Raw genomic sequence first — 72,089 nt, 5'->3', positions numbered from 1 at the left:
GATGGATTGAAGGGAGCGCTTGAGAGTAAGGTTAGCGTGAACAGTTCGATAGTATAACGATAAGCAATGCGTAAAACGGAAACAAGTGTCGATGGATCGGACAACTGGTCGATCGGACGGTAGTCCGATCGGACGGCTGACCGTTCGGTTGACAGTCCCTTCGAACAGTTGTCCGGTCAGACGGGAGTCTAATCGGATGGTTGTTCGAGTGGATTGTTTCTTCCTTTGAGTAGGATGTGTTTGTGTATGATGGTTGACTTTTGAAGTTTTTGTTGTAGTACTTGAAAACCTTGAAGTATCTTTGCCTTTCAGGTCGGTCGATCGGACGATCGTTCGATCGGTCGGCAACCCGATCGGCTGGTACTTCAGTGAAGAACATGTCCTCAGCAAGAGGTCACTTGATCGGACAGTAGTTCGATCGGGTGGCATTTCCGTGCATCGAACATGTTGAAAATCGATTAAGTATTTAAAGTCAAGTATCTCATGATCCGAAGAGTAATCCGATCGGATGGCAGTCCGATCGGACAGCAGTTCGTTCAATACTCACTTCAATTAGGTTGATTAAGTGTGGGACCCAAGTGCTAGCCGATCGGCTGGCCAGTCGTTTGGCTGTCTGTCCGTTCGGCTGGCTGTCCGTTCGGACAGCAGTCCGATCGGACAGCACCTTGTCCTGGTCGGCCTGTTCGTCTAACACTTGGTTGTTTTGATTTGTCGTTTTAGCGAGGTATTTTGAGAACGCGTCAAACAACTGAACCTGATCCTCTGACGCAAACTCAAATAAAAATATTGTCTATAAATATGTTTGTAAATATGTCTTTACTGCTTTATTTTTCAGAAAATACAAAAAGATTTTTTATTCTACTTTATTTTCGCAACCGTTGTCTGAGATGCTGAGTGTCAAAATCTGAGTAAGATGATTGTGTGTCTGAAAATAAAACAAGTTCATTAATTCGAAACTTGATGTTTTTAACAAAAATCAAAAACAGTTTGTGATATCTCCAAGGTCATTAGTTTGGACTTGGATGATTAACTGTGAGGGATTTTGGATACTTAACACTGCCAAATCTATAAAGATTGTTGATAGGGGAAGTGATTTAGAAAGTTTAATAGAGCCAGATTACGATTTCTGGAAGTCTAAAACGTTGCTACTTATAAACGTATGAGTGTTGCGGATATTGTACCAGACTACGATCCCGATAGCATAGCCTAAGGGGGAGTCTGAAGACGAGCTCAAAGCAAGGGGGAGCTTGTATAACCTGAAAGCAAGGTGTCGATCCCTAAAAGCACGGAAGCTTGATGAAAGGGGGAGCCTGAAAAAACATGATAAAGATAGAGCCAGGATGAGATTCTGATCCTGTGAAGAAAAGAAAAAGATTGATAGATGCTTACAATGTTAGAAAATTTGGAAAGAGCATGAAGATTGATCAAGACGGAAGATGTGTCATGATAGAGACTCGATACTGAAGACTTCGTCAATATCCAAGGGGGAGTCTGTTAGTGCACTATGTCTATTGACTTCGTCATGTATCAAGTCATATAATGAGATAGGATAGGATAACCAGTGCTCGGGTTGCTAGAAAATGAGTTTAGTGGGATTTATGGTAATTCCGCTTGAAAGTGACAAAGACCATTTCAAGCGGAATCACTATCTTGCTAATTCCGCTTGAAAGGGTGCTTGGTCATTTCAAGCGGAATGACCTTACTATATATAGGGGCATTTGGTTTTTCATTTGTAACTTTCGGATCTGAGTAGCGAAGCTCTTCCGAATTGTTTCCAGGTTGTAACTCAGTGTTAAATCAATAATAGAGACATTATAATTACATCGAGCGTCCATTTCATTGATTCCGCCTTTGATTCGGATAAACAACTCTTCTGATCGACTCATTCGGGTCACACAACGATCCTACAAAGGTTATAGCCTACGCTTCTCGACAGCTCAAAATCCACGAGAAGAACTATACAACCCATGATCTCGAGCTAGGCGCAGTTGTTTTTGCGTTAAAGATTTGGCGACACTACCTGTATGGTACCAAGTGTACGATCTTCACCGATCATAGGAGCCTGCAACATATCTTTGATCAGAAAGAACTTAATATGCGTCAACGCCGATTGGTGGAACTTCTCAACGATTACGACTGTGAGATTCGTTATCACCCAGGCAAAGCAAATGTCGTTGCCGATGCGCTCAGCAGACGGAGTTATCTGCTCAGCATTCGTAATACCCAAGCCCAATACGATCTCGAAACTCTCATCCGCGAAGCCCACGCCTGTTTTAATGAACGCACCTTGAAGAGGGAGAGAATCTATCACGATGGAGCTCAGCTTGTAAGCAAATCGAATGGGATCTTCTATTTTCTGGACCGAATTTGGATCCCTAAGTGGACTGAATTGCGAAATATTTTGATGGACGAAGCCCACAAATCCCGGTATTCTATTCATCCCGGTGCCGATAAAATGTACCAGGATCTTCATTACAAGTACTGGTGGCCGGGAATGAAACGGGATATCGCTCTCTACGTTGGGAAGTGCCTGACTTGTGCAAGGGTCAAGGCTGAACATCAAAGGCCCTCTGGCTTACTCGAGCAACCCCCAATCCCTATGTGGAAATGGGAGAGTATAGCTATGGACTTCATAACAAAGCTTCCACACACGTCATCAGGTCACGACAGCATTTGGGTTGTTGTTGATCGTTTAACCAAATCAGCCCACTTCCTGCCAATACGAGAAGACTACAAGGTAGAACGATTAGCCCGAATCTACACCGACAAGATCAACAGTAATCATGGGACGCCTCGTGACATCATCTCTGACCATGATGCTCGGTTTACCTCGCGATTGTGGGAAACGTTTCAAGCTGCTCTTGGTACTACGCTTAACCTGAGTACCGCATTCCATCCTCAGACCGACGGCCAGACTGAGAGAACGATTCATACTCTTGAAGACATGCTCCGTTCGTGTGTCATAGACTTTGGTGGTAATTGGGACAAATACCTGCCGTTAGTCGAATTCTCATATAACAACAGTCATCATACCAGCATCCAAATGGCACCATTTAAGGCTTTATATGGAAGAAGATGTCGATCGCCTATTGTGTGGCACAAGATCGGTCACTCGCAATTAACCAGTTGAAAGCTCGGAGTAGACAGAAAAGTTATGCCGATAGATGACGCAAGCCCCTTGAATTTGATGTTGGCGACTACGTACTCCTAAAGGTATCACCTTGGAAGGGTGTGGTCAGATTCGGCAAGAAAGGGAAACTAGCGCCACGATATGTTGGCCCTTTTAAGATTCTGGAAAGGATCGGAAAAGTCGCCTACAGACTCGAACTACCGGAGGAACTTAGTAACGTCCACCTGACTTTCCATGTGTCAAACCTCCGAAAGTGCCTGGCTGAGCATGATTTAATTGTACCGCTCGATGACCTCCAAATAAATGAAACACTGCACTTCATGGAAAAGCCTGTTGAAATCATGGATCGCCAAACCAAGCAGCTCAGGTGCTCGCGCATTCCTATCGTGAAGGTCCGATGGGAAGGCAGACGAGGCGCAGAGTTCACTTGGGAACTCGAAAGTGACATGAAGGCAAAGTACGCGCAGTTGTTTGTTACGGCTTCTGTAACACCCACAAAATTCCACCTGCGGAAACCCCGCGAGGCGTGTTACGCATCAGAGTTCGAGCCACCAATCACATTGAACCAATGGTAAATACTTAAATAAAACATGTCATTAATTACTGAAATAAAATGTCAACATATTATCAATTTCCAAAATGTTGTGTAGCGGAAGCATGTAATAAATCGTTTAGCAAATGTTTCATAATAACAATTAAAACCAATGTATCAAATGTAAGATAATCCGAAAGCCTCGATCCATGACCACTCCAGCACTCCCAGATAGCAAGTCCATGTTCCAAGGTTAACGACCTACAAGCATGCAAACAAGTGTGTCAGACTACGCTGGTGAGTTCAAGGTTTTGTTAACGTGTTTTGTTACCAGATGCATGTTAACGTGATTTACTGTTGTGATACGATGTCGTTCACGTTAGATACCCTAGGGAGTGTGCCCATATGTATCCGGGGAGTGTGTACCCCTTAACGACCGATGCTATGTTGTCTTCGCTAGATACCCTAGGGAGTGTGCCCATATGTATCCGAGGAGTGTGCCTCTAACAACCATAGCGATACCCAGATAATTAGTTCACGCCCGTCCTTACGGCCCGGTGTGAGGTTTCCCACCTAATAGCGCTATCAACTAATTACCCCCATTGCCCTCCAGGCAATCCGATGATAGATCCCATGTTCAATAACCAAAACCGATTAAGTTGTTTACCCAAAGTTTCCCTTCCAAATGTTTACCAGTTGTCCCAAACCACCGGGACGCATGCTTGAGAAAATGCAATGAACTCACCTTGATTTGCTCGGTATGTTACAGTAAGTGCTCACAAACAATCAGTCAAGTCCTACGGTACGTATATGTATATGATCAGTTGTTATTCACAAAGTTGGCACGTATGTGTAATCACAAAGGACAATGCATCGATGATCACCAAGTAGCACATTGTACGCATTCGAATTCATATAAATCATGCGTGTCACTTAACAGCAGTTAAATATCTCAGTTGACTTCTAACAATGTTAAATCAGGTTACTGTGCAAGTATTCAAGTTGGCGAAACAGAAGTTGGCGAATCACATAACTGGCGAAACACATGTTTGACGAAACACTTGTGTTTCGTCAACGACCCTTTGGCGAATCAAAATTCTATTGCGTTGATTATTCCTTGGCGAAACACATTCCTGTTTCATCAAGAGTTCCATTCCGTCAAGCCTTCACATTCGTCAACATTCTATTACGCCAAACATCCTAATTCGCCAAACATCCTAATTCGCCAAACATCCTAATTCGTCAAGCAGCAGTTACGTCAACATGTCAGTTACGCAATCATCACAGAAAACCCTAATCATTCTAACAGCCGTTATCAACGTTCAACCATACAATCGTTGATCACATAATCATCATCTAATCCTCATACAGCAATCATTACCCAGAAACATACGGAATCATTATCATAAAGAAATCGATCAATACCGCACATCATCATCCATTTAACACAAAATCAGCAGGGTATAACTATGTACAGATTCATAACATGTAACGCGTATTCATTCCGTATACATCAATAAGTTTTGCAACACTAAATCAACACTATAGACCATAGTCTAGTCAAAATCATCAACCAAAACATGAACACGGTTATAATCTAGCATGATTCTTCATGGTTACAAACAAGAACAGTAATGGATGATATAAACAAACACTCACACATAGAAAAACACTAACCGTAAAGAACAAGGAAGCAACTAGATCGGTTCGGGGTTTCGGGTATGCGAGATCGCCGTCACAGAGCAAGGGAGTTCTAGGGTTTCGGTAGTTTTGATAAAAGTGACGAATGAACAGAGAGTTCGGTACATACGCAATTACGTAACGTGTTGGGCCCTTACTGGGCCTCGACGAGACTGGGCCGACGAAACAGGCTTTGTTTCGTCGAATGGTTCTTGGCGAATCACAATCCTGATTCGTTGAGATGTGCTTGGCGAAACACACTTGTGTTTCGTCGAGTTGTTGTTCAAGAGTTAACAGTTTAAGACTAAGTTTTCTGATAAGTCACATGTAATACATATACAATCAAACACAAAACCAAGCAAACACAATTCGTTTCATTATAACATAACGTGTGCAGTTACAAGTCAATAAATCAAATACTAACAGTCAAAGTCAACGTGCATTTAATGTGAAAGTGACGGTCGAAAACTCGAGTTGTCACATCATCCCCAACATGAAAGAATTTTCGTCCCGAAATTTGATAGGCCATCCGCAACACAATGCGATGCTAATCAAGATGACTGTGCGTTTTCCGCGGGTGTCACATCATCCCCAACTTGAATGGGAATTTCGTCCCGAAATTCACTAGTTACAGGAGATGCAAAATTGCTAGGCTTGGTCTTGTCTTTGGGAAATAAGTGTGGATACTTGCGTTCCATCTGGTCCTCGCGTTCCCACGTGAACTCCGGACCACGTCTTGAGTTCCAACGAACTCTCACAATGGGTATACGACTATGCTTACGCACTTTAACTTCCCGATCCATAATCTCAATAGGTTCTTCGACAAACTGTAACTTATCATCTATTTTCAGCTCTTGAAATGGTACAACTAGTGTTTCGTCAACCAAACACTTCTTTAACTGCGACACGTGAAATACATCGTGAACATTACCCAACTCAGCAGGTAATTCCAACCTGTAAGCTACCTTTCCAATTCGTTCCAGAATTTTGAAGGGTCCTACGTAACGGGGGTTTAGTTTGCCGCGTTTCCCAAAACGCACCACACCCTTCCAGGGTGAGACCTTTAGCATAACGCGATCATTAACTTCAAATTCCAACGGTTTACTACGCTTGTCAGCGTAGCTTTTCTGGCGGTCACGAGCTGCGGCCATACGGTTTTGGATCTGCACAATGCTTTCTGACGCTTCAAGCACAAACTCAGGGCCTGTGATCTGACTATCACCCACCTCAAGCCAGCAGAGAGGTGAACGACATTTCCGTCCGTACAGTGCTTCGAACGGAGCTGCCTTAATACTTGTATGGTAGCTGTTGTTGTAGGAGAACTCTATCAATGGCAAGTGTTTCTCCCACCCCTTCCCAAAATCAATTACACATGCCCGCAGCATGTCTTCAAGTGTCTGGATGGTGCGCTCGCTTTGACCATCCGTCTGCGGGTGATAAGCGGTACTCATGTCGAGTTGGGAACCGAACGATTTATGCATTGACTGCCATAACTCTGAAGTGAAACGCGGATCTCGATCTGAGATGATAGAAGTTGGTACCCCATGCCTAGAGACGACCTCTTTAAGATAAACCGCTGCTAGTTGCGAAAATTTGTCTGTCTCCTTGATTGCTAAGAAATGTGCTGACTTCGTGAGACGATCAACAATCACCCAAATGGTATCGTTTCCGGCCTGAGTTCTTGGTAGTCCTGTCACGAAATCCATGGCGATCTGTTCCCACTTCCATGTGGGTATCTCTGGTTGCTGCAGTAGACCTGAGGGCTTTTGATGTTCCGCCTTGACTTTAGCACAAGTCAAACATTTACTGACGTATGTTGCTATATGGGCTTTCATGCTAGGCCACCAGTATGTAGTTTTCAAGTCGTGGTACATCTTATCTGATCCAGGATGTACGGAGTAACGTGACTTATGTGCCTCATCCATTACAAGTTGTCGTAAGTCACCATAGAGTGGAACCCAGATGCGTCCAGTTACGTAGTAAGCACCGTCTCCCTTTTGTTCTAGTCGTTGCCTTGAGCCGCGTAAAGCTTCAGCTTGAACATTCTCTGGTTTCAACGCTTCTAACTGAGCGTTTCGTATCTGGGAAGGAAGGTTGGACTGGATCGTGAGTTGCAATGCTCGCACACGCCTAGGTGCATTATCCTTCCTGCTGAGGGCGTCAGCTACAACGTTCGCCTTGCCCGGATGATACTTGATGGCACATTCATAGTCGTTCAATAATTCAACCCATCGCCGTTGCCGCATATTCAATTCTTTCTGGTCGAAGATATGCTGAAGACTCCTATGGTCGGTGTAGATGGTGCATTTGGTACCGTACAGATAGTGCCTCCAGATCTTCAACGCAAATACCACCGCTCCTAACTCCAGGTCGTGTGTCGTGTAGTTTTTCTCGTGAATCTTCAACTGACGAGAAGCATAAGCTATCACCTTCTCGCGTTGCATCAACACGCAACCGAGACCCTGAATCGAAGCATCACAATATACCACAAAATCGTCAGTGCCCTCTGGTAATGACAAGATTGGTGCGCTGCAAAGTTTCTGTTTTAACAACTGGAAGGCCTCTTCCTGCTTCATTCCCCAAGAGTACGCCGTGTTCTTCTGTGTCAGCGAGGTGAGGGGTTGCGCGATTTTCGAGAAATCTCTAATAAACCTCCGATAATATCCAGCGAGGCCGAGAAATTGTCGCACCTTAGAGGGAGTCTTTGGTGCCGCCCAATTCTTAACTGCATCCACCTTCGCAGGATCTACATGTATCCCTTTTTCGTTAACGACATGGCCAAGGAAATGCACTTCCCGAATCCAGAAATCGCACTTGGAAAACTTTGCATACAACTGTTCCCTTCTCAAAAGTTCCAAGATGAGACGTAGGTGACGTTCGTGATCCTCCCTGTTCTTGGAATAGACTAGGATGTCGTCAATAAACACTATAACAAACTCGTCGAGGTATGGCTTACATACGCGGTTCATGAGATCCATGAAAACCGCTGGTGCATTAGTCAATCCAAACGGCATAACCAAAAACTCATAGTGTCCGTAGCGCGTTTGAAAAGCCGTCTTGGGGACATCTTCTTCTCTACCCCTCACCTGGTGATAACCCGATCTTAGGTCAATCTTTGAATAGAAACTTGACCCTTGCAGCTGGTCAAACAAGTCGTCGATGCGTGGTAACGGATAGCGGTTCTTATTGGTCACCTTGTTGAGCTCTCGATAATCAATACACATACGGAATGACCTGTCTTTCTTCTTTACGAACAGAACTGGGGCTCCCCAAGGCGAAGAACTGGGTCGAATGAAACCCCTATCCAACAATTCTTGTAGCTGGTTAGACAGCTCCTGTAACTCACCAGGGGCCAACCGGTATGGAGCTCGAGCAATTGGGGCCGCCCCTGGCTCCAGATCAACCTGAAATTCTACTTGACGGTGAGGAGGTAACCCTGGTAACTCCTCTGGGAACACATCAGCGAATTCTCGCACCACTGGTAGATCCTCGATCTTTCTTTCTTCAGACTGAGTGTTGGTAACTAACGCTAACATTGCAGGATACCCCTTTTGTAGATATTGTTGTGCACGCATGGCCGAGATAATACCAACCGTCGTCCCACTACGATGCCCTTGAACTAATAATGACTCCCCATCAGGAAGATGAATACGCACAATCTTCTCCTTGCACAAAATTTCTGCTTGGTGCTTAGACAACCAATCCATGCCTACCACTATGTCGAAACTACCAAGCGTAACGGGAAGGAGGTCAATATCAAACACCTGACCCACGAGATCTAATTTGCACCCGAAAAGGACATTCGAGGCTTCTATCGTCTTACCATCTGCTAGTTCTACTACTTGTTTAACTTCTAAAGGTGTTGGGGTTATCCCTAATCGTTGACTAAACTCTAGGGACACATAACTCCAATCGGCACCCGAGTCAAATAATACAGAAGCAATACGATTGTTAACAGGAAACGTACCAGTTACAACGTTGCCGTCATTCCTGGCATCCCCTGCTCCAAGCTGGAACACTCTGCCTCGAGCACCATTTCCCCCATTGTTGCCGTTGTTGTTGTTGTTGTTTCCAGCATTGTTGTTATTCGGGCGGTTGTTGTCGTTAGCGTTCTGGTTTAACTGAGGGCAATCCCGCTTAAAGTGACCCTCGTCACCACACTGATAGCACCCCTTCCTGAAACCCTGGTTCTGCTGGGGTGGTTGTCCCTGTTGTCTCTGATTCTGCTGGTTTTGTTGCTGCTGGTGTTTGGGCTGTGGGGCCCTACAATCCCTGGCCTCATGGCCCGCCTTACCACACCTGTTACATATCCGACTACACGACCCGAAATGATGATAGCCACACTTGTTACATCGTGGCTTCTTCCCTGCATACGAACCCTGACTGTGGCCACTTCCTTGGCCTTGATTGACAGAAGACGACTGGCTGATGCTGCGGTTGTTGTTGTTGTCTGGCCTTTTCTGAGTCTGACCAGCACTAGAGGCTTTATCGTAATCACTCCACTTCCGCTTGTTATCATTAGCGGATACAGTGGCAGTGGTGGTAGCAGCAGTGGCTGAAATGCGCGGGGGTAACGAATTGCTCTCGACCTCTTGGTCCACAATCTTATGAGTCAGACGAACAATCTGTGTTAAATCATTGAGATGGGCTGCAGTGACCAAACTCTTCACACGCGGAGGCAACCCTTTGATGAATAACTCAATCCTCCGAGACATAGGCCGGGACAAGTTCGGGCACATGTCGGCCAGTTCATACGATCGCTTCACATACGCTTCGACTTCAGATCCAACCATCTTCAAGTCATAGTACTCGTTTTCCAACTTCTGGACCTCGTCCCGAGGACAATACTCTTCCCGAATCAGCTCTTTAAAGTCATCCCAAGTTGTAGCATTCGCTGCCTCGATGCCCAACAGTTGGACTTGGGCATTCCACCACGTTAGGGCATCATCCGCCAAGGTACCCGCAGCATATTTCACCCTGTCCCCAGCGGGACAGTTACAGATAGCAAACACAGACTCTGCTTTCTCGAACCACCTCAGAAGTCCCACAGCCCCTTCTCCCGGTGAAGGTCTGTGGCTTACAGTCCATAAACATTTTGAACGTACACGCAGGCTGGTTGGGTTGAGGTTGCGCTTGCTGACCTAAATGACGAAAGGAAACACGTTATAGGAGTGAAAGGACGTGTATGCGATATAAGAGTAAGAGTACTTGGTACATTCCGTACCAGCTTGATAGGCTGCTAAAGCCTCAGCTACACAGGTGTTGATTAGGTCAGTCAACTCAGCCTGAGTCATGTTGATGTTGCCACGTCCGTGTCCTCGTCCACTCATGATTCTATATATAGAGATGAACCGATTCAGGAAATCGAAACGAGATGGATATCAAGTATCATGTCGATATCTACGTACTGCCAAGTTCACACATAATAAGGCAGAACCCTTCTCACGCTCAATAAGCCTCACTGGGACTTGCATGCACCCCGCGTTATTATTAAGTGTGCACCCATAATAATAAGGCAATTTGCATGCTTATCTCAGTGCCTCTTAGCTTGCGCTCGAAGTTTCCCCCGTTCAGCAGGTGGTATCACAGGTCTATAGTTCACATGAGTCGAAGTGTAGTGTCACACTATCAAGTCACTGTGGTGTTAAATGCTTCAGTTCATATACGTTGTGAGTGTGTGACTGATAAGCAAGCAATGTATAAAGTGAGAGAGAAACGAACCTTGCAATCTGGAGCTGAGTGTCATGATCGATTTTCGAGGTTGTTCGGTTATAGTCTGGTTTTACAAAACGTTTTAAAACCTAGTTCACTATAACCAGTGGCTCTGATACCAAACTGTAACACCCACAAAATTCCACCTGCGGAAACCCCGCGAGGCGTGTTACGCATCAGAGTTCGAGCCACCAATCACATTGAACCAATGGTAAATACTTAAATAAAACATGTCATTAATTACTGAAATAAAATGTCAACATATTATCAATTTCCAAAATGTTGTGTAGCAGAAGCATGTAATAAATCGTTTAGCAAATGTTTCATAATAACACTTAAAACCAATGTATCAAATGTAAGATAATCCGAAAGCCTCGATCCATGACCACTCCAGCACTCCCAGATAGCAAGTCCATGTTCCAAGGTTAACGACCTACAAGCATGCAAACAAGTGTGTCAGACTACGCTGGTGAGTTCAAGGTTTTGTTAACGTGTTTTGTTACCAGATGCATGTTAACGTGATTTAGTGTTGTGATACGATGTCGTTCACGTTAGATACCCTAGGGAGTGTGCCCATATGTATCCGGGGAGTGTGTACCCCTTAACGACCGATGCTATGTTGTCTTCGCTAGATACCCTAGGGAGTGTGCCCATATGTATCCGAGGAGTGTGCCTCTAACAACCATAGCGATACCCAGATAATTAGTTCACGCCCGTCCTTACGGCCCGGTGTGAGTTTCCCACCTAATAGCGCTATCAACTAATTACCCCCATTGCCCTCCAGGCAATCCGATGATAGATCCCATGTTCAATAACCAAAACCGATTAAGTTGTTTACCCAAAGTTTCCCTTCTAAATGTTTACCAGTTGTCCCAAACCACCGGGACGCATGCTTGAGAAAATGCAATGAACTCACCTTGATTTGCTCGGTATGTTACAGTAAGTGCTCACAAACAATCAGTCAAGTCCTATGGTACGTATATGTATATGATCAGTTGTTATTCACAAAGTTGGCACGTATGTGTAATCACAAAGGACAATGCATCGATGATCACCAAGTAGCACATTGTACGCATTCGAATTCATATAAGTCATGCGTGTCACTTAACAGCATTTAAATATCTCAGTTGACTTCTAACAATGTTAAATCAGGTTACTGTGCAAGTATTCAAGTTGGCGAAACAGAAGTTGGCGAATCACATAACTAGCGAAACACATGTTTGACGAAACACTTGTGTTTCGTCAACGACCCTTTGGCGAATCAAAATTCTATTGCGTTGATTATTCCTTGGCGAAACACATTCCTGTTTCGTCAAGAGTTCCATTCCGTCAAGCCTTCACATTCGTCAACATTCTATTACGCCAAACATCCTGATTCGCCAAACATCCTAATTCGCCAAACATCCTAATTCGCCAAACATCCTAATTCGTCAAGCAGCAGTTACATCAACATGTCAGTTACGCAATCATCACAGAAAACCCTAATCATTCTAACAGCCGTTATCAACGTTCAACCATACAATCGTTGATCACATAATCATCATCTAATCCTCATACAGCAATCATTACCCAGAAACATACAGAATCATTATCATAAAGAAATCGATCAATACCGCACATCATCATCCATTTAACACAAAATCGGCAGGGTATAACTATGTACAGATTCATAACATGTAACGCGTATTCATTCCGTATACATCAATAAGTTTTGCAACACTAAATCAACACTATAGACCATAGTCTAGTCAAAATCATCAACCAAAACATGAACACGGTTATAATCTAGCATGATTCTTCATGGTTACAAACAAGAACAGTAATGGATGATATAAACAAACACTCACACATAGAAAAACACTAACCGTAAAGAACAAGGAAGCAACTAGATCGGTTCGGGGTTTCGGGTATGCGAGATCGCCGTCACAGAGCAAGGGAGTTCTAGGGTTTCGGTAGTTTTGATAAAAGTGACGAATGAACAGAGAGTTCGGTACATATGCAATTACGTAACGTGTTGGGCCCTTACTGGGCCTCGACGAGACTGGGCCGACGAAACAGGCTTTGTTTCGTCGAATGGTTCTTGGCGAATCACAATCCTGATTCGTTGAGATGTGCTTGGCGAAACACACTTGTGTTTCGTCGAGTTGTTGTTCAAGAGTTAACAGTTTAAGACTAAGTTTTCTGATAAGTCACATGTAATACATATACAATCAAACACAAAACCAAGCAAACACAATTCGTTTCATTATAACATAACGTGTGCAGTTACAAGTCAATAAATCAAATACTAACAGTCAAAGTCAACGTGCATTTAATGTGAAACTGAAGGTCGAAAACTCGAGTTGTCACAGCTTCGGCCTAATTTCGGGACGAAATTCCCTAAACAAGGGGAGGCTGTAACACCCCAGTGTTTCGAAAGTCAAAGTCAAAGTCAAGATTGAAGTCAAAGGAGGAAAAGATCGCTAATAGCAATCTATCTCTCCTTGCTCAATCCCTGTACTTCTTTGACTGTAGTTAGTCTATTTTATGTTTTTACGTTAGTTGTATTATGTGGAGTAATTAATTACAATCGAAGCAATCGAAGTAATCGAAGTATATTTCTCAATACGAACCGCTTTACGACTATGAATAATAGGAAGTAACAATGCGATAAAGTTAATTAAACGTTAATCGATCTAATCTAATCATCATCGCACTCACAAACTCGAATATACGCATTTTGGGTTACTGTTATACGTGAGTGTGTGCCTTATGTGTTACTTGTGCATGTATTTATGTTATATGTGGTAATCAATCGAATCGCAATCAAACTCGACCGAAATCGAATCATGATAATTAGTGGAGAAAGGATAGTGCTCGATATGAGTAGTTGGGATTAAAAGTAATTTGAATAGGAAACTCTATCGCATTCGCATCAATCGCAATCGAAATCGTAATATCAAAAATCATCGCACCGAACACTCGAATCAGGCAGCTGATCGATCAGGCTACCAGCCGATCGAACAGCCAGCCAATCGGACTGCTGTTCGATTGGACAGGCTGCCCGATCGAGCTGCCTGGCCGATAGGCCAGCATTTTCCTCATTTGGAAGCCTATAAATACCCCTGTCATTGTCATCCTTTCCACTTTTGGAAACCCTCTGACCGACCAGCTCGTGCTCTCCACCTTTTCTCAGATTTCTCGCGATTCTGGTAAGATCTCGTCCTAAATCAGGTACTTTCTTGATCTACACGCACTCCTACACCTCTCTATATTTTAAATCTTAACTTTTAACCGTGAAATCATCAAGATTCAAGTGTTCTAGGATGATGTCATCATGGTGTTCTTGAAGAACTTCATGTTTTGGCCTTAATCCACCAAGAATAACTTGGATCTAACCGATTTCCATATAAACAAACAAAGATCTTTCACAGATCTGAACATATTCACGGTGAAAGAGATTGAAAGATGGATTTCCGACCTTCTTTCAACTCTTTTACACTTAATGTCTTCAAAATCGGTAGAAACGGAGCTTATGCCAACTTGCTAATCATTCCGGTGGTTGCGTGGCCTAAGATCCAGATTCTATCCACGAGGTTCACCGATTTCGGGTTAAACATGAAACACCGTTCCGAAACGTTCGCTAGACGGATTTGGGTGATTCCTGTCCGAACAGGAAGACCAAGTAGTGACGAGGTTCAGTTGTTTGACTCGTTCTCAAAATACCTCGCTAAAACGACAAATCAAAACAACCAAGTGTTAGACGAACAGGCCGACCAGGACAAGGTGCTGTCCGATCGGACTGCTGTCTGAACGGACAGCCAGCCGAACGGACAGACAGCCGAACGGACAGACAGCCGAACGACTGGCCAGCCGATCGGCTAGCACATGGGTCCCACACTTAATCAACCTAATTGAAGTGAGTATTGAACGAACTGCTGTCCGATCGGACTGCCATCCGATCGGATTACTCTTCGGATCATGAGATACTTGACTTTAAATACTTAATCGATTTTCAACATGTTCGATGCACGGAAATGCCACCCAATTGAACTATTGTCCGATCGAGTGACCTCTTGCTGAGGACATGTTCTTCACTGAAGTAACAGCCGATCGGGTTGCCGACCGATCGAACGATCGTCCGATCGACCGACTTGAAAGGCAAAGATACTTCAAGGTTTTCAAATACTACAACAAAAACTTCAAAAGTCAACCATCATACACAAACACATCCTACTCAAAGGAAGAAACAATCCACTCGAACAGCCATCCGATCGGACTCCCGTCCGACCGGACAACTGTCCGAATGGACTGTCAACCGAATGGTCAGCCGTCCGACCGGACTACCGTCCGATCGACCAGCTATCCGATCCATCGACACTTGTTTCCGTTTTATGCATTGCTTATCGTTATACTATCGAACTGTTCAGGCTAACTTTACTCTCAAGCGCTCCCTTCAATCCATCAACCGCTGTGAGTATACTCGATCCCTTTTTGCTTTATGCACTTTTGGGTGTTACATACGTTACATATACAAAATCACATCGAACACACTATGCAATACTTCTAAACGCTAATCATTACCGCATGTTATACATGACTTAATGAATGCTTGTTTGTTATGTTTACACATGGAATGTTGTCTACCTGCCTTAACGACAATAGTACTATAGTTTGGACTCAGCACCCGCTCATGCGGGGGTTGTTAAGGACAATTATTTGCATGGATTACAGTGGTGATCATGTATTACGAACTGCCTCGGGCAGTCAACTCGCAGTCATTGGTATCGATAGATCCGTGTCGATAATTAACATGCTTCGTTTTCCGCTGTGTACGTGCTGGTTATGCGTAAACTATTTCGAACTGTATATGCTATTATCAAACTTGTATACTCACCTTTACACTATGTGTATTGACTTTTATTTTAACGTATGTGACAGGTGTTTAGGATGCTTATCTGCTAGGAAAGCGAGGCTAGAATAAAGCTCTAGAGTCCAACAAATAATTGTCTATAGTAAATGAATCAATGGTCTCTATAAGCAGATAAACAATTGCTATATTTAAATCTGAGTTGTCGGAACAGACTTATTTGCCTAGCTTTTGTCTGTAATAATTTGTTTACTGTTTGAGACATGGTATGGGACATGTCACTTTAAATTGAATAGTAATGATAATTGTTATGGAAACTTCTGGACAATCTGTTTCGCTCAGTGTCGCGCCCCGATGATTCCGCCATCGGTTGGGGTGTGATAGCTTGTCCGACTGGACGGCTGAGTTTTGGGGGGCTGAGTTTTGGCGTTCCATTTCGTTCGTTAAGCGCTGTGGTGGTTTGGTTACACACTTTTTATCCTCGTTTTCGTATATATATTTATTACAATTAGTCACATATGGTCGTATACATATCCATATTTCAACGTTGCGATACAATAACCGGGTTTCGTTTCGAATATGCGTTTTCTGCGATGCATCATGGCTATTAAGGAGGGTAGAATAGGTCCTAACTCAACATCATCGTGAGCGTTAGTGTGTGTGATGCGATGTGTTATAGCGATAAAGTATGCGTAATATGCGGAAATACTGCGAAATAGCGATGTATGCGATATAGCTACATTATGATCCGAATCTCTGATGCTAGGCGTAACGAGTATAGCGAGTGGTAACATCGCACGAATGTGCGGGTTGTTACACCCCCCTCCCCGTTTGGTCAAAAGGATCTTTAGAAAACCCAAGACTATCCCTAAGGCCATCTGGTGAAACCACCCCAACCAAGAGGTATCACAAGATTTTCTTAATCAAGTTTTAACATAGCTTCATGCCTTGATTATCAATCAATAACAATTGGTTGATAATAGACTTCAGCTGCACAAGAGGATGGGATCTTATCGTCAGCCAAAATAAAGTTCAGTGGAATGTTCATATGGGATGAATTAAATGGACGAACAATCAAGGATTAATTTCATAACACCACCATCAAAGACACCAACCACCACCATCATCCCCATTTGATCACTTGCAATCCACCTCCACCATTGCCCTCCATCCCCACCTGACCACCAAACACCATCAACCTTCTCCCACCTCCACCGCTAGACCACCACCTTTTGCCACCATCTCCTACCGGTGATGACCACTACCTCCACTCCTGTAACAACCCGACTTTTAAAGTCAAAGTCAAGTCAAGACATGTCAGCATTCAGATCTGTCATTTCTTACTTAGTTATTGCTTGTACTCTCGAAACTCGATGATTAGTTTAGCTCTTTGTGATAATCGATATATTGGTAAACAATAATTTTTAAACTATGAGTTCTACAACACATTTTATAATGCTTATTCAACCGCATTTACAACGCATACTATTTAACGCATTTTATCGCATTGCAAGTTAGTCTAAACGCTAACACATCGCTGTCGCATCGCAACTTGAACCGCAGCTATTGGTATTTGTTCTATGTGTTATTATGTGCTTTAGTTGTGTGTGCTGATGATATGTTTTGGGATGTTATTCACAAACGCAATCGCATCGCAATCTCATCGCAAACTCTAAACGCAAATTTACTTACTTTTATGTTGTTATGTGTTAGTTATGTTATTTGGGTAACTATTGTGTAATACTATCGCATCGCTTACTCGTAACTCGCTTAAACGCAACGCAACGTAACGCAACGCTCAACGCATAAAACGAAAGTCGAAAAACTAACTCGCGCGAGCCAACCGATCGAATGACCAACCGATCGGATGACCAACCGATCGGATGACCATCCGATCGAACGGCCGTCAGACCCACACTTGCACCGCCTTTCACCCTCTCACACTATAAATACCCCCTGTCACATCAACTGTTCATTGATATGACAGCTCCGTCCGACCCACGCACTCTCAGGCACTTTTCTCTTGATTCCTCGCGATTCTTGTAAGTTTTTTTCCTAAATCTTGTACTTCCATCTGCATTACACACTTTCTCACCATCTTCCCCATCAAATCTTACACTTTCACCATGAAATCACCTGATTTGAGCTGTTCTAAGGTGACGTCATCACGGATTCCGATGAACATTGTTGAATGACCTCATCTCATCAAGAATGGTTCCGATCTAATGGATTTCTACACGATTTTACACTGATTTCGACTAAGATCTAAACATCTTCAAACTATTTCAAACTTTTCTTCAACATTCATCACTTTTACTCGAAAATCGATGGAATCCAGACTCGTTCAGGTTTCTACTCGTACTCTAGTTGAGAACCGGTCTGAGAACAGATTTCCATCGGAGAAGACGACCGATTCATGGGTTGAACATGAAACTTCATCTTGAACAGTTGAGTCTGATCGAATGGGGTGATTCCCATCCGATCGACTGTGCTGGACTTGGTATGGTTTCTGTTGTTTGACACGTTGTCACACCGTCTCAGCTAAACCGCAAGACTTTTCAACTTAACTGATTTTACAAAGTTGTTCTAACAAAACAGTTGCTCGATCGAATAGCCATCCGATCGGACGACCATCCGATCGAATGACTATTCGACCAGGTGACTACCCTTTATAAGTTAAACACTTAATCAATTTTGCAAAATTTCAAGATTACTAGTTCTCAATCGAATAGCCATCCGATCGAACGGTCATCCTTCCGGATGACCATCTGATCGAATGACTTTATTTGTACTACAACGAAAACTTCAAAAGTTCAACGTTTTGCAAATACACTTCCTCAATCGAATGTCCAACCGACCGAATGGTCATCCGTCTGGATGAGCATCCGTCCGGACGGTCATCCGATCGGTTTATCATCTGATCCCTCATCTCACTCGACGCACTGTTTACACGCTGTTCAACGCTTACACTATCGTTCTCTAATCAGGCTAATCTCCCACGCGCTCCCTTCAATCCAAGATCGTGTTTATTTACTAAACACAAACTGTGAGTATACTCGATTCCTTTTTACTTAACGCACTTTTGGGTGTTACATACGCTATCTATATCAAATCACATTAACACACAACGCAAACACTTTTATATGCTAACCGCTCTCGCATGATATACGTGTTTTCGATGAACTCTAGTATGTTATGTTTACACAGTGATTGTTGCCTGACACCTTAGCAATGATAGTACTATAGTTTGGAGTCAGCACCTGTCGTGGACAGGGGTTGTTAAGATTTTTACTTCACAGGATCACAGTGGTGATAATGTGTTGCGCATTCTACAACTCGCAGTCATGTCGGTTGCATATTTCATTGTCGATAGCTTAATTGCTTCACATTTCTACGTGTTACATGCTGGTTATGCGTAAATCGCTTTCGCTATACTATATGCTATTAAACTTGTATGCTCACCTTTACACTCTGTATATTGACTTTATTTTAACGTATGTGACAGGTATTTAGGATGTTTTGCTTGCTGTGATGAATCAAGTTAGATGGTCTAGAAACCCACGAATAAAATTTGAGTTGTCGAAACAACTATTTGTCTTTGAGAACAATGTCTGTAATAACTATTTATGCTTTATATGTTTATGGCATGGGACATGAACGTTAAATATATTGTCATTAATAGTGTTATGGATTCTCTTGGACAATCTGTTTCGCTCAGTGCCTCACCCCGATGTTTCCGCCATCGGTTGGGGTGTGACAACTCCCCACCACTGATTACCCACTCTCCACCACCTTTGTTACCACTTACAACCTAGCCCTTCAACCACCACCATCTCTGCCACAAAATCTACACCACCATTGTCCATCCCCGCTACACACTCAACCATCGACAACCTTCACTGTTCACTACCAACCATCATCTTCCACCCATGAAACCCTAATGAAAATGTACAATTACCTATTTGCCCCTCATTAAACAGACAAAATAAATGGACGTTAACTTTTTTTGTTGAAGTAGCATATGTCAAGAATGCCAGGGAAATGGTACAAATTTGAAATTTAACCTGACAGATATAATTGGACAAACCACAGGAACGAAAATGGCACTTAACTCTATACAAGTCAAAATACATTAATTGCTACAAAATAATAAAAATATAGAAAGAGGTAAATTATTATTATAATAACGTTATTAGTTGGTCCACTTTATCATATTTTATTTAATATAGAATATAGAATATTTCAAGTTTGTAGAATGATATATGAAATTCTCCCTTTAACGCAATCATTTATATAAGTGAAGCACTATTGATGTGAAGATGCTTTTGTAAGTATTTAAGACTCGCGCTTTGCGGCGGGACCATTAAATAAAAAAATAGACGTAACACTTGAATCACGTGCGCACATTGAGGCGTGTTAACTCGCAAAAATTAAATCAAAATGTAAAACATATAAAAGAATAACTAAACTGACTTAGGACCCGCATATTGCGATGGGATCGTGAAACTGTAATAAATAAACGTAACAACGTTGAACCACACACGTTGCATGTCTCGTAAAATTTAGATCCAAACATAAAAAACAATTATCGTAAAAAGAATAACCAAGTCGAAACGATAAAACTGAATGTAAAAAAACTAAAAAGTAAAAAGTATAATGTTTAAAGATATACCAACATAAAAATTACAAGAATAAAGCACTATTATCAATTTATCTTCACTTGATCCGAATATGCTGGAGAAACTTGAGAAATGTGAGTACCAACTATTTGTTGAATAAAAGAAAAAAGAATCTACATAGGATTTGTATGCAATCAAATCTGAAGCACGGGATCAAGAATAAGAGAATACTACCTTGAATGGAATGAATATCAAATGATATTACAACCGTATGGGGGTGATGAGGGTGTGCGCGGGTACAACCGCACAGAACTCGTGATTTTGAGGGCACGTGTTTTTTTAAAATATAAAAAAAAATCCGATATATATGTTAATTTTTTTTAAATAGTAACCATACCAATTCCAATATGTATTCTAATTTTTTTCAATAGTAACCGTACCCTTTTTAAAACCGTTTTACATACAACGCCACAATATTTTTTTTAAGTTTCAAATTAATCCCTTAGACCTTAAATAATTTAACCTAATAGTTCCATTTTTCTATTATAAATTTCGTTCGTTATTCCTTTACAACTAATTCGCGTCATAATTTTTTAGAAAACAGACTAATCCGGTATCCACCGAAAAAAAAAATTATAAATTTACTTTTACGTTTTCAAAAATTGATGTTTTAAACTAGTCATTATTAATTATTACAAGTTGGTTTTGAATATATATTGTAATAAAATATAGTAGTTTAAAAAGCTGATCTTTATTGTTTGATTCGTACACATATTCTCCGCTGCAACGCGCGGTGGGAAAATCCTAGTTACAATAATACACAGGCCACACACTCTCAGTTAATGGATAGTAAACTCATCAAGAGGAAGAAAAGGACAGCAGGCTAGATGAACTGCAGATTGGTTTGAGTCGAATATAGCACCAGCTCGACTCAACCACCTACGGTCATATGGGCTCCGGGAACCTTAGTACCATTCCGATTTTCGCTCAAACTTGTCGACCAAAATAAACTACCCTGGAGCCCGTTCACAAGATACGATCGTAGAAGTCGTCAAACTTAAAAACACAGATTATTAAATTCAATCCAGCAACATAAAATTTGTGACAAATAACAGCAGTTAAAACAAGGTTAAAAGTTAACAGAAAATTTCAAAGTTTAAGCACTCGAATTAAAGAGAAGATCTATTCCTCCTCTTCTGCCTCTTCCAGCCACTTCACAAACGGCTCCAACGCCTTCACAAAGCTTTGCCTGCGCCGTCCCAAAAAAAAAATACGCACTCAGGATCTCTAACTTGTTGTTTCTTATGATCCAGTTCAAATGAATTTTGCGTAAAGACTATAAAAAATACATACCTTCCTTTCGGGTTGGTTCCTTTAGCGAACCAATGAAGTATCGTGTCTTCAGCAAGAACGTCTTGGTCATAAAGAGACCTCACAACTTCAGGGAACAACTTCATTAGCTTCGTATCTTCGTAACACTGAACTTGAACTTTGTAAAGCAGTTCGAGCTCAAGCTTTCCGCTTGTGCAAAACGTGTTCAATAGCTTCGCCCATGTTTTCACCTGCACAAACAAAAATTCCCAAATTATTAACACAAATACTCCTTTTTTCATGCAAAATCTTGCTAAAATTAGAGGTGCAAACAAGCTGAGCGGCTCGAAACAAGCCGGGCCGAGCTTGAGCCTAAAATAAAGTTTGTTTATTTATCGAGCCCGAGCTAGAGCTTGGCATGTGAAGCTCATCAGGCTCGTCGAGCCTTAGTGTAATATTAGTTTTTTTTAATACTTAAGAACATTTACCCTTAATATAAAGTTGTCTAGTAAACGAGCCGGGCCAAGCTTATTTAAACTTGTTTACTAGCCGAGCCGGGCCGATAAATAAGCTTGTTTAGTAAACGAGCCCTAGCCCGAGCTTCACTTATCGAGCTCGCTAACCTAAAAGAGTCTATTATTTATATTTTTTATTTAATATATTAATTAATAGATAACAAATGAGCCGAGCTCGAGCTTGAGAAACTACCAACGAGCCGAGCTCGAGCTTTCATAAGCTAATCGAGCTCGAGCCTGGTCGAGCCCGGGCTTGGCTCGGCGCGTTTGCATCCCTAGCTAGAATAGATGGTATTGTGATTGGTATACCTGACGAAGAGCCAAATTAGCGTTTTGTTGTTGGTTTTTCCCCGACCATTGAACAGCATCCATCAAAACATCCCAAAGGATTCTCACGACCTCGATGTCAGGCAATTTAGCATCTTTAACATGTTGTTTCACCGTCTCTATCACTTCCGAAATATCAGTTTCTTCGGATATCTGAGTTGTTAACGCTGATTTCATTTCCTTCACTTTCACCTCAAAGATCTTCTTGTCGTTATATTCAACCAACGGCACCAACCCTGCTTTGCTGCGGTTATAACATTTACACATTATAACCATCTTAAAATCAAATGTTGGTGAGGTTTCCCACGACAAACTCACCCCCCAACTTTCATAATTAACAATTTTAACCCTTGACTACTACTTGATTTTAAAGTTTTGGTTTTTTCACTTCTTACCCTCAAACTTTTAACATGAAACACTGTTTAACCCTCATCTTTAAGTAAGTTACACATTCACTGATTTTATTTAAATTACTTTTACGACTTTACACCGTAACGTGCGACACATTTTGTATTTTTTTTATCTATGCCTAACCACGTTAACGGTCTATATTACTTTTACAACCTTACACCACTGTCTAAATTACTTTTACAACTTTACGTCGCAACGTCTAAGACTTATACTATTTTTTATCTATGTCTAATGACGTTAGTGTCACAAACGTAACATGTGTAACAAAGTAAAAAAAAACGTGTAACGTCATGTGCGGTAACCACACATTAATGTCATCATCGTTACGCGTGTAATGAAGTAACAAACGCAATGTTGCCGCCGCGACGCGCGGCACGCCGGCACGGGTCAAAATTCTAGTAAATTATTATGTTTACTAGTAAATTATGCAACAAGAATAACTAAACACAAACTTAAACTTACGTGAAATGCTCAGAGAAAGCTTCAGCGGATCGTTTTCCAGACGGAAAGAAATCAAGTAAATTGTCTTCCATTTTTCCACGTTTCAAGATGGAGATAAGATCATCAAGGCTGTTATCGATGAGATATTCCTTGAAGAAATCAGTTATAAAAGTAAGAACGAGCCCTTTTCCGACTAAGTTATCCTTAAGAAGCGGCTGGAAGACGGTCTCTGGTGGCAGACCAGACAGCTTCTGGGAAAAGGCGAGTGCGGTGAAAATCGCCAGCTTAATTCTTTCGTTTTCCTCGAAAAACTCAAGGGACTGAAGGAATCTTCGCATAACATTTTCGAGATTCTTGATGAGAAAAGGCCTTCGCCTCAGTATCTTCTGTATGTAGATCACAGACGGTAAAATCAGTTCACGTTTGGCTTCACAGTCTAGTATAGAGTATGTGTGACGCTCTCCCTCATCGGGCTTCGTTGTTCCAGGTTGCGTACGCCCTCCGGTGAAGAGAACCTGGAAAAGAACGATACACGTTTTAAGTTTATCATTGAATAACTTGAGCCACGCAGACTGGAAAGAAAGAAAGAAAGAAACAAAGATTTTTACCTCGAAAAAGGTGTCACCATATCGGCTGAAGTTAAGGTCTGAAGATTCGATGCACTTAGCGATTAGCTCCTGCAAATGAAAAAGGATTTGATGAAGCTGATGTTGAAATAACATAATTATTGTCGAAAGTTAATATGATAATAATACCAGATCACCATCGTTATCCAAATAAATTTGGATCACTGCATCTGCAAATGCTGAAGGGTCCAAAGGAGCTGCAATGTTCCGTTTGCGGGTCTTGATCCGCTGACCACTTTAAGTACAAATGCATTTGGTTAACCAACAGAAAACATAAGAGTTAATACATTTCACATGATTTACAATAATATGTGCAAGATAACAAAAAAATGCATAAACTTTAAAATGAGCTTTAGAATTTAAGAATAATGCTATTTGGTCAAATGAACTTTTGAATTTACGCTATAGCACTTACATAAATTAAGACCAAAAAAGATGATAAAGTGGATAATTTGCCTTGCAAAAACATGTGATTTCAATTTAATATAATTTATTTATTTATTGAGTATTCTGTCTTCTTCCTTGTATTCCTCCTCCATTTTCATACACATCTAGATCTCAAAAACAGTAATAACAAAAGAAATTATAATGTTGCCTTTCCAATGTCACCATGAAAGAGCGTCCGTTGTTTCTTTGATTAATTAGGATCAAAACTAAAGCCGGAAACTTGAACTGAAGCGAGGGTCAAAATTATCAACGAAGTCAACTTTATAAACCAAGATAATTATGAGAATCTTGAAGTTCTATCCAAATTAGTGAATTGATGAAAAGTTGAAAAAACAATTACGACTCTAGCTTCCCCAAATTTTAGTCAATAATCTTGTTTTTAGCTTTCTCAAAAAAAAAAAAAAAAAAAAAAAAAAAAAAAAAGAAGAAGCTCTTAGTTTCACATTTGCTTCATCCACCAAAAATACGTCTTAAAGTAGACAAAGATATGATGAAGAAAAGAACAGAATAAATAACTAAAAAATCCACAGATTTTCATGCAAGACTGCAAGTTATAACTGATATGGAAGACTTATAAAAAAAACATAACTGAAACCAGCAGCATGAGTGTGTGAGGTTATGTTAAAGTTTATAGGCTAAGACCATTATCATTGGTAAAGATTGCATCTTGTACAACAGTAAACATAATCAATAATTCACAAAATTAGCATGTGAACAGATGATTTATAAACCAAACATTTACCCAACAAAATTAGCCATTAATCAAAACATGAATAATAAAAAAAAATTAAAGAAAGGCAAACAATAGGACCACACCAAGAGGGATGATGTTAGGAACAAAATTAGGTAAAGTCAAAATCACATTAAACACACTAAACAAAAGTCATCTAATTATCAACCCTTGAAGATAAACAACACAAAAAATCATTGAAACCACATTATCTAAACCTAACTAGCATATCAAATATTGCATGATAAAAACAAAACAAAATAAATAAATCAAAATTTCAAATACAATTTATTTGTAAATACCAGAAACACTTACCCTAGAGTGGGCTTCTCCTTCGAGCTGCAAAAAAAAAAATACACAAAAAAAAACACTATCAGCAAAATTGTATTAAAAAATTACTGGAAAAAAAATCAAGAAACCTATATGCAAGTATGCAACCAAACATCTAACAAAAAAAAATTACCAAAACCATAAAGGTCTAATTTAACCAATCTTCAAGATTATTAAAGATTTAAACTTTTAACATATACACACACAATCAAACCAAACCCTTTACACCCAGAAACAAACACGATTTTTTTAAATAAAGTTTGTTTGTTTTTAAAGATTTGAATCCAAGAACGAAAGAACAGATCTGAAAATTATAAAAAGATGCAACAAGATCCAAAAAAGATGAGTGAATGAAAAGAAAAATAATGGGGTTGATGAAAAAGATAAAAAAAGATTGAAGCTTTACCTCATAAACCAAGTCTGAGTTGAATCGGAGATCAGGCGAGTCTCCGGTGATTATTATTAATCGGAAAACGGAGAGAGAGGCGGAAGGGGTTGGGGGAGATATTTATTAAGAGAAGAGGGTTACAATACTTGCGAAGTACAAACCCATGCCCAATTTCACTTTTTTTTTATTTTTTATTTTATTTTATTTTTCTTTTAGTTCCCCTTTTTTAGGTCAAACCCTTGATTTGTTTTGGCATGATTTTATTTCAAGAAAAATCATGAAAATAGCAAGTAATACATATAGTTTTTAAAATAATGTTATACATATAACATAATTAGGGCTTTAACAATTGGGTGCATTGAGGATTAATTATTTTGATTGGGGAGCGGATCTTAATCTTGAAAGGATTTTTCCGAAGAAGGCTTTATCTGTAAGAGGTATAGTGAGTTTGAACTAGATCAGTATGAATTGTGGGATAGAATAGGTTGGGAGATGGAGGAGGTGATGATGTGACGCTTAGATGGCAGCCAAGGAAGAGTATAAAGTATAGCCTAAAGACATGATGCATTTTAACTAGGTTTGTGTAAATTGTGGGATATAATATGAAGATTCAGACCATGTTTTAATTTGTTATTTGGTTGTAAAAGCTAGTTGGTGGGAAATTTGGATGTGGTGTAAGTTATGGTTCAAAGCAGTTTCTCTTCGATCAAAAGATTGGAGTTTGTTTTGACGGTAGATGGGTACACTAGGGATGTTCATCGGGTTTTTTCTTTGGGTTTCGGGTTTTTCGGGTCGGGTTGTTCGGGTTTTTGGTAGGGAAAAAGTGACCCGGTAACCGAACCATTTAAAGTTCGGGTTTTTCGGGTTCGGGTTTTTTGGATATTCGCTAATTCGGGTTCGGATGACTTTGAATTCAGGTCAGGTTTCGGGTTTTGGATAAAAATGAACAACGCTAGGGTCCACAGTCAGAAAGGATGCAATTGTTGTTGCCGTGTATACTTTATGAATGATTTGGGAATAAAGGAATTAAAAAGTGTTAAACAACAAATCGACTTCAATCTTTTAGTTGGTGGAGGATGTCAAAGCTTTTTCTTTGCTTTGGATGAAATATAAATCGAAATTATATAGTTTGGAATGGAATCAATGGTGGAGTTTTGATCTTGAAAGGATTTTATCGTAAGAACCTCCTTTGTGAACCCTTCTAGCCACTTGTGGAAGGTTTTCATTTATTAATGTAACTAGGTGATGCCCCGCTCGCGTTGTGGAGCGATAGCCGAATAATTCTCAACCAATTAAAAAAACAGTACTATAGTTTTGCTAGAAATAAAAAGTAAAAAAAGTGTTAGGCAGCTCTTTGACATGATTTTTAGTTGAGGTCAAAGTCATTTTTTTATTTTTACTGGGGGGAAAAAGCAAAAGTTTTTTCCCGATGGTAAAATCCTAATTATTAGTTAGGGGAAAACCATATTTTTATTTTGCACTGTGGGCAAAAACGTAATTTTGAATTGAGGGTGATATCGTAATTTTGAACTGAGGGGAAATTCGTAAATTTTAGCTAGGGGCAAAAGCATAAATTTATTTTCAACTGTGGGCAAATACATAACTTTAAACTGTGGGCAAAAACCGTAATTTTAAGGTAGGTATAAAATAATAAACTGGTGTAAAATCGTAATTTTGAGCCGGGAGAAAAACAAAATTTTATTTTGAACTTGGGCGAAAACGTAATTTTGGCTGAGGGTAAAAGCGTAATCTTTTTATCGAGAGCGAAATCATATTTTTTAGCTTAGGGCAAAAGGGTAAACGTATTTTGAAGTTGAGCCAAAACCGTATTTTTTAATTGGGGGCAAAAATGTAATTTTAAAGTGGATATGAAATAATAATCTGGTTGGTCTAATGGGTATTGTTTGCCGTCCATTTGAACCAATGGCAGAGAAACACTATTCCAGGGCAAAAACGTAATTTTAAAGTGTGTATAAAAGAATAAACTGGTTGGTCCAAAGGGGGAGAGGCAGCCGCCCATTTGAACCAATGGCAGGGTAATACTATTCCCTGCCATGTGGTTTCATTGCTTCTACTATTCAGGTGCTTCTACTGTTTCTTTCCTTCAATTATTAGGATAACAAAACCGTATTTTTAACTGGGGTCAAAAACGTAATTTTAAAGTGGATATAAAATAATAAATTGGTTGGTCCAATGGGTATTGCTCGCCGCCCATTTGAACCAATGGCAGAGAAACACTATTCCAGGGCGAAAACGTAATTTTAAAGTGTGTATAAAATAATAAACTGGTTGGTCCAATGGGAGAGGGGCGGCCGCCCATTTGAACCAATGGCATAGTGATACTATTCCATACCATGTGATTTCATTGGTTCTACTGTTCAGGTTTCTTTCCTTCAATTATTAGGATAATAGGATAATGCTATTTTTTATTTGTTACTGTTTAAAACGTTGGAGAATTAATATATAGGAGATTTTTTTTAAAAAAAAAGTCATATAATTACATAATACGTGACATGTTGGTTGCATATTTACTCGTATAATGTTCTTTTTTCTTAAATAAGTGGGGTTATGAACAAATACAAAGTCTCCTAGAAAATAAGAAGTCGTAAGTAGGGTATCAAACGGACTCCGATTGAACTCATTCAAGCGGCATTGGAATCGTCTCATCGAACTCTACGATGTGATATTTTAGGTTTTTGTTTTTAGATGTTTGGCTCGTAGATTTTAGACTTTTTATTTACATCATTGTGTCTTTTTATTTATCATTGTATCTTTTCTTTATTTGCGTCATTGTGTCTTTTCTGTTACTCATTGTGTATTTTTTTCTTCGACATTGTGTTATGTTTTTCAGCATTTTGTTATATTTTACTCGACATTGTGTTATATTTTGCGATCTATTGTGTCTTTGAGCACTTGTAGAATAACTTTACCGATTTAAGTGATACTCAAATTCTATTCATGCACTTTTAAAAAAAAAATAAAATAAAAAAAAATTAACATATACACGAAGCATGGGGAGTGTTAAAGTCAATTAATTACTTTACTTCTGTCTATTGGCCTATTCCCTACCTGCACAAATTTAATTTGGTGGAAGTAGTATTTATTGTTTTGTGAAATATTGTTGGGGTGAAGATAGTAAAGTATGACTTTATGATTAAATAGTTTGAGAGAAATAAATGTCAATTGTAAAGAATGAAAGAACTTAGGATATACGGTATGGTGATGGTCCTTCCTTTGAGGATGGTCCGTCACGTAGGATGGGCATGAGGATGGGACAAAGAGGATGGAGGTATGGAAATAGGGGGATGGACCTAAAATGTCTATGTATATATTGTATGTATAGGTGTGTGAGAGAGGGTTGGGCTGTTTTTTTGTCTCCTTGTGGATTGTCCCCAACATCTCAAAAGAGACAGACAAGACGCTGACGGAAGGGGGTGGGGCGGTGTGTGGAACGGCGCCGGACCAAAACGGTGGGGGGACGACCCCCATACCGTATAGTCTTATTCTGTGACTGTCTAAAACAACTTAACTGATCATCAATTAGTTAGTTATCATCAGTTGTACTATTACATAAATGAGACAGCACTAGAGCAACTATGATTTGATCAAGTATCCTTTCTTCATTATTCAATTCTTCTAAACCTAACAGTGGTATCGAAATTTCCCGAACCCATTGAAAAGTTTTTGACAGACGTTACACCACACGAAACCAAGATATGAAGAAGACGCTAAAGAAACACGAAAAATCATTGTTTCGATTGGAATCATCAGCAGAGAGATCACAGAAGAATTTTCAGTGAAATGGTTAGAATTCGGGTTGCATTAGAAAGGAGTTTGAGCATGAGTGCGACGATGAACGAAATAATAAGGAATATACAGATCTTAGCAATCGAAATCAGCACAGTAATAACAACAATAACCATCCAGAAGATTAATCATAATCATCAAGTGAGGTAAGCTTAAACAAGAATAATAATCGATTTTAAAAGCAAGAGACTGATATCCATGAAACAGCATTTCAAACACATCAGTGTCGCTTTGAGAGTTGTAAGCAAATATTGAGTCGTCGTGCTTTAGTTTTACCATTAGCAAACACAAGTAACTCACACAATAATACTAGTAAATTAGCATGTGATGTGGATATATACGGTATATACAAATAAATATGATCCATACAGCATCATAGACGCTTAAACCATCACAAATGCTACATAATCTACTCAACTCCACGCCTAAAATTACCAACATAACTAAAATTACTAAGAACATACACCAGATATCTAACCAACAACAATCATCCAGCTCCAAGCAGCTCACCGGTTTTTTTAATCAGTATTAGAAGTCGGATTTCAAAAGCTTCGACCGTGGGAAAACATTTATGTCTCCAAACGGATCTGCCTGCTCCACGTGAATGTAATCCTTAGTCTTCAGAACCTGTAAAATGCATTTGTCATATTAATTAATATAAACATAACGATAACGTATCTAGTGACATGTTTTAAGCTTGAAATTATACCAGTGTTTCAAAGAACATTCTTGATGCCTCTTTGCGGGTTTTACCAACGAGTAGATTGTTCACAGCGATCATATTTCTTCCACGCTCTCCTTCCTTATCGAACATTACTTGGAGGTATCTTGCAACAGCCCTAAACACAAATTCAAATTGCCGAAAGTGTAAACACAAGTTCGTTAACAATGTGTCATAAAGAATAGCGTGACACGCATACTTTGTACGCGAAGACCATCCACTGTTGTCGATCACCCGTGTGGCTTCCACATCAGTCCCGTAATCACCACCGGCATCCGCTCCGTCATCATCACCATCATCGAAGTTCAGAAAATCTGAACAAACAACAACCCACTCAAAAGTAATTTTTTTATTTAGTTTAATGACGAGATCTATAGGGAGAGTAAAATTAGAAAGAACGAAAAGTCGAACGGAAACCTGTATTGTTTTCAACTGCAGGGTGAGTAGATTCCTACACCAAGAGATAAAATGAGAAATTTCCATTGATTATTCTTGTGTATAATTGGAAAAAAAAAAAAAAGATTTTCCGCTTACATCATCATCAACTCTGTTACTGGCGGGGTCCGCGGAGACATCTTCTGCGTTCATTTCAGTCGTCTCAAAAGTAACCTGATGACCTGTATTTTCTCGTTCGTCCAGTGAAACATTTGGCAAACTCGGATCTACTTCAGTATCATATGCTCCAATTGTTCCGTATTCTTCACCAAATATACCATTATAAACCGATTTCTGCGCATCAGACTCGAAATTCGAAGTTAACGCTGCATCCTCGTTTACAACCTCTTCGTTTTTCCTGAATTCACTGTCTTGATCTTGTTTCTCTACCGACATTTCTCTAACCGGAGCAACATCGATATTTATCTCAGCAGCTACGGCATTTTCAATAGATTTAGTACCATTTATATCCAAGTCAAAATTTGAAGTTAACGCTGCATCCTCGTCTACTTTTTCACTCGAACTGACAACTGGGACATCGGTTTGCAGAGAAGCATCCGCATCCACCTGAACCTCACCCATTGCTGCTGACATGTCAAAAGCATCACTTGGAACCACATGGTCCACATCAGCGTGTGTCGGTGGTTCAACCTCAGTAGGCATAACAGAAACACCAATATCAGCATCTGGAAAGCTTTTTGGGTCAATCTCCATTGCACTGCTCTGATTAAAAAGATCATGTTCTGAATTGAAGGGTTTGGCCACATGTTCGGTTGCAACCATCTGTGGTGGTTGACTTTCGTAATAGTCCAAATTGACCGTATTGTTGTCGTGTGTGTGATTGTCTCTCACCATAGGAAACTCGATTGGCTGCTCTGCAACAGGTTCAAAGTTGGCATTTTGTTTAGAAACTTCTGGCCTGACTTCTAATTGTGTTTCCTTTTCAACGTTCTGGGATATCGATTTTGGGTCTTTTTCGCTTTCTAAAGAAGCATCATTATGAGAGACGACAATTTTACTTAGATTATATAACTGCTTGTGCAAAGACGCCAATTTGATCGACACACCTGAAAATAAGCCACTGTCAGTCTAGTAAATTAAAAAAAAAAAAATTTGTATCCGATATTCCGATTGTGCAAATGTCATGTTTGTAAATTGAAAGATAAGGTTAAATGCACAATAACGTGCAAAATGTATATCTCTCAACAATGGTATTTATAAAATTAAGAAAAATAATACATTTGATAGGTTAGAAGCTAGGCATTATGAATTGGTCCACAAACAAATCAGTCTAGGCCTGTAAACGAACCGAACGTTCGTGAACTTGATCGGCGGGACACTTGTTTATGTTCGTTTATTTAATAAACAAACGAACATGAACAGAATCTTTTGTTCGTTTAATTAAACGAACGAACATGAACACACGTTTTGTTTGTTCATTTATGTTCGTGAATGTCCGTTTATGTTCGTTCATTTGTGTTCATTTATGTTCGTTTCAATTTAAATACCTAAGTAATTATATTTATATAAATATTACACATAAAATGAACTTTCTAACTACTTATATAAATATAACTAATTGGTAATTGGGCTTTCTAGTAATAAAAATGGGTTTTCCATTGGAATTTATCGTAATTAATCACTCATTAATATAAAAAATACTTTATTTCCGTTTATGCTAAATTATGTTCATTTAGTTGTTTATTGTTTGTTAAAGTATATTCGTTTAAGTTTGCTTGTTTATGTTCGTGAACTGTTCGTTTAGGTTTTAAACGAACGAACATAAACAAACACGAAATTGCTGATTTTCTTAATAAAAGAACATGAACAAAAAAATGTGTTCGATTATATGTCCGTGTTCGTGTTTGGTTAAAGTTAAATGAACGAGCACGAACATGCCTATCATTTACAGGCCTAATTATATCCGATATTCCAATTGTGCAAATGTCATGTTTCTAAATGGAAAGATATGGTTAAATGCAAAATAATGTGCAAAACGTATATCAGTTAACAACTCACCAGTAAATATCGGTTCACTAAAAAGTTCATCTTCCCAGAATTGTTTCTCAAGCATCGAGATTTCAGAACGAGTGCAAGGGGCTTTCTTTCTTAATCGCCGGATGTCTTCGGTGTTTGTCAATTGCTGACGTATTGTGCTGTTCGAAAAAAAAAGCAAATAAATAGAACATCAACAGAATCACAGAATTCAATAACATAAAAACTGAATTCTTATTTAGTAATTATTATAACAAGATAATAGAACATACTCGCCATGCAAAACCATGTTATCATCCATGAGCACCTTCCTTTTCATAACACTGGTCTTGGGTGCAGATGATCGCCTTCGTTTTGTAGATGGTGTCACAACAGGGGGAGCGGGTTTCGATTTTAGCATCGAAGATTTTCTCCCAACTGCAGCCAAAAGAAATGCTCATATAAAAAAATCAACGAAAGTCTACCCAAGAAAAGAGTAAAATGCCTTTTTCGTCCCTGAGGTTTGGCCAATTTTGCGACTTTCGTCCAAAGGTTTGTTTTTTCCGTATCTGGATCCAAAGGGTTTGAAATCTTGCCATTTTCATACGGCTCGTTAACTCTATCCATTTTTTTCCGTTAAGTCAGGGGTATTTCCGTCTTTTTTGTTAACTTAATAGCAATTCGGTCTTTTTCACACATCTCCAGTGAGTTTACATAAAGTGAAAAACACCGAATTGCCCTTTAAGTTAACAAAAAAGACGGAAATACCCCTGACTTAACGGAGAAAAATGGATGGAGTTTCCGAGCCAGGATGAAAATGCCAAGATTTCAAACCTTTTGGATCCAGATGCGATATAACAAACCTTTGGACGAAAGTCGCAAAACTGGCCAAACCTCAAGGACGAAAATGGCATTTTACTCTAAAAAAATAATAATAATAACTGAATACTTTGCTCACCTAATATTGAAGACAACAAATCATCATCATTCATAACATGTTGTCCACTCATATTTATGGTGAATGAACCCGAAGATTGATTCAAATTTAGATTCTGGGCAGTCGTATTTGTAGAGAAAAAACCCGAAGATTGGTTCAAATTTGAATTCTGGGCAGTCGTATTTGTAGTGAAAAAACCCGAAGATTGGTTCAAATTTGAATTCTGGGCAGTCGTATTTGTAGTGAAAAAACCCGAAGATTGGTTCAAATTTGAATTCTGGGCAGTCGAATTTGTAGTGAAAAAACCAGAAGATTGGTTCAAATTTGAATTCTGGGCAATCGTATCTGTAGTGAAAAAACCTGAAGATTGATTCAAGTTTATACTTTGGGCAGTCGTATTTGTAGTGAAAAACCCTGAAGACTCGTTTAAATTTAGACTCTGAGCAGGCGTATTTGTGGTGAATAAACCCGAAGACTGATTTAAATTGAAGCTCTGAGAAGTCATACTTGTGGGATATAAACCCGAAGATTCGTTTAGATTTAGACTGTGGGGAGTCATCGAGCTTTCAGTGAAAGTGCGTTTTTTTCCCGATGTTATGTCGGTTTCAAGTGGTGTACTTTCCGGTACGAAGTTCTTGGGTACATCTGAAAGCCAATGTGGCATAGGGAGCCGTTTCTCAGGGGCAGAGATGTCATTAGTGTAGCTGTTGATGTTTTCTACTTGAACCTCCCGTTGAATTACAGGGGCAGAAAAGTCATCCGTGTAGCGGTTGACGTTTTCTACTTGAACCTCTCTTTGGACTACAGGGGCAGAAAAGTCATTTGTGTAGTTATTGATGTTCTCTACTTGAACCTCCCTTTGAATTACAGGGGCAGAAAAGTCATTTGAGTAGCTGTTGATGTTTTCTACTTGAACCTCCCTTTGGACTGCATTATCCACCCGAACTTCATCATTCTGACGAATTTCCGCATGATGAATTTCCGGAACGTTTTTAATCAATGGTTCAGTTACATGTGGTCCTACAGATGGAAAATAACCATACATTTGATGTTAAAATTGAGTACACTGGATTAGTGCTGCAAATGAACAGAACGTTCAGCAAACAGGTCGTGAACCGTTCGGCGGGTAGTCGTTTGTGTCCGTTCGTTTAATAAATGAACGAACACGAACATAAAATTCCGTTCGTTTATGTTCATGAACGCTCTTAACGTGTTCGTTTGGGTTTGATAATTCATTGGGGTTTTAATTTTTTGTATTTTATATTTAAATTCTTCAAAAAATCCCACTAATAAATATTTGTGTATTGTATTTTATATAAATTATTTAATAAATATTAGACTAAAATACTGTGGGTGGATCTACGTAATACGTGTGATGAAAGATACCAATTTTATTCAAAACTTAATACATGTTATTTCTGTTGTGTTCATTTGTGTTTATGAACGTTCGTTTGTGCTCAATTATGCCCATGAACGTTCATTTGTGTTCATGAACGTTCGTTTGCGCTCGTTACCTAAACTTAACGAACGAACACGTTCATTTCCTTAATGAACGAACACGGACACCGTGAACGTAATTTCCTTAATGAACGCACACGAACAAGGCCTTGTTCGTGCTCGTTTGGTTCGTTTGCAGCCCTACGCTTGATTATAAATGTGTAAATTCAATTTCTTACCATTACTTTCATGGCTCGGGAAAGTGACACATGGCCTAATAGCAGGCAAATCAGAATTCGCCATGCTGGCATGAGGAAACGGAACTTGATTAGAATCTTTCGGTCCCAAAGAAGCATGATGTTGCGGAGTACTAACAACGCTGTCTTTTTCAGCGTTTGATTCCAATACGGTGGTAATACGGAATGCATTCTCTTGATTTCCTGCAAAATTTTGAGAAATTTGACGAATTTACAAAAATAACCTTCTGAAACCAGCTAGCGGAACGAACAAAAGTATAAAACTATACATAACATATTAACATGCCTTGATATTCTACAAAGTTTTCACGGTTATCATTGGGAATCTGAAATCCAGGCGGCGGCCCGTCAATGAGTTTTTTACTTGGTAAAGTTTCCACTTGAACAGGATCATTAGACACGGGGATAACAGGTTCAGCTGAACGGGATTCTGTAAAGATTGTTGAACCGATATCGTTTGCTGTTGCTGCTGCAACATGTGGTAGCGAGTTCTCATGCGACTCTAATTGATTATGATGATGTTGATGTGGAGCGTTTTCTAAATTCTCCTTTACGCCGAATTCTGTAATGGTGTGATTTTCTGGTTCCTGATGATCATCACATGTGGAAGTTTCTTGAATGTTGGACAAATTCGGTTCTTCCCATAGTCCAGGAGTAGATGGAGCTTCAGCATAGTCAACCGGTTCGTTATCTCCGTCATACTCGTCTATATCCTGATATGGAAAAGAAACACACGGGACGACGTTAAATACGATATTGCGAATTTCAAAATTAACAAAAAATGGAAATAATTTCAAGTTCTTTTATGGACCTGATTTGGAGTGCCACCACTATCATTAGCATGGACAGATGCCTGAGGATCATCACTGAAATTGGAGGATTTATTTATGTTAGAAGATGAAACTATGATACCAAAGAAAAGGAGTATATCCCATTTTCGTCCCTGAGGTTTGACCAGTTTTGCGACTTTCGTCCAATGGTTTGTTTTTCCACATCTGGATCCAAAAGGTTTGAAATCTTGCCATTTTCATCGGCTCGTTAACTCCATCAATTTTTCCTGTTAAGTCAGGGGTATTTTCATCTTTTTTGTTAACTGAAAGGGCAATTTGGTATTTTAAATACTTGTACATTATGCTAAATGCTTGTACAAAAAGTCAAAAAGACCGAATTGCCCTTTAAGTTAACAAAAAAGACGAAAATACCCCTGACTTAACGAAGAAAATGGAAGGAGTTACTGAGCCGGATGAAAATGGCAAGATTTCAAACCCTTTGGATCTAGATGCGAAAAAACAAACCTTTGGACAAAAGTCGCAAAACTAGCCAAACCTCAGAGACGAAAAACGGTTTTACTCAAATTAAAAATAAAATAATGTAGCGTAACACACACAGACACAGAGAACATACTCTGAATTCAATGTACCAGTAGCAAGTTCAGGCGTTGCAGCCTTCTCGGCCAATAGTTCCTGCTTGCACCAAATTTCAATGAAATGCTTTAGATAAACTTATGCAAATTGTTAAGCCACGTGATCGTAAAGTATGCTTGTTAGTTTCAAAAGTGGCATTGCGTGTGTTCATTGAAATAACAAATCATGTGACATTATTAAGTAACTGTGTTACCTCATCAAGATCTAAACCAGATGCATCACCGTCACCAAATCTCTCTATAAAAAAAGCAAAATAAACGGATAATCATTTGATATGAACTGCGTGAAAAATGTTAATAAGATTTTTTAATGATGGAAATAGATACCGACCGTCAAGTCCAAATTTAGATGTAGTATAAACAACGCCCTCCATAGTATCTTGAAGTGTGATCTGGTCCTTTGAACTGATGTGTTGATCAACATAATTACTGCAAAATAATTATATCAACAAGCAAACATCAGTACAAATTAGTGACAAAGGGGCCCCTGAAAAGATAGATATTGACAAACTAACCCCTGCAGATCATTGTCGGGCAGCTCAAAATCATCTAGATCGAAAGTCTCTGGCAGGGTTATTGAGTGATAAGGAGCAGTAGATTCTTCAGGTGGCAAGTCCACAGCAGTTGACCGGAAAGCTTGTTTGACTTTAAGCAAAGCCTCACTGCAATCGTCAAAAAGGTAATTGACCTTTTTTGAGTAAATCCTAACCACACCAAGCAACAGATGGCTGGACAACCGCAGTGCAATAGGCATCTCAGGAAATAGGATTGAGTCTGTCAAAGTCAAACAGAGTAAATTAACAAGTGAAGCAGTTTAAATGATTAAATACAGCATATCTACCTGTTTACATATTTATAAACACGGTTCATATGATTCAAGGGCATTTGTAATTTTGTATTATAATAGTTGTTTGGATGCAAGAAGAACCCTAGGAGAACAATGTATAAAATTATTATGGAAGTATATTTAAATGTACCTTACATATTCTCCAGACTACAAGAAAATAGTACCCTCTGAATTTCTTCTATACATTCCCCTCTTAATATAAATAATGGATCCACTAAAAATTGTATTGCTGGAATACGAGAAACTAAATCATCTGCCATACATTAAGACCTTGAACCACACATAAGATCCACAACCTACCATTTAACTGCCTGCCTACAAACTGTACACTTCAGACAGCTGATGCTCAGTAAATTATTTTCAAGTCTAAAACTTTAATATCCTATTTCACACAATTAAAGTTGTCATAACTTCACATAAGGGTATAATACATTCAGAGTAGCTACCCATATATATCTTCGGTTTCTTCTTACATCTATAAGTTCTACTGGATCCAAAACTGTACACCGGAATAATATCTTCATATCTTGGGTCTTCTAGTATCGATACGTTGACTACTTCATTATATCTTTCAAGTAGCTTTAAATGTATGGAATTATGGATTAGGGTTCCAAAAGGAAAACTTCAGTTAATCAATCAGCTTCAAACCAAAAGCCATAAAACACTTTCCTAATTGAAACTAAACCACAAAACTTCTATTTGTAAACTATCAAAAACTCTAAACAATCACAACTTTCAATAAACTATCCAAACTCAAGTACTCAACAACCACATATAGAAACATAATCAAAACATAACCTTCAACCACCAAAATTCCAACAAAAAAATCAGTTAAAAACAACATATTACCTACAGAGACACCAATATCAGTATCAGCAACCTGATTTTTCCTAAGCTTCCTCTCGAGATGCGCCGCGATCCATATCGTCCCTAACGGACCCTTTTTCGCTAATATAAACTGCGAATAAAACATCCTTCCTTCACAGTTTCATACACACCTTCTTCAGAAACCCTAAAATCCTCAACAACTACGCTAACTTATAAAAATCCCCAATTTCCGCAGAAAATTGTTACTTTCGCTTCAATCAGGACCTAATTCTGGATTCTGGTAACCCATGTTAGCTCAATTTTGACCTGATTTGAAGAACTGTTTGACGAATTGGTAAGAAACCCTAGGTTTGGGAGAGAAATTGGGAGCAGATCCAGAAGGATTTTGGATATGTGAAGGTGATTTTGAGTGTTTGTTGAAGGTGTTTTGGAGGTTGAGATTGGGGAAGGGTTAAAGCGTATGTAGTTTTAGAGAGAGAAAGTTGAAGAGAGAGAAAGGTCAAAGAGTGGGTGTGTTGTTTCAAGGACATGGGTTGCAGATGTGTTACTTTGAAAAATGATTATTTAAAATAAGAAGTAATAAAATACTGGAAATATGTTCGTATAATATGATTAATTAATGATATTGATAATCTATCAATACTTTTTATAAAATAAGAAATCCTAAAGAAAAGCTGATGTGTCCGTAGAGGCTGTTTAACAAGACTTTTTTTATGTCATTATTACATCATAAAGCCTGATATATAAATCACTTTAAAATACATTTAATTTAATTTCAAACCAGTGCCTTGTGTATTCAAATGTTAAAGGTCTGGCCCACATTCCAAAAGACAAACCACTGCCCATCTACAAGAAAGTAGCAGATGGTTCCTTTGGCAAACGTATACCTAGCAGCAGCAGTTGTTATCTTCCGTAATGCTTTTAGATCAGCAGATGTTTAAGGCTAATTACCGGGAAATTCAAATTTCAAAAATGCATGGAAATAAGTAATTAGCAATTAATGCATGTCACTCAGAAACTCCTGTCAATCATCCTTCTCATATAAAGTTTTTCTTCTCATTTCCTTCTTCATAATTCATCACGCTTTCATCTTTTCTGATTTTGAAATTTTAAATTTAATCACAATCTGAATTCCGAATTAGAAGCGTGTCAATATCAGTTGACAGTAACAATCTTAGTTTTGTTAACGATTTGAATCCTGGGAAAGATATGTGGAACATGAAAGCGATAATTATTCGAAAATGGAATTAGGGTTACAAGATGGATCTCATCTTCATTGATGAGAATGTAATTTGTATCTCTGCTTTTCCGTTTTATTAGAGAATGTAATGGTGTATGCTAAGAAGATACTTTCTTTAAATGTTCTTCAGGGTGCTAAGATTCAAGCAGGTATTAAGAGTCATCCGATACTTATTTTTTATGGACAGCTTCAAGAAGATGTTGTTGTGATTCTGTCGAAATTTGGTGTTGGTGAGAATAAAGATTTATATAAAGTAGTAGTGCAGCCTTATAAAATCAACTTTTATAGATGCAAAATTGTTACTCATATGAGAGATTGGCAAGGTGTTTAGTATGGTTTCAATTTCAAAGCTTATGAAGATATTCTTCAAGGAGAGGTGTGTAACAACCCTCGGTAAAACCAACACCCTCATAATAGTTCTGACACCCTAGTATATTTTAAAAATGTCCCAACATGTCTTATATTACACCCCGTATGTGAAAACCGAGCCCAAATTAGATTATAACATATAAAATAAATTAAAAACAATAAATCTTAAGCTGAGGCGGGCCGCGTAGACCCACCCCAACCATTCACGCGGGCCGTATGAAGGTGTAAACCGGATTCCTTTGATTTCTTTAAGTTGAAGCGGGCCGCGTAATAGTTCTCGATAGTTAACGCGGGTCGCGAGTGACCTAAGTTGTGGCGCAGCCCTGAGCTGACACGTGTCGATATCGTGTCGAACCTAGTAGATGACCGGGCCAAGCTGTTGTGTTGGCCAAGGTTGACGCGAGCCGCGTAACCTTGGCCTGTTCTTTACACGGGCCGCGTGGAGACCAGATTTCAGCACTATATAAGAAGGCCATCGGGTTTCGTTTTAGACGTTCACAATTTCAATCTCGAATCTCAAATTTCTGTAGAAAGTTATTATAGCCGGGTATTATACCCCCTAAGTAACGAGGTTCTGCTACGATGTAAGTATTATAACCCCTGGAGACGTATTAGATACACTGCCCGATTGATCTAGGGTTCCGTAACGGCTGTCGTGGTTCTGCCTGACGTAGTCGTTGGAATACCGTCTCGGGGAGGGTATTACTAATGTTAAAATGGGTTATTATACTAACACACGTGCATTTGTGTAAATTATAGATATTCACAAGGAAACCCTAAAGGATAACCTAAGACAGCAATGTGAGTTGATCCACTTTTTGTAAACCTTTTGTTAATTGTTTTTACAAAACCTTAAATACCTTTCCATGCGAATAACAGTTATTGAGTATTTGTAAGAATACAATTATCTTGGGTATGTTGGGGTTTTGTATACAAAATTTGTTACCACCTGGTCAAGGAGTAACATTTCCACAAGTCAGGTCTGACAGTACCAACGGGTGATAATTGATATAACTTGGAAACAAATGTAATTGCGGGATCGCCCTCAATACTGTTCACTGTGACTTCTTATTTAAACTCGATTAAACTGGGATTCACTCACCAGTATTTCCCACTGACAAAATGTTTTTAAAACGCGTTTCAGGTAACAAAATGTGAAAACCAAATAGAAGCCAGCTGGACAGCACTGAAGGCTTGGAAAAGTGGCAATAAAGTTACCTAAGAATAAAATAGATGTTTTTATTAAATAAAATAGGATTTATTCCTATGAAATGTATGTACTGAAAACTTGGGTTTTACCCATGTGTTTAATATTATAAAATATGGTGGTTTACTCTGATCAAATATTTCCTAGCTACGGTCCTGATGAAAATTTTCGCTGCCAAATTGAATAAATAAATGTGATACCAACGAAACTGGCTCACGACCGCCCGTTCCCGGGAACTAGGGATTGGGGGTTGTGACATAAGGTGGTATCAGAGCTATGCCACTGATTCAGCCACAGAAGTGTTCTGCTGACATCAAAATTCAAAGTGTTAGGAAATTACGGAAATACGTGCATAATTGTATTTTCTTGTTATGTGTTATCTGACTATCTGTTAGTTTACAGTATGAGCGACCAAGGACCATCTGACGCGTACCGTCAATTGTCTGGTTCGCCTAGGAGCGAAGGCACCTCCTCTTCTCAGCCTGCCCTCTCAGGGTACTCTGCTGATACGGAAGAAGGAATCTTTGTGTTTAAGGCTCAGTCTGAAGAGCCATTTCCTCAGAAAAAGAGGGGATGGTTCAGTAGGGGAGCACATGAGCGTAGGAAACATATGAAAAAGTTGCAGGAACAGCGAGTGTTAGTCGCAGCTAAAAGAGAAACTGATGCCTATGCCCAGAATATGCTCAATAGGGGTATAGCCAATATCCACATTTTAGCAACCAATGCAGCTGACCCAAACCTGGAACAAATGCTAGCACCTCAACCACAACCACAAATTCCTGATCAACCCATGGAAATAGAAAACTTTGGAAATCAAGTAGAAATGCCTGATTACAACCCGGAGGAGATACCTAGGGTACCTGCACCAAATCCCCTAGACCCAAACGACTACGACCCCTGGTGGGACGATGTTAGGGACTATGTACAACAAAACCCGATACAGGAAAATGTGCCAATACCCAACTTAGGAGCCTACCCAGGGTTAGATCCTCAAGATCCCTATAACGTTAGTGATGTATACATTAGGGAGATCTTAGAGAATCCCTACCCATACCAGGCCCCTATCCCTCCATACCAGGAACCCGCACCCCAGATTCCAAACCCAGTCCTAGAACCTGCACCCCCAATGAATGCAGAAAACGTACAAGAACTTAGGACTTTCGGTGAGGAAATTTTAGAAAGCAGTGAGAGAATGCGACAGGTGGGAGAGCGTCTCGTATGGAAATACGACGAACACAATATGGATTTTTGGATGAATCCATATCAGTAAATGCGATGGTAGAAACGGTAGTAGTAATAATAATAATAACATAAAAATAATATATGTGTGTATGTGTTAGGAAAAAAAACACTACGGATGCATACTACTAGTATTGTAGCTTTACATTTCAGTCGGTATTGTAATTTTAAATTCAGTACTAGTGTGTAATGATGCATACTATATGAATAGAGTAAAAGTCGCAATGCTCGACGCTTTTGATCAAAAAGTGCGTGTCATGTGCTTGGCTATATCTAAATATTATTTGTGATATTAATATTTGGTAAATGTTTAAAATTCAAATGGCCGACGAGGGAAATCAAGATAATCTGAATAACGATAACCAGAGTAACAATAACATGGTTAATGAGAATCCAAATAACAATGGAAACCAAATGGATAATAGTGTCGTTCAACACATAGTGGCACAAGGAATTATAGATGCAATGCCATTTATTATTCAAACAGTTCAAGAAGCGAATAATAAAAGTAAGCATAGCAGTAAGCGACCAAGTGAACCGGAACACAGCGTGAACAATGGACTCGTACTTCAAGCGCCCATTCCCAAAAGAAGAAGAACCATGCCATATGGTTGTTCTTATAAAGAATTCTGGTCCTGTAAACTAATAGAATTCTCGGGTAATGAAGGACCCATTGCAGCTCTACGCTGGATAGAGAAAACTGAGGCTGTTCTAAAAATAAGCAAGTGTGCCGAAGAAGATAGGATAATGTTTGCTTCTAATTTATTTAAGAATGTTGCTCTAGAGTGGTGGAACACTATCCTCCAGTCAAGAGGAAGTGATAGAATCTATAACATGGAATGGGAAGAGTTCAAAAATATGGTAGAAAGGAAGTTCTGCCCTCCCAATGAAAAGGAGCAGATAGCAAATAAATTTCTGAGTCTTAGAATGATCGGGGTAGATAGTAAGGGTTATACTACCACATTCTTTGAATATGCTAGGATAGTACCAACCCTTGCATCACCTGAGCCGGTATTAATCTCCCGTTACATCTGGGGATTAATTGGAGAAATTAGACACGTAGTCAAGGCAGCTAGACCCCAAACCATAGAAGAAGTTGTAGAACTAGCTAATACCTTGACAGATGAGTTAATCCGTACTAGAGAAGAAGACCAGAGGAGAAACCTGACCCAAAGGCTTACTCAAGAATTCCGTTCTGGGAATTTCAACCGTAGGAATGTAGGTTCTACCTCTACACCATACTGCAAGATCTGCAAGAAGAAGCATTCTGGAAAATGCTCCACTCACTGCAATTACTGTAAGGCACCAGGACACAAGGAAGAAGATTGCAGGAGAAAAACCAGTAATGGAATGTGCTTTAACTGTGGAGAAAAAAGTCATATCAAGCCAAACTGTCCGAAGTTAGCTCCAGCTGCAAACAACAAGAATCCTAAAAATGCTAGAGCATTCGTTCTAACTGCAGATGAAGCCAGGATGATTCCGGACGTCATAGCTGGTACGTTTTTAGTTAATGATATTTTTGCTAAAGTATTATTTGACTCTGGTGCAAACCAAAGTTTTATTAATACTTCGTTTTGCAAACTCCTAAATCAATCATTAACTAAACTACCACAAGAATGTCTAGTAGAAACCGCAAATGGAGAAACCGTTAGGATTTCTGAAATCTTGCAGGGAGCAAGAATAGAAATTTTTAATCAAAAATTTATTGCAAACCTTTACCCAATGAATCTGGCTGGATTCGATGTTGTGTTAGGAATGGATTGGTTAATAGCCAATAAAGCCAGTATTTTATGTGATCAAAAGTCAATTCAAGTAAAGTCACCAAAGGGTGAAAAGATCACAATTAAAGGAGATAAACCATCTAGATCCACTAAATTCATCTCTGTGATGAAAACTGCAAACTATATAAGAAAAGGATCTATAGTGTATTTGATTTCTATAATCACTAACACTAAAGGAAAAGAATTAAAAGATATTCCAGTAGTGTCCCAGTTTTCAGATGTCTTTCCAGAGGAATTGCCAGGACTACCGCCAGACAGGGAAGTTGAATTCAGAATCCACCTGCTACCAGGAACAGCACCAATTGCCAAAGCACCTTACCGTTTGGCACCCGCTGAAATGCAGGAACTGAAAAACCAATTAGATGAATTGTTAGAGAAAGGATTTATACAGCCAAGCTCATCACCATGGGGAGCACCGATATTGTTTGTTAAATATCCACTCGATCAAAACAAGCAATCATCAACTAATTTTTCTTGAACCTTAATTACCAACAACACATTGATTACAACTAACATATGATCAACATTCACATCGGATCAAACCATTTAATCATGTCTAACACATACCCGTATCAGCTACCATGTAACCCTAATCTTTGCATAAATATAACACAATCTTTCATCACAATCATCATTCCAACTAGATCGAATAACATGACTAACTTCACAATTATTATGCAACCCTAGTCTTCAAATAACAATGGATTGATTTATACTTGTTAATCATCAAATATGTATACCTAAACAACCCTAGGCCATCGATCATGTCTCATACAGTTTCGGATCTATCTATTGGTTTGTTTCACAAAATACTCATCAATACTCTATTAGTATATCATCATAAACACAAACCATCATGTAAGAACACGATTAAATACAACATCATGTATTAATACAATAACACATCTACACATATTGATCATTATACATTTGGATGGTATAAAACACTAACCGGTTGGAAGGTAGAGCAAGGCTGTTTCGAACAAGAAAGCTTTGAAGGGAGGGGATGGTTGCCGCCGAGTGTGGAAAGGAATAGGGAGAAGTTTAGGGTTTTGTGATTATGTTATGTGTTTTGATAATGATAGGGATTACACACTAATCATGTGTGTAATTTCAAGTTCTTTTATGGACCTAATTTGGAGTGCCACCACTATCATTAGCATGGACAGATGCCTGAGGATCATCACTGAAATTGGAGGATTTATTTATGTTAGAAGATGAAACTATGATACCAAAGAAAAGGAGTATATCCCATTTTCGTCCCTGAGGTTTGACCAGTTTTGCGACTTTCGTCCAATGGTTTGTTTTTCCACATCTGGATCCAAAAGCTTTGAAATCTTGCCATTTTCATCGGCTCGTTAACTCCATCAATTTTTCCTGTTAAGTCAGGGGTATTTTCGTCTTTTTTGTTAACTGAAAGGGCAATTTGGTATTTTAAATACTTGTACATTATGCTAAATGCTTGTACAAAAAGTCAAAAAGACCGAATTGCCCTTTAAGTTAACAAAAAGACGAAAATACCCCTGACTTAACGAAGAAGATGGAAGGAGTTAGTGAGCCGGATGAAAATGGCAAGATTTCAAACCCTTTGGATCTAGATGCGGAAAAACAAACCTTTGGATGAAAGTCGCAAAACTAGCCAAACCTCAGGGATGAAAAATGGTTTTACTCAAATTAAAAATAAAATAATGTAGAGTAACACACACAGACACAGAGAACATACTCTGAATTCAATGTACCAGTAGCAAGTTCAGGCGTTGCAGCCTTCTCGGCCAATAGTTCCTGCTTGCACCAAATTTCAATGAAATGCTTTAGATAAACTTATGCAAATTGTTAAGCCACATGATCGTAAAGTATGCTTGTTGTTAGTTTCAAAAGTGGCATTGCGTGTGTTCATTGAAATAACAAATCATGTGACATTATTAAGTAACTGTGTTACCTCATCAAGATCTAAACCAGATGCATCACCATCACCAAATCTCTCTATAAAAAAAAACAAAATAAACGGATAATCATTTGATATGAACTGCGTGAAAAATGTTAATAAGATTTTTTAATGATGGAAATAGATACCAACCGTCAAGTCCAAATTTAGATGTAGTATAAACAACGCCCTCCATAGTATCTTGAAGTGTGATCTGGTCCTTTGAACTGATGTGTTGATCAACATAATTACTGCAAAATAGTTATATCAACAAGCAAACATCAGTACAAATTAGTGACAAACTGGCCCCTGAAAAGATAGATATTGAAAAATTAACCCCTGCAGATCATTGTCGGGCAGCTCAAAATCATCTAGATCGAAAGTCTCTGGCAGGGTTATTGAGTGATAAGGAGCAGTAGATTCTTCAGGTGGCAAGTCCACAGCAGTTGACCGGAAAGCTTGTTTGACTTTAAGCAAAGCCTCACTGCAATCGTCAAAAAGGTAATTGACCTTTTTTGAGTAAATCCTAACCACACCAAGCAACAGATGGCTGGACAACCGCAGTGCAATAGGCATCTCGGGAAATAGGATTGAGTCTGTCATAGTCAAACAGAGTAAATTAACAAGTGAAGCAGTTTAAATGATTAAATACAGCATATCTACCTGTTTACATATTTATACACACGGTTCATATGATTCAAGGGCATTTGTAATTTTGTATTATAATAGTTGTTTGGATGCAAGAAGAACCCTAGGAGAACAATGTATAAAATTATTATGGAAGTATATTTAAATGTACCTTACATATTTTCCAGACTAAAAGAAAATAGTACCCTCTGAATTTCTTCTATACATTCCCCTCTTAATATAAATAATGGATCCAATAAAAATTGTATTGCTGGAATACGAGAAACTAAATCATCCGCCATACATTAAGAACTTGAACCACACATAAGGTCCTCAACCTACCATTTAACTGCCTGCCTACAAACTGTACACTTCAGACAGCTGATGCTCAGTAAATTATTGTCAAGTCTAAAACTTTAATATCCTATTTCACACAATTCACAAAATCCTAAAGGCTAAAGTTGTCATAACTTCACATAAGGGTATAATACATTCAGAGTAGCTACCCATATATATCTTCGGTTTCTTCTTACATCTATAAGTTCTACTGGATCCAAAGCTGTACACCGGAATAATATCTTCATATCTTGGGTCTTCTAGTATCAATACGTTGACTATTTCATTATATACGTTTCAAAATCCAAAAGAATAGAAGAATACAATATCTTCCCTAAAAGACTCAAAACCAATAAGGCAATAAGAAAACTGAACAGCAAAAACTTAAAATTTAAAGCTCCTTGAACTCCTATAGTCCCCAACTAATTAAGCCTCTTTTATCTAAATTACAAAGATAAAAGATTAACTTTCTTACATAACAGGCCAACAAAGTACAGTTCATACAGTCAAGTATATGGAATTATGGATTAGGGTTCCAAAAGGAAAACTTCAGTTAATCAATCAGCTTCAAACCAAAAGCCATAAAACACTTTCCTAATTGAAACTAAACAACAAAACTTCTATTTTGTAAACTATCAAAAACTCTAAACAATCACAACTTTCAATAAACTATCCAAACTCAAGTACTCAACAACCACATATAGAAACATAATCAAAACATAACCTTCAAGCACCAAAATTCCAACAATAAAATCAGTAAAAAAAAACAACATATTACCTACAGAGACACCAATATCAGTATCAGCAACCTGATTTTTCCTAAGCTTCCTCTCGAGATGCGCCGCGATCCATATCGTCCCTAACGGACCCTTTTTCGCTAATATAAACTGCGAATAAAACATCCTTCCTTCATAGTTTCATACACACCTTCTTCAGAAACCCTAGAATCCTCAACAACTACACTAACTTATAAAAATCCCCAATTTCCGCAGAAAATTGTTACTTTCGCTTCAATCAGGACCTAATTCTGGATTCTGGTAACCCATGTTAGCTCAATTTTGACCTGATTTGAAGAAGTGTTTGACGAATTGGTAAGAAACCCTAGGTTTAGGAGAGAAATTGGGAGCAGATCCAGAAGGATTTTGGATATGTGAAGGTGATTTTGAGTGTTTGTTGAAGGTGTTTTGGAGGTTGAGATTGGGGAAGGGTTAAAGCGTATGTAGTTTTAGAGAGAGAAAGTTGAAGAGAGAGAAAGGTCAAAGAGTGGGTGTGTTGTTTCAAGGACATGGGTTGCAGATGTGTTACTTTGAAAAATGATTATGTAAAATAAGAAGTAATAAAATACTGGAAATATATTCGTATAATATGATTAATTAATGATATTGATAATCTATCTATACTTTTTATAAAATAAGAAATCCTAAAGAAAAGCTGATGTGTCCGTAGAGGCTGTTTAACAAGACTTTTCTTATGTCATTATTACATCATAAAGCCTGATATATAAATCACTTTAAAATACATTTAATTTAATTTCAAACCACTGCCTTGTGTATTCAAATGTTAAAGGTCTGGCCCACATTCCAAAAGGCAAACCACTGCCCATCTACAAGAAAGTAGCAGATGGTTCATTTGGCAAACGTATACCTACCAGCAGCAGTTGTTATCTTTTGTAATGCTTTTAGATCAGCAGATGTTTAAGGCTAATTACCGGGAAATTCAAATTTAAAAAATGCATGGAAATAAGTAATTAGCAATTAATGCATGTCACTCAGAAACTCCTGTCAATCATCCTTCTCATATAAAGTTTTTCTTCTCATTTCCTTCTTCATAATTCATCACGCTTTCATCTTTTCTGATTTTGAAATTTTAAATTTAATCACAATCTGAATTCCGAATTAGAAGCGTGTCAATATCAGTTGACAGTAACAATCTTAGTTTTGTTAACGATTTGAATCCTGGGAAAGATATGTGGAACATGAAAGCGATAATTATTCGAAAATGGAATTAGGGTTACAAGATGGATCTCATCTTCATTGATGAGAATGTAATTTGTATCTCTGCTTTTCCGTTTTATTAGAGAATGTAATGGTGTATGCTAAGAAGATACTTTCTTTAAATGTTCTTCAGGGTGCTAAGATTCAAGCAGGTATTAAGAGTCATCTGATACTTATTTTTTATGGACAGCTTCAAGAAGATGTTGTTGTGATTCTGTCGAAATTTAGTGTTGGTGAGAATAAAGATTTATATAAAGTAGTAGTGCAGCCTTATAAAATCAACTTTTATAGATGCAAAATTGTTATATGAGAGATTGGCAAGGTGTTGAGTATGGTTTCAATTTCAAAGCTTTTGAAGATATTCTTCAAGGAGAGGTGTGTAACAACCCTCGGTAAAACCAACACCCTCATAATAGTTCTGACACCCTAGTATATTTTAAAAATGTCCCAACATGTCTTATATTACACCCCGTATGTGAAAACCGAGCCCAAATTAGATTATAACATATAAAATAAATTAAAAACAATAAATCTTAAGCTGAGGCGGGCCGCGTAGACCCACCCCAACCATTCACGCGGGCCGTATGAAGGTGTAAACCGGATTCCTTTGATTTCTTTAAGTTGAAGCGGGCCGCGTAATAGTTCTCGATAGTTAACGCGGGCCGCGAGTGACCTAAGTTGTGGCGCAGCCCTGAGCTGACACGTGTCGATATCGTGTCGAACCTAGTAGATGACCGGGCCAAGCTATTGTGTTGACCAAGGTTGACGCGAGCCGCGTAACCTTGGCCTGTTCTTTACGCGGGCCACGTGGAGACCAGATTTCAGCACTATATAAGAAGGCCATCGGGTTTCGTTTTCGACGTTCACAATTTCAATCTCGAATCTCAAATTTCTGTATAAAGTTATTATAGCCGGGTATTATACCCCCCTAAGTAACGAGGTTCTGCTACGATGTAAGTATTATAACCCCTGGAGACGTATTAGATACGCTGCCCGATTGATCTAGGGTTCCGTAACGGCTGTCGTGGTTCTGCCCGACGTAGTCGTTGGAATACCGTCTCGGGGAGGGTATTACTAATGTTAAAATGGGTTATTATACTAACACACGTGCATTTGTGCATTTGGAATACCGTCTCGGGGAGGGTATTACTAAAGGATAACCTAAGACAGCAATGTGAGTTGATCCACTTTTTGTAAACCTTTTGTTAATTGTTTTTACAAAACTTTAAATACCTTTCCATGCGAATAACAGTTATTGAGTATTTGTAAGAATACAATTATCTTGGGTATGTTGGGGTTTTGTATACAAAATTTGTTACCACGTGGTCAAGGAGTAACATTTCCACAAGTCAGGTCTGACAGTACCAACGGGTGATAATTGATATAACTTGGAAACAAATGTAATTGCGGGATCGCCCTCAATACTGTTCACTGTGACTTCTTATTTAAACTCGATTAAACTGGGATTCACTCACCAGTATTTCCCACTGACAAAATGTTTTTAAAACGCGTTTCAGGTAAAAAAATGTGAAAGCCAAATAGAAGCCAGCTGGACAACACTGAAGGCTTGGAAAAGTGGCAATAAAGTTACCTAAGAATAAAATAGATGTTTTTATTAAATAAAATAGGATTTATTCCTATGAAATGTATGTACTGAAAACTTGGGTTTTACCCATGTGTTTAATATTATAAAATATGGTGGTTTACTCTGATAAAATATTTCCTAGCTACGGTCCTGATGAAAATTTCCGCTGCCAAATTGAATAAATAAATGTGATACCACCGAAACTGGCTCACGACCGCCCGTTCCCGGGAACTAGGGATTGGGGGTTGTGACATAAGGTGGTATCAGAGCTATGCCACTGATTCAGCCACAGAAGTGTTCTGCTGACATCAAAATTCAAAGTGTTAGGAAATTACGGAAATACGTGCATAATTGTATTTTCTTGTTATGTGTTATCTGACTATCTGTTAGTTTACAGTATGAGCGACCAAGGACCATCTGACGCGTACCGTCAATTGTCTGGTTCGCCTAGGAGCGAAGGCACCTCCTCTTCTCAGCCTGCCCTCTCAGGGTACTCTGCTGATACGGAAGAAGGAATCTTTGTGTTTAAGGCTCAGTCTGAAGAGCCATTTCCTCAGAAAAAGAGGGGATGGTTCAGTAGGGGAGCACATGAGCGTAGGAAACGTATGAAAAAGTTGCAGGAACAGCGAGTGTTAGTCGCATCTAAAAGAGAAACTGATGCCCATGCCCAGGATATGCTCAATAGGGGTATAGCCAATATCCACATTTTAGCAACCAATGCAGCTGACCCAAACCTGGAACAAATGCTAGCACCTCAACCACAACCACAAATTCCTGATCAACCCATGGAAATAGAAAACTTTGGAAATCAAGTAGAAATGCCTGATTACAACCCGGAGGAGATACCTAGGGTACCTGCACCAAATCCCCTAGACCCAAACGACTACGACCCCTGGTGGGACGATGTTAGGGACTATGTACAACAAAACCCGATACAGGAAAATGTGCCAATACCCAACTTAGGAGCCTACCCAGGGTTAGATCCTCAAGATCCCTATAACGTTAGTGATGTATACATTAGGGAGATCTTAGAGAATCCCTACCCATACCAGGCCCCTATCCCTCCATACCAGGAACCCGCACCCCAGATTCCAAACCCAGTCCTAGAACCTGCACCCCCAATGAATGCAGAAAACGTACAAGAACTTAGGACTTTCGGTGAGGAAATTTTAGAAAGCAGTGAGAGAATGCGACAGGTGGGAGAGCGTCTCGTATGGAAATACGACGAACGCAATATGGATTTTTGGATGAATCCATATCAGTAAATGCTATGGTAGAAACGGTAGTAGTAATAATAATAATAACATAAACATAATATATGTGTGTATGTGTTAGGAAAAAAAAACACTACGGATGCATACTACTAGTATTGTAGCTTTACATTTCAGTCGGTATTGTAATTTTAAATTCAGTACTAGTGTGTAATGATGCATACTATATGAATAGAGTAAAAGTCGCAATGCTCGACGCTTTTGATCAAAAAGTGCGTGTCATGTGCTTGGCTATATCTAAATATTATTTGTGATATTAATATTTGGTAAATGTTTAAAATTCAAATGGCCGACGAGGGAAATCAAGATAACCTGAATAACGATAACCAGAGTAACAATAACATGGTTAATGAGAATCCAAATAACAATGGAAACCAAATGGATAATAGTGTCTTTCAACACATAGTGGCACAAGGAATTATAGATGCAATGCCATTTATTATTCAAACAGTTCAAGAAGCGAATAATAAAAGTAAGCATAGCAGTAAGCGACCAAGTGAACCGGAACACAGCGTGAACAATGGACTCGTACTTCAAGCGCCCATTCCCAAAAGAAGAAGAACCATGCCATATGGTTGTTCTTATAAAGAATTCTGGTCCTGTAAACCAATAGAATTCTCGGGTAATGAAGGACCCATTGCAGCTCTACGCTAGATAGAGAAAACTGAGGCTGTTCTAAAAATAAGCAAGTGTGCCGAAGAAGATAGGATAATGTTTGCTTCTAATTTATTTAAGAATGCAGCTCTAGAGTGGTGGAACACTATCCTCCAGTCAAGAGGAAGTGATAGAATCTATAACATGGAATGGGAAGAGTTCAAAAATATGGTAGAAAGGAAGTTCTGCCCTCCCAATGAAAAGGAGCAGATAGCAAATAAATTTCTGAATCTTAGAATGACCGGGGTAGATAGTAAGGGTTATACTACCACATTCTTTGAATATGCTAGGATAGTACCAACCCTTGCATCACCTGAGCTGGTATTAATCTCCCGTTACATCTGGGGATTAATTGGAGAAATTAGACATGTAGTCAAGGCAGCTAGACCCCAAACCATAGAAGAAGCTGTAGAACTAGCTAATACCTTGACAGATGAGTTAATCCGTACTAGAGAAGAAGACCAGAGGAGAAACCTGACCCAAAGGCTTACTCAAGAATTCCGTTCTGGGAATTTCAACCGTAGGAATGTAGGTTCTACCTCTACACCATACTGCAAGATCTGCAAGAAGAAGCATTCTGGAAAATGCTCCACTCACTGCAATTACTGTAAGGCACCAGGACACAAGGAAGAAGATTGCAGGAGAAAAACCAGTAATGGAATGTGCTTTAACTGTGGAGAAAAAGGTCATATCAAGCCAAACTGTCCGAAGTTAGCTCCAGCTGCAAACAACAAGAATCCTAAAAATGCTAGAGCATTCGTTCTAACTGCAGATGAAGCCAGGATGATTCCGGACGTCATAGCTGGTACGTTTTTAGTTAATGATATTTTTGCTAAAGTATTATTTGACTCTGGTGCAAACCAAAGTTTTATTAATACTTCGTTTTGCAAACTCCTAAATCAATCATTAACTAAACTACCACAAGAATGTCTAGTAGAAACCGCAAATGGAGAAACCGTTAGGATTTCTGAAATCTTGCAGGGAGCAAGAATAGAAATTTTTAATCAAAAATTTATTGCAAACCTTTACCCAATGAATCTGGCTGGATTCGATGTTGTGTTAGGAATGGATTGGTTAATAGCCAATAAAGCCAGTATTTTATGTGATCAAAAGTCAATTCAAGTAAAGTCACCAAAGGGTGAAAAGATCACAATTAAAGGAGATAAACCATCTAGATCCACTAAATTCATCTCTGTGATGAAAACTGCAAACTATATAAGAAAAGGATCTATAGTGTATTTGATTTCTATAATCACTAACACTAAAGGAAAAGAATTAAAAGATATTCCCGTAGTGTCCCAGTTTTCAGATGTCTTTCCAGAGGAATTGCCAGGACTACCGCCAGACAGGGAAGTTGAATTCAGAATCCACCTGCTACCAGGAACAACACCAATTGCCAAAGCACCTTACCGTTTGGCACCCGCTGAAATGCAGGAACTGAAAAACCAATTAGATGAATTGTTAGAGAAAGGATTTATACAGCCAAGCTCATCACCATGGGGAGCACTGATATTGTTTGTTAAATATCCACTCGATCAAAACAAGCAATCATCAACTAATTTTTCATGAACCCTAATTACCAACAACACATTGATTACAACTAACATATGATCAACATTCACATCGGATCAAACCATTTAATCATGTCGAACACATACTCGTATCAGCTACCATGTAACCCTAATCTTTGCATAAATATAACACAATCTTTCATCACAATCATCATTCCAACTAGATCGAATAACATGACTAACTTCACAATTATTATGCAACCCTAGTCTTCAAATAACAATGGATTGATTTATACTTGTTAATCATCAAATATGTATACCTAAACAACCCTAGGCCATCGATCATGTCTCATACAGTTTCGGATCTATCTATTGGTTTGTTTCACAAAATACTCATCAATACTCTATTAGTATATCATCATAAACACAAACCATCATGTAAGAACACGATTAAATACAACATCATGTATTAATACAATAACACATCTACACATATTGATCATTATACATTTGGATGGTATAAAACACTAACCGGTTGGAAGGTAGAGCAAGGCTGTTTCGAACAAGAAAGCTTTGAAGGGAGGGGATGGTTGCCGCCGAGTGTGGAAAGGAATAGGGAGAAGTTTAGGGTTTTGTGATTATGTTATGTGTTTTGATAATGATAGGGATTACACACTAATCATGTGTGTATTCGATAAGTGTGATTCGAGCCCAACTCTCGAGCTTCATTTGGGCTGTGGGTTAGGAACACGAGTTTGGTCCGAGAACAAGTCTTCAAAGGATAAGGAAATGTGCGGCTTATGGATAGTGTGCGGCCCGGGAATTGTGCGATCGGATAAATATTGTACACACATCTTATAACATTCACACATCACATATAAACAACTTATAATCATTCAATTAAAATTAACACATCAACTATTCAAGTAGCGTACAGACGAGTTACATCAAAAGACAAAGAAAGGCTTGAAATACGAGTTGTCACAAAATACATTGACTGAAACGTATCCCCAAATCTCTAACTGATCCAAACTATGTGGTGTCACATCCCAACCGATGGCGGAAACATCGGGGCGTGGCACTGAGCGAAACAGATTGTTCAAGAGAATCTATAACAACTATTAATGTCATTATATTTAACGTTTAATGTCCCATACCATCAAACATATAAAGCAAACTTGTCACACCCCGATTTCCACGTGTCTCACCGGTGGGCCCGGTGGGGGATTATCGTGACGTAGTTGGCAACAATATAGTCAAACCACACAATATATGAATGCACAGCGGAAGCATAAAGATAATTATATTTCAACCATTGTTTGTAATATCAAATGTATTACGAATAGTCGAAAAGTATCCACAGGGGATCAAACAAAAATATAAGTGTTGTTCAACAGACATAGGCATCTTAAGCTTGCGAGACTCTTTATTGATGCTAAGGAGAATTATCCAGCCAATTACGCATAGTACCTGCATTTAGTCTTTTTGGGAAAATACGTCAGTTTACACTGGTAAATACATTCAACTGACACTTTTGTAAAATGTTTATTAAAAATTGATTTGAATGCACAAGGCACAAACTCTTTTATAACTTGGGAGAATTATTTAAATTTATAATCTTGTGAAAGGATTACATGTTCCTTATGCGTTCAGCAGCCCGGATCAAGTCCGGGTTAAAGATCAATAGACACACCACATCAACTATTTATGCACTGACGAGTGTACGCCTACACTCCGCGCTTAGGTCGTGGCCATTTCGTAAAATGATGCCGGGGATATCCGGGACATGGTCATTAACCCCCCAAAGGCTTTTAAGTAACAAGACTGTTTAAACGAGCCGATCAAATTTATTCAATTACCCACTCAACGGTGGAGAATTTGATGCCCGATCAAGCGGTATACTATATACCGTAACCCAAGCCCGTATAACGGAAAATAAGTTAAAAGTATTTACCTTTGCAAGTATAAATCCTTAATCGAATAAATTGCAGATAGCTTTTACTGGTCTCCTATTCTGGAACGAAGGTTTTAAAATAACCTATTAGAATCCTAACGGGTCTTTAATTTAGCCGTAGCTTAGACCGGTCAGTTTCAAAGGATAGTTACGGTTTAATCGCGTGAAAGGCGAAAACCGAGAATGGAATGTGAGTTGGACCCAATAAGTTTGAAGACTTGTTTTATATGGGTATAATAACCACACTCTGGATTTTGGGGTCAAAACAATATAGTTTGACCCGTTTCGGCTAGTTTATGTAAACTAGTTACATAAGCCGAACCGTGCGCGCAAAAGGCGCAACGTGTAACCGTAAGAGTCCTACACTGTTTTCCTAAGTCAATATGCTTTAAAGAGGTTGTGGTATCAGTAGGATACCTTCCATAATGCCCGTAACGAGTTTAAATCCATTTTATGCCCCGTAGGGGTATTTCGGTCTTTTTAAAGATTATAAAAGACGTTTCTGAGTTCTACAGGAAATCTGAGTTTCCTGAACAGTTTATAAAGTCCAAAATACTTTATTTATTATTTAAAAGCAGTAGCAACTGGAATCGGGTCAAAAGACCTTGTAGAACTCAAGTTATGGCCGAAAAGGGTATATTCGGTATTTACCGAACCGTTGCCATAACCGCAGGTTAAAAATAATTAAAAATCTTTAAAAATCCCAAAATATTATTTTACATCAGTGTGTAAAAGGTTTGGTGTCGAAATCTGGGTTTAGATAGGCGTTATGCTAATTGCGCTATTAAATTACTAAAGTTTCCGTAATTTGCGCTATTTAGCATAACTCCTATTCTGGACCTCGGATTGACGTGAAATTTTAGGGACATGCTTAGAAATCAGTAACTAAGGTTATGGTTCTTTCACATGTCTGAAATTCTCGTTTTAATTTAAAAAGGGCGTTACGGTCAACTTTTAAGCATTTAACGGAAAGGTGTAAAAGACTCGGACAAACAACGAACCAGTCACAGAGGGTTATACCATCATGTAACCTGGTCCTAAGAGAGTCCTAAGGCATATCTAAATCATACTTTAACGGGTCAGAACTGAAGTCAATGCAAAAGTCAAAGCTTTGCGACTTTCGGCTCCGAACCGGGTCAAAACAGTAAATGGTCGGATCAAACAAGCTTAGACTAGTTAATATACTTATTATCATGTTTTATGAGTGTTTAAACAGATTACACACCATCTACATTACTGGTTATGCATGAAATCGCAAAATAGCATTTCTGTTGACTTTTTCTAAGCACGTTTGACTCGACATTCGGACTAGTTAGAGTGGGAATCAGAGGGTGCCCTTTTAGGGGTTTAAAGCCCACATGATTACCAACATATAACTATCTTTGATTCGACAAACCACTGGACCATTTGTGATTTATCGCAAAGTCAATCGTTAATTATGACGGATTGACTTTTAAGCTAAACTATGCATAAACTAAGCCACAAAAGGGTAGGCATACTTCCAGAAGCTTGGTGCACGACTAGGGATGATAGAAGAATGCTTTAGAGCTCCAGAGATGAACTAGAATGCAGGTTTGAGGTGTGTTGAACATTGGTGCAATGCATTGGCTTTTATAGTGAATTTCCATGCTCAAGATCATTACAACTCACTCTACAATGGTTCATGGATGATCAGCAGGTGTCCTATAGTGCTAGGGGACATGTAGAGGGCGCCCATGCTTCAATTAATGCACACAAGATCGTTCACAAGCTCAAACATTGAATCTGTCCAAGAATTCTGCATCTGGGACTCGTACGCGGCCCGCATTAGGATTCAGGCCACTTGGACGCGGGCTGCCTGAATCCATAAGTCAGTAAACGAATCCTCAACTGGCGCGCGGCCCGCATTAGCTTGCATGTTAGCTTAGCGCGGCCCGCCTGAGGGTTGATTTCCAAGATTTTCAAATCTTTTGTAATGATTAACCTGACCTTTCGGTTTCGAAGGGGCAACCTTGCGATTTGGCCCTCGATTATTTACAATTAAGGGCCTCGTGACTTTTACCCGCATTGTTAAGTCCCCGATTTGTTTAATTACTGTCCGAAAAGCCTTAACTTTTATTGTTGATGCTTTTAACCCCTCGTATACGAATTTGATCATAACTTTCTCGTTTTAAAACGGAACTTCGCGAAATTTCTATCATATATTCTAGTGAGCGTATTTTACTGTTACGAAGCCTCGGGTTCGTCAAAGGGTCACTCAGAGGTATAAATTAAACATGTTGACACAATTAACCCCTGTAGCTTGTAATCTCTCACCTTCTTCCGCGTTTCGCTCTGTACGATCCATGATTTATTCGTTTGAAGGTACGAGCATCATTTAGGGTTACTATACAGTATATTTACCCCTCGTTGGCATTTCTAACCCTCGAATTTACATACTTTCATGGTTTGTCAACTTTAGTCCTTTATTTAGTATTTAATACCACGTGTAAACTCATGACACGTGTCAACACATCATTGGACCCAAAATTTCGAGGTGTTACATCCTCACCCCCTTAAAATAAATCTCGACCCGAGATTTACTGAAACAAATAAGGGAATTTTTCTTTCATCGTGGCTTCAACCTCCCACGTGAATTCGGGACCTCTACGAGCATCCCATTTGACCTTAACAATAGGTACATGCTTCCTTCGAAGCTTATTTACCTGTCGATCTTCAATCGACAAAGGTTTTTCCACAAATTTTAAGCTCTCATCTATATGCACATCTGTATGTGGTATTACCAGTGATTCATCAGCGAAGCACTTCTTTAGATTGCAGATGTGGAACACATTGTGAATTCCATTGAGCTCCTCCGGTAAGTTTAACTTATAGGCAACTGACCCGACACGTTCGATAACCTCGAAAGGTCCTATGTATCTCGGGCTTAGTTTGCCTTTCTTACCGAAACGCATCACCCCCTTCCAGGGCGATACTTTAAGTAACACTTTTTCACCTACTTCGAAGTGAAAATCTTTACGCTTTGGATCTGCGTAACTTTTCTGCCTATCTCGGGCAGCTTTGAGACGGTCTCGAATCTGGACAATCTTGTCCGTCGTCTCGAAGACTATCTCTAGTCCTGACAATTGGACATCTCCAACTTCTGCCCAACAAACGGGCGATCTACACTTTCTACCGTATAATGCCTCGAAGGACGCAGCCTTAATGCTGGTATGGTAGCTATTGTTGTAGGAGAATTTGATTAGTGGTAGGTTCTTATCCCAACTACCACCCAAATCGATAGCACATGCACGTAGCATGTCTTCCAATGTTTGAATAGTACGCTCACTCTGACCGTCTGTCTGAGGATGGTAAGATGTACTAAAGTTCAAACGTGTGCCCAAAGATTGCTGGAAGCTTTTCCAGAAATGTGACGTGTATCTAGTATCTCTGTCAGAGATAATAGACACAAGTATGGCATGCAAGGCTACAATCTTATCAACGTATAACTGGGCTAACATGTCGGAGCTATAAGTCTCCTTGATGGGTAAGAAATGTGCTGACTTAGTTAGTCTATCAACTATAACCCATATTGTATCATTTCCTTTCCTCGTCTTGGGTAACTTGGTAATAAAATCCATAGTTACACATTCCCACTTCCATTCGGGAAGTTCAGGCTGTTGTAGCAAGCCTGACGGCTTTTGATGCTCAGCTTTGACTTGCGCACAAGTCAAGCATTTGGCTACATAAGCGGCTACAGACTTTTTCAAGCCTATCCACCAATAATTTGCCCTTAGATCCTGATACATCTTATCAGCTCCCGGGTGAACAGAATATTTGGAACTATGGGCTTCCTGGAGGATAACATCTCGTAGTCCTCCATAAATTGGAACCCATATTCGTCCATTTAATCGTAAAATTCCGTCCTTGCTAAGAGTTAACTGCTCCTCAGTTACTCCTAGCTTTTCTTTAGGATAGTTAGCTTCCAACACAGCTTCTCTCTATGCAGCTAACAACCTTTCAATTAAATTATTCTTCACTTCAATGCTCTTGGCATTGATTCGGATGGGTTTCACCCTTTCCTTTCGACTTAAGGCATCAGCGACTACATTCGCCTTGCCGGGATGATATCTGATTTCACAATCATAATCATTTAAAGTCTCCATCCAACGGCGTTGCCTCATGTTTAATTCCTTCTGATTAAACAAATGTTGAAGGCTCTTATGATCAGAATAAATCACAAACTTGATACCATACAGATAATGCCTCCACAGTTTTAGTGCGAACACAACGGCACCCAACTCCAAGTCATGGGTGGTGTAATTCTTCTCATGCACCTTTAATTGTCTTGAAGCATAGGCAATAACCTTGCCTTTCTGCATAAGCACACACCCTATGCCAGTGTGTGATGCGTCGCAGTAAACTACGAACTCTTCGGTACCTTCAGGTAATGTCAGCACAGGAGCGTTGCTCAACTTTTGCTTCAGAATATCAAAGGACTCTTGCTGCTTAGGGCCCCAAACGAACTTTACTTTCTTCTTGGTCAAAGAAGTTAAGGGCGCAACAATCCTTGAAAAATTTTCAATGAAACGCCTTTAATATCCTGCTAACCCCAGGAAACTACGAATCTCTGTAGGCGTCTTTGGCTCTTGCCAATTCATGACAACTTCTACTTTAGCGAGATCCACTTGGATACCACGCTCGTTGACAACATGTCCTAGGAATTGGACTTCTCGAAGCCAGAATTCGCACTTAGATAGTTTGGCATAGAGTTTCTCATGATGCAGGAGTTTGAGAATACAACGAAGGTGTTTCTCATGGTCAGCTCGGTTCTTCGAGTAGATAAGAATATCGTCGATGAAAACGATGACGAATTTGTCTAGGTACGGCTTGCAAACGCGATTCATGAGATCCATGAACGCAGCCGGTGCATTAGTGAGCCCAAAAGGCATCACTAGGAACTCATAGTGCCATAACGAGTTCTAAATGCGGTTTTATGTACGTCTTCATCTCTGACTTTTAGTTAATGGTAGCCTGACCTCAAGTCAATCTTCGAGAAATAACTTGCCCCTTGTAACTGATCGAACAAATCGTCGATCCTCGGCAAGGGATACCTATTCTTTATCGTGACTTTGTTAAGCTCGCGATAATCGATGCACAGACGCATCGATCCGTCCTTCTTCTTGACAAATAGGACTGGCGCTCCCCAAGGAGACGAACTAGGTTTGATGAAACCTTTAGCTAGCAGTTCATCCAGTTGGGTCCTCAACTCCTTCATTTCGGTCAGTGCTAACCTGTAAGGTGCTCGAGCAACAGGTGCTGCTCCAGGGATGATATCGATCCTGAATTCCACTTGCCTATCTGGTGGCAACCCAGGTAGATCTTCAGGGAAAACTTCTGGGTATTCCGAAATGACGGGAATGTCTTATATCTTCGGTTTAGGCTCATCAAAAATCACTTGTGCCATGTAAATGACACAACCCTTCTTTAAACATTTTGAAGCCTTGAGCATAGTCACTTGCTCAGGCAATCCATACTGGGTATCTCCCCGAATGGTAAGCGATTCACCAGACGGAGTTTTTATCACCACTTGCTTTCTGTTGCAGACGATTTGGGCCTGGTTGTGAGATAACCAGTCCATACCCAGCACTATATCAAAACCGGCCAATTTAAAGGGAAGTAGAGATAGAGGAAAAAAGTGGTTCTTAATGGATATCACACATCCATCTAACACAGTGGAGACGGTTTCTATGGTGCCATCTGCTAGCTCTACCTCATAATTCACATTTAAGGTTTTGACAGGCATATTCAGCAATTTGCAAAATTTATGATCTACGAAAGACTTATCAGCGCCTGAATAAAAATGTACTCTTGCGAAGACATCATTTACAAGAAAAGTACCTGTGATCACGTTATCGTCTAGCACTGCTTCTTTCGCATCCATCCTGAAGACTCTTGCATTGGTCTTCTTGGCCTCTTCAGGCTTCTTGGCGTTTTTAGGGCAGTTGGTTCTAATGTGCCCCTTCTCGTTGCAACTGTAGCAAGTTGCATCCTTTATCTTTTTGCAATCCAAGGTCTTGTGGTCCTTGGACTTGCATAACCCGCAAGCAAATGACTTTGACTGAGTCTGCGAGTTCGATTCGAGTCTACACTTTCCAAAGTGATGTCTCTTGCAATTCTTGCACTTGGGCTTCTCGCCAGATTGATGCCCTTCCTTCCTTGACTCAGACCCTCTCTTGTTGTCACTGTTTCCACGGTGCTTCTTATTCGACCTTCGTGAATCTTCACGCTTTCTCTTCTCAGCTTCTTTGTTCCTCAGCGATCTTTGTCTGACCGCATCCAGAGTGAGGGACAAAGAAATGTCAGCTACAGATCTAAAGGTCGCTGGCCGAGAGGCCTTTACGCTTGCCTTTATCTCAGGGGCTAAACCACCGACAAAACGAGCTATTCTCTTTGGCTCCGGGGTTACCAGATACGGAACCAACCGGGACATTGTGTTGAAGCTCGTGAGGTAAGCTTGGCAGTCAAGGTTCGTCATAACCAACGATAGGAAGTCGGACTCGATCTTTTCAACCTCATGTTGAGGGCAGTAATTTTCCTTGATGAGAGAAATGAATTCCTCCCATGTCATGCTGTATAAAACAGCCTTCCCCGAGGCCTGAACCAATGACCTCCACCAAGCCAGGGCCTCGCCCTTGAATGATTGTGAAACAAACTCCACCACATCTTTCTCTGCACAACCACTGATGTCCACCACGGTGTCCATCTCGTCTAACCACGTCATGCAATCTACCGCGCCCTTCTCCCCAGTGAAATCTCGGGGTTTGCAAGATACGAAATACTTGTAGGTGCAGCCCCTGGCGCGAGATGCATCAGTATACACTTTTTCCTTAGGACGGACACTGTTTTCATTGGATGAGTGGTTATCATCGTCCTTTCTAGGCTTAGACAGGGGTTTGTTGTGAGATTTTGAGTGGGTTTTTGGCTTTGAGTGTGGTTTAGATATGGTCCTACTCCGGGACTCAGTGTACTCTTCGTATTGTCGATCCACGGCTGCCTTAACAGCACCGTCGACAAGGGCTTTCAATTCCGCGCCCGTTAAATGAATCTTGGCATTATCACTTTCATCTTCTTTCGAGTGACTATTCACTTCATTGGAATCAGCCATTGTAACTTGAATCTGCTACAGAAGATAACGAAAAAAGTTTTATTTAGGAGTTTATTATGGAATTGTCTTTTATGGCAATTCATTAACCATGGTAACAGAGACCATATCTGGTTAATTTGTTACTCACTGTTATTTAGGATTTGAATATAACCTATCCTAATTACAAACAATATTGTTAGTGGCATAAAAGCCTAGTCACGAGGACGTTTTTATAATATTAGCCGGGATTACAGAGAATCAAGGCATGCTGGTTTGAACCGTAGTCCTTTTACCTTTTATGACAGGGAGTCATAGACTACCATTGTCTTTTGTCTTATATGACAATAAATATGGCCCGTAGGCACTACATCACTAATGGATGTTTAATAAGTTTGCCCGTAGGCACTACATCACTAATGGATGTTTAATAAGTTTGGCCCGTAGGCACTACATCACTAATGGATGTTTAATAAGTGATCATCTTCATTGACGATTTAACCCATGATTTATAAATCATTAATTTGGGCTTTGAAATCCTTAGAAGGATTATTATATAAGAATGACGCGTGCGATTTTAACGAATCACATCTGCCATGAACGTTAACATGTTTATAGAGGTTAACAGGGAATCTGAATCTTTTAATCAGGTCTTACCATCTTGGCCGGGTCTTATAATGACACCTGGCTAGGTTTCACTCTTAAGATTCTTTATTTAGGCAGATTTAAATTTAAAAGGAATGATTTTTGATTTATTTCATATATAATAACAAAATGAAATTCATAACATAACATTCCATTACTTATAATAAGGATTACACGCTGCCCTAAACGGGACTTTTTAATAAGTAAATACCTACGCAGAGGTTTATAGAAAAACAAGTCCACACAGGGACCAATACAAGATAGATGTCCGCGCAGGGACTAAAAGATAAGTCCACGTAGGGACTGAAATGCAATAAATGTCCACGCAGGGACTAAATTGTAAATACAACAATACATAAGGAGACTGATGATCTCGTTTCTTCCTCCCTTTTAGTAGGTTTGCTAAGCCTTTGAGAAATCCACGATTACTCTTACGTTCTTGTTCGAAGTCTCGTTCCACACGGTTTAGACGGTGGAGTATTTCTTCTTGCTCCGGTGGAGAAAAACGTGGCTGCTGCGACGGTTGCTGAACCGGAGGTCTAGGAGGTATTGGATACCCATGAGCTGAGTAATCTGGTCTCCAAGAGGTTCCATGAAGAGCATTGTAATTAGCCGCTACCACATATGGATCGGCATCATAGTTATAGTTGTAGTGCGTGTGAGTCGGCTGCTCAAACGGATTGTACGCGGTGGAACCGCCGTACGCTGGTATCGGATTGTCATATCCGGATGGTGGCGGAGGTGGTGCAACTGGTGCAGAATTCACCTCTGCAGGGTGACCCGAAGATTCCCCTAATTGTGGTTCTTCAGGCACTGACGGAAAGTGACTCGCACTCGAGTGGCGAGGGGTGCTGAAATGGAATTCCCCTCCTCGGGTGGACATCCATGCGCCTGATCTTCTACGCCTTGGCGGATCTGGAATTACTGGTTGAACCGGTGGCGGCGGTGGTGGCGTAACTGCTACGAACCGCGAATCCTCAGAAGGATCCTGTTGTTGCTGTTGGTCATGAGGCGATTACATGTTCCTTATGCGTTCAGCAGCCCGGATCAAGTCCGGGTTAAAGATCAATAGACACACCACATCAACTATTTATGCACTGACGAGTGTACGCCTACACTCCGCGCTTAGGTCGTGGCCATTTCGTAAAATGATGCCGGGGATATCCGGGACATGGTCATTAACCCCCCAAAGGCTTTTAAGTAACAAGACTGTTTAAACGAGCCGATCAAATTTATTCAATTACCCACTCAACGGTGGAGAATTTGATGCCCGATCAAGCGGTATACTATATACCGTAACCCAAGCCCGTATAACGGAAAATAAGTTAAAAGTATTTACCTTTGCAAGTATAAATCCTTAATCGAATAAATTGCAGATAGCTTTTACTGGTCTCCTATTCTGGAACGAAGGTTTTAAAATAACCTATTAGAATCCTAACGGGTCTTTAATTTAGCCGTAGCTTAGACCGGTCAGTTTCAAAGGATCGTTACGTTTTAATCGCGTGAAAGGCGAAAACCGAGAATGGAATGTGAGTTGGACCCAACAAGTTTGAAGACTTGTTTTATATGGGTATAATAACCACACTTTGGATTTTGGGGTCAAAACAATATAGTTTGACCCGTTTCGGCTAGTTTATGTAAACTAGTTACATAAGCCGAACCGTTCGCGCAAAAGGCGCAATGGGTAACCGTAAGAGTCCTACACTGTTTTCCTAAGTCAATATGCTTTAAAGAGGTTGTGGTATCAGTAGGATACCTTCCATAATGCCCGTAACGAGTTTAAATCCATTTTATGCCCCGTAGGGGTATTTCGGTCTTTTTAAAGATTATAAAAGACGTTTCTGAGTTCTACAGGAAATCTGAGTTTCCTGAACAGTTTATAAAGTCCAAAATACTTTATTTATTATTTAAAATCAGTAGCAACTGGAATCGGGTCAAAAGACCTTGTAGAACTCAAGTTATGGCCGAAAAGGGTATATTCGGTATTTACCGAACCGTTGCCATAACCGCAGGTTAAAAATAATTAAAAATCTTTAAAAATCCCAAAATATTATTTTACATCAGTGTGTAAAAGGTTTGGTGTCGAAATCTGGGTTTAGATAGGCGTTATGCTAATTGCGCTATTAAATTACTAAAGTTTCCGTAATTTGCGCTATTTAGCATAACTCCTATTCTGGACCTCGGATTGACGTGAAATTTTAGGGACATTCTTAGAAATCAGTAACTAAGGTTATGGTTCTTTCACATGTCCGAAATTCTCGTTTTAATTTAAAAAGGGCGTTACGGTCAACTTTTAAGCATTTAACGGAAAGGTGTAAAAGACTCGGACAAACAACGAACCGGTCACAGAGGGTTATACCATCATGTAACCTGGTCCTAAGAGAGTCCTAAGGCATATCTAAATCATACTTTAACGGGTCAGAACTGAAGTCAATGCAAAAGTCAAAGCTTTGCGACTTTCGGCTCCGAACCGGGTCAAAACAGTAAATGGTCGGATCAAACAAGCTTAGACTAGTTAATATACTTATTATCATGTTTTATGAGTGTTTAAACAGATTACACACCATCTACATTACTGGTTATGCATGAAATCGCAAAATAGCATTTCTGTTGACTTTTTCTAAGCACGTTTGACTCGACATTCGGACTAGTTAGAGTGGGAATCAGAGGGTGCCCTTTTAGGGGTTTAAAGCCCACATGATTACCAACATATAACTATCTTTGATTCGACAAACCACTGGACCATTTGTGATTTATCGCAAAGTCAATCGTTAATTACGGCGGATTGACTTTTAAGCTAAACTATGCATAAACTAAGCCACAAAAGGGTAGGCATACTTACAGAAGCTTGGTGCACGACTAGGGATGATAGAAGAATGCTTTAGAGCTCCAGTGATGAACTAGAATGCAGGTTTGAGGTGTGTTGAACATTGGTGCAATGCATTGGCTTTTATAGTGAATTTCCATGCTCAAGATCATTACAACTCACTCTACAATGGTTCATGGATGATCAGCAGGTGTCCTATAGTGCTAGGGGACATGTAGAGGGTGCCCATGCTTCAATTAATGCACACAAGATCGTTCACAAGCTCAAACATTGAATCTGTCCAAGAATTCTGCATCTGGGACTCGTACGCGGCCCGCATTAGGATTCAGGCCACTTGGACGCGGGTCGCCTGAATCCATAAGTCAGTAAATGAATCCTCAACTTGCGCGCGGCCCGCATTAGCTTGCATGTTACCTTAACGCGGCCCGCCTGAGGGTTGATTTCCAAGATTTTCAAATCTTTTGTAATGATTAACCTGACCTTTCGGTTTCGAAGGGGTAACTTTGCGATTTGGCCCTCGATTATTTACAATTAAGGGCCTCGTGACTTTTACCCGCATTGTTAAGTCCCCGATTAGTTTAATTACTATCCGAAAAGCCTTAACTTTTATTGTTGACGCTTTTAACCCCTTGTATACGAATTTGATCATAACTTTCTCGTTTTTAAACGGAACTTCGCGAAATTTCTATCGTATATTCTAGTGAGCGTATTTTACTGTTACAAAGCCTCGGGTTCGTCAATGGGTCACTCAGAGGTATAAATTAAACATGTTGACACAATTAACCCCTGTAGCTTGTAATCTCTCACCTTCTTCCGCGTTTCGCTCCGTACGATCCATGATTTATTCGTTTGAAGGTACGAGCATCATTTAGGGTTACTATACAGTATATTTACCCCTCGTTGACATTTCTAACCCTCGAATTTACATACTTTCAAGGTTTGTCAACTTTAGTCCTTTATTTAGTATTTAATACCACGTGTAAACTCATGACACGTGTCAACACATCATTGGACCCAAAATTTCGAGGTGTTACAAAACAGTCATTACAGATGTAATCTCAAAAACAAATAAGCTGTTCCGACAACTCAGATTTATTTAGTTTGTTTCTAGACCTCCTACTCGATTCGTTACAACAATCATGGCATCCTAAACACCTGTCACATACGTTAAAATAAAGTCAATACATAAAATGTAAAAGTGAGTACACAAGTTTTAGTAGCATATAGTATAGCAAAAGCTTTACGCATAACCAGCATGTATCACGTAACAGGCGAAGCAAGTAACTATCAAAACTATGTTCACACTTAACCACAAGACTGCGTTGTAGAGTATGCGCGACACATGTCCAACGGATGCGTGAAGAAAAGAGATGTGATCCCTAGCAACCCCTGTCCACGACAGGTGCTGAGTCCAAACTATAGTACTATCGTTGCTAGAGGCGGTACCGTGTAACACTGTCTAAGCGTAGTAACAAGCATTCAAGTTCACGTATAACATGCGGGAGCGGTTAGCGTTAAAAGTGTTTGCGTTGTGTGTTGGTGTATGTTGTTATAGCGAACATATGTAACACCCAAATTGCTTTAAAAAGAAATGGGTCCGAGTATACTCACAGTGCCTGTTTAGCTAGTAAACACAGTACTTGGATTGAAGGGAGCGCGTGGAGATTAGCCTGAGCATATAACAGTAGCATAAGCTTTGAATGGTGCGTAAAACAGCGTGTTGGAGGAGATAAGTGTCGAATCGTGAGTCGAACGTGTTGGTGCAGTTGTCTGTCGACTACATCTTAGTTCGAGACTTAGGTTAGGGCTGATTGTACAGTGAACGGAAATCAAGAAACACATAAGATTAGATAGGTTCGCTTATATGTCAATATTGTAGGTTCGCTTATGTGTCCTTGATAGGTTCGCTCATTTGTCACTTGATAGGTCCGCTTTTATGGTCATGTCCATATAAGCGAACCCATCAGCCTATAAATAGGTGACTGATGAGCGAATCTAGAGAGCAGTTGTGTGTGTGTTACGGCGAAGCCCTGCCAGTTTGTCTCCAGTTCTTGTAACTTGTTAGAAGATTAATAAAAGAGACATTAAATAGTGAAATCAAGCTGAACGAAGACTGAATCAATGAATTCCGCCTCTGATTCAGTCTAAGCACTTTTCTGATCGACTCATCAGGTCGTCTAACGATCCTACATGTGGTATCAGAGCTCAGGAGGAAGAGTTCTTACCGTTTAGCTTGTTTTTGGCTCAAAATTCTGATTTCTATACCTTCTTTCATCAGTTCAGGGAGTTTTACCGGATAAAATTGGATCAGAATTTCACAGATTGTGTGATATTGGACTGTAACACCTTGAAAATTTGTGTCCAATAAAGTATAAACACGTGTCATAAGCTCTGAACGTGAGAAAGAATACTTTGGAGGGACTAAAGTTGACAAACGGGGAAACTATGTGAATATAAGGGTCAAGAGTGTCAACAATGGATAAATATATTCTAAAATAGCCCTACATAATGTTTATACCTTCCAACGAATAAATCATGGATCATACGAAGCGAAACATAAAGGAAAGTGAGGAATTACAAACTGCAGGGGCTAAAAGTGTCAACATGTGCAAAGTATACCTCTGAGTGACCTTTTGGCAGACCCGAAGCTTTGTAACGATAAAATATATTCACTAGAATATGTGGTTAAAATTTCATAAAGTTTCGTTATCGTATGAGAAAGTTATGATCAAATTCGTGTTCGAGGGGTTAAAAGCGTCAACATTGAATTCTATGGCCTTATGAGTGGTTACAAGGTTAGTCAAGGACTTAACCAAGTTAGTAAAAGTCCCAAGGCCCTTAAAAATCAAGTTGGAAGGCTGAAAATGCAATTTAGGGGCTCAAAACCACGTTATAAAGGACCAGGGACTGAAATTGCAAACTTTGAAAACATGTTGACTGATCAGCGTGAGAATCCCTGGTAACTCCAGGCGGGCCGCGTCAGACTCCCAGTAACAGAAAAAGTGGACAGCTGCCATTGCAGGTCTGTTAACCGACTTTGTGGCCTGTAAACTGATACCAGGGGCTGAACAAATGGGTTTTCATGCACTAGGGACAGTTGGGATGATCAGGGAGCATGCATAGGCTCTTGTGGCATCATCTTAGGAGATAAAAAATGCTATCTAAGGAGAGGAATGTTGTGAACATTTGGGCATTCATTTGCAAAGTTCACAAATATTTTCTCTGGAGCTCTCTGGTCAGCAAGCACCCATCCTTAGCATCCCTAATCACAATTAGGACTCTTGTAAGTGTCCTTAACCCTTCCTAATTCATTTTAGCTTAGTTAATTAACTAAAAGTCAAACCATCGTAATTAAGGTTTGACTTCGTGATTAATTAAAATGTGCTCTGTCAAATCACGAATTAAAAGTACCTTTAAGTAGGTAATTATATGGGTAACAAACCCTTAAAGGGGTATTTCCAGTTTCCCACTCTAACTATGTTAATTGTCGAGTCAAAGCTTGTTATAAAAAGTCAACAGAAAGGTTATTTGCAAATTAATACATAATTAGCAATGTAGGATGCATGCAACCTGTTTAATCATTAAAATAACTTGGTAATTAATGTAAGAACATGTTCCAACATGTTCAACTCGACAATTTTCAGTTTAGGCTCGGTTTGGAACCGAAAGTCGCAAAGTTTGACTTCTGCTTTGACTTTCAGTTCTGACCCATTTAAGCCAAGATTAGGATTGCCTTAGAGCTTCTTTTGAACCTATTTACATGTTAGTATAACTCTCTGAGATTATACAACTTGGTTCATTAGATATCCTATTCACATACATGTTTCCGTTAATCGCTTATGTGTTGACCATTATGCCATTTGACCTTAAAACGGGATTTTTGAAAATGTAAAAGGGTAAGCACCTTAGCTACTGATCTATAAACTTGCACCCAAAATTTGAGGTCAGTTTGAGGTCTAGATTAAGAGTTATGCTCAATAGCGTAATTAAGGGCTTCTTTGATAATTAATTAGCGTAAATTATGTATAGCCCATCAAAACCCAAATTTTTATACCAAAATTTATACCTACTGTTATAAAATAATATTTTGGGATTTTTGAAGATTTTTATTTATTTTTAGGCTGAGCATAACTTAGTGATCTAAGATTTATTCGGTTTATGCCGGTTTTGCCCTTTTTAGCCATAAAATGAGTTTTACAAATCCTTTTGACCTCAAACCAATTCCTACTGATTTGTTATGATAAATAAATTATTTTGAGCCTTCTGGAATATTAAAAATATCAGCTTTCTACAGAAAACCCGGAAATGGCTCCAAATCGCCTTTTTAGGCATTTTTAACACATAAGTGTGCACTAGAACCTTATTAAGCACAAAGGTTGATACCTACTGATATGTTTAGTAAATTTTTATATTTTAAAACAGTAGGCAAATGTTTTGAACTCAGAATTCCAGAATTGACCTTTTAGGCACATGTGAAATTACCAAAATGCCCCTACGGTGCATAGGAAGGTTAAAGATAATAAATTTCACATAAATTTGATACCCTACTGTTATAACTTAGTAAATTAAGTGTATTTACTAATTTAATCAGACCTGTAACTCAGGTTATCATTTTAACCCTTTTTACACCTTATAAAATGACCAAAACGCCCTTATGAGGCATAGTTTTGGTTTATAATCATTTGGGGCATAATGGAAGGTATCATTCTGATATCACAACATATTTTAAGCATATTGACTTCAGAAACTTGTATTTGACTCTTATGGTTACTCGTTACGCATTATACGCGTTCGGATCGGCTTAAGTGACTAGTTTGGCCATTTTAGCCGAAACGGGTCAAACCATATCTTTTTGGTCTCAAAATTCAGAATGTGATTATATTACCCATATAAAACAAGTGTGCAAGCTTGTTGGGTCAAAACCACATTCTTAAACGGTTTTCGCCTTATTGTGCGTTTAAAACCGTAATCTTTATATAAAACTAACCGGTCTAAGCTTAAGACTCGTTAGGATTCTAATAGGTTATTAAAACCTTAATTTCCAGATCTAGGAGCCTAGTAAAAGCTACTTGCACTTGTTATATTTGGTTTATACTTGCTCAGGTAAAT

General features: G+C 39.3%; 3 protein-coding genes across 4 annotated transcripts; all 3 read right to left on the bottom strand.

The window, feature by feature from the left end:
- Window positions 1-21,568: 21,568 nt before the first annotated feature.
- On the bottom strand, window positions 21,569-26,602 carry LOC110868290 (basic leucine zipper and W2 domain-containing protein 2). Its single transcript, XM_022117416.2, has 8 exons — window positions 26,067-26,602; window positions 25,646-25,669; window positions 24,283-24,388; window positions 24,136-24,204; window positions 23,549-24,042; window positions 22,658-22,919; window positions 21,876-22,084; window positions 21,569-21,771 (listed from the first exon to the last, which is right to left on the bottom strand). The coding sequence occupies exons 1-8, from the start codon at window positions 26,069-26,071 to the stop codon at window positions 21,705-21,707; spliced, it is 1,236 nt and encodes a 411-aa protein (XP_021973108.1). The 5' UTR covers window positions 26,072-26,602; the 3' UTR covers window positions 21,569-21,704.
- A 3,545-nt stretch (window positions 26,603-30,147) lies between these two features.
- Window positions 30,148-39,252, bottom strand: LOC110868291 (sister chromatid cohesion 1 protein 4). Of its 2 annotated transcripts, none has more exons than XM_022117418.2 (16): window positions 38,736-39,252; window positions 37,555-37,813; window positions 37,371-37,468; window positions 37,234-37,277; window positions 37,021-37,079; window positions 36,428-36,482; window positions 35,903-36,329; window positions 35,599-35,799; window positions 33,944-34,942; window positions 33,279-33,423; window positions 33,031-33,167; window positions 31,111-32,078; window positions 30,994-31,027; window positions 30,776-30,890; window positions 30,565-30,694; window positions 30,148-30,482 (listed from the first exon to the last, which is right to left on the bottom strand). In XM_022117418.2, exons 1-16 carry the CDS (start codon window positions 38,857-38,859, stop codon window positions 30,384-30,386), a joined length of 3,894 nt encoding a protein of 1,297 aa, XP_021973110.1. In that variant the 5' UTR covers window positions 38,860-39,252; the 3' UTR covers window positions 30,148-30,383. The 2 variants fall into 2 exon arrangements, with proteins under 2 accessions (XP_021973110.1, XP_035831104.1); XM_035975211.1 differs by lacking the exon at window positions 38,736-39,252 and adding an exon at window positions 38,017-38,265.
- A 6,385-nt stretch (window positions 39,253-45,637) lies between these two features.
- On the bottom strand, window positions 45,638-48,732 carry LOC110868292 (sister chromatid cohesion 1 protein 4-like). Its single transcript, XM_022117419.2, has 6 exons — window positions 48,216-48,732; window positions 46,812-47,070; window positions 46,628-46,725; window positions 46,490-46,533; window positions 46,274-46,332; window positions 45,638-45,736 (listed from the first exon to the last, which is right to left on the bottom strand). Exons 1-6 carry the CDS (start codon window positions 48,337-48,339, stop codon window positions 45,682-45,684), a joined length of 639 nt encoding a protein of 212 aa, XP_021973111.1. The 5' UTR covers window positions 48,340-48,732; the 3' UTR covers window positions 45,638-45,681.
- Window positions 48,733-72,089: the final 23,357 nt, after the last annotated feature.

This window comes from Helianthus annuus, chromosome 7 (assembly GCF_002127325.2).
Source record: "Helianthus annuus cultivar XRQ/B chromosome 7, HanXRQr2.0-SUNRISE, whole genome shotgun sequence".
Classification (NCBI taxonomy): Eukaryota; Viridiplantae; Streptophyta; class Magnoliopsida; order Asterales; family Asteraceae; genus Helianthus; species Helianthus annuus.
Note: the sequence above shows the minus strand (reverse complement) of the source record. Positions and strands in the feature narration are given on the sequence as shown.

Bases quoted from the DNA above. Each gene is read 5' to 3' on its own strand.
- LOC110868290 (XM_022117416.2), bottom strand. The intron at 24,205-24,282 runs GTATTATTATCA...TTTCATTTGCAG, and splicing joins TGGATAACGATGGTGATCTG to GAGCTAATCGCTAAGTGCAT. The intron at 22,920-23,548 runs GTAAGTTTAAGT...TTATAACCGCAG, and splicing joins GCTTTCTCTGAGCATTTCAC to CAAAGCAGGGTTGGTGCCGT.
- LOC110868291 (XM_022117418.2), bottom strand. From the start codon at position 38,859: ATGTTTTATTCGCAGTTTATATTAGCGAAAAAGGGTCCGTTAGGGACG. The intron at 37,814-38,735 runs GTAATATGTTGT...TGACTTTGACAG, and splicing joins TGATATTGGTGTCTCTGTAG to ACTCAATCCTATTTCCTGAG. The intron at 36,483-37,020 runs GTATGTTCTCTG...CTCCAATTTCAG, and splicing joins ACTGGTACATTGAATTCAGA to TGATGATCCTCAGGCATCTG.
- LOC110868292 (XM_022117419.2), bottom strand. From the start codon at position 48,339: ATGTTTTATTCGCAGTTTATATTAGCGAAAAAGGGTCCGTTAGGGACG. The intron at 47,071-48,215 runs GTAATATGTTGT...TGACTATGACAG, and splicing joins TGATATTGGTGTCTCTGTAG to ACTCAATCCTATTTCCCGAG. The intron at 46,726-46,811 runs GTTAATTTTTCA...ACTATTTTGCAG, and splicing joins CCCGACAATGATCTGCAGGG to TAATTATGTTGATCAACACA.